The sequence below is a fragment of the Urtica dioica genome, chromosome 8, assembly GCF_054948205.1.
Source record: "Urtica dioica subsp. dioica isolate 48M chromosome 8, U.dioica_male_clone48M_v1_H2, whole genome shotgun sequence".
Lineage (NCBI taxonomy): Eukaryota > Viridiplantae > Streptophyta > Magnoliopsida > Rosales > Urticaceae > Urtica > Urtica dioica.
The window spans coordinates 3,495,726-3,567,814 of record NC_142763.1 but is presented as its reverse complement, the minus strand read 5'-3'; the positions used below and the strand labels follow the sequence as shown (position 1 = coordinate 3,567,814).

The following is a 72,089-nucleotide window of genomic DNA, read 5'->3' as shown; positions in this document are numbered from 1 at the left end:
GTTAAGCATATTTAATTTAGTATATATATACGAAGCACATTTAAAGGGTGTGAAATAGAGCTGAAGAAAATAGCGATTGCAATTACTCTGGAAGAGCATCCTTCAAAACAGTGAAACAAAAAGAGAGTCGAAGGTTTTTAGGAAAGAGCTAACTCATTCTAATAGGGAATGCAACTTTTAAACAAAAAAAAAAGCTATAATCAATAATAAGAAAACAAACTCCTCAAAACACATAACAGACTCTAGATAGGCAAAAAGAGAGATATCCTTTTTAGGTATTGGTCGCTCTGGTGTAGATCTGCTGACTCGCGTGAGCCGAGACCATCCTGATCAACCCTCTCGCCATCAACTCTCTGATCGCCTTCCTCGCAAGCGATCCACTGATCTGTATAATCAAAGTCGCAGCAACAAGTCTCTTATAAGTTCAGAGGAATCAAAATCGTTAATACAGTATGGTATCAGAAATTGAGAAATTGCTTAAAGTTTGATGGCACTGAAGTTTCAAGAGGAACTATCTAGATCAAGAAGAGCTTATTCATTACAGAAGATATCTAAATCACAAAAAATCCGAAATAAAAAGGCAAATCTAAAAACAGTCTTTTCTGATAATAACACAATAGCCTAACCAAAGCCCTAAATAAGTTTCCATTACCCACATTTGATAACCTAAACAAGGACATTCCACATAGGATATATATACATATAAATTGATTGATTCATCAACACTAACAACTCTGTCGAAAATTCAACGCATATCATCACAGATAAACTAAATTCCCTACACAGAAGACAGAACGATCGTCGATACAGAAATCTCATAACTTTGAAGCATTAGATAATTACCCTCATACGGTCAGAGAGAACTGAGGGAGTGATGAGCTTGTATTTGGGGGCTTCGGTGAGAAGCTTGTCATAGGTCGCCTGGTCGAACAGAACCATGTTGTTCACCTTCTCCTTTTGCTTTCCCTTGCTCCACTTCTGCAATTTTCTCAAACATGAACACAATCAAAATAACATACAAACCGAAATAAAATCGGTTTTCTAGGGTTTCGTAGCGGAGCCAAAAATCCAAAAAAAAAAAAATAATAATAATAAAAACGAGACCTTCTTCTTCTGCTTTCCACCGCCGGACTTGGCGGGCTTGGACGACGGTGGTGGAACCTTATCCTTCTTCGGGGCCTATAAAAAAAATCCAGAAAGCAAAAGCATAAGATTGCAGATAGAATCGCTTCCATTACGGGAGAGAAAAGTTGAGGGATTTACCATTTCGAGATCGAGGACGAGCTACGGAGAGGTCTCGGCGATGAAGAGGTTTCAGGGCGAGAGAGGAGCGAAGAAGATGAGTTTCGTTAGTGGAGGCTTTTATGTGTTAGGGTTTCTTGTGTTATTAGCGGACGATGAAGATGAGAGCGACGTCGTTTCAGTGAGCCGTTGTTGGATTTATGTTTTCTGGCCCAATATTATAATCTAGCCCAGCCCACCTATTATTGTCTTGGGTTGTTAAGGGTAACGGACGCAAGCAAGATTAATGAAAAATAGTGAAAATTACCGAGCTATCTCATTTCATTTTTAAAAAAAAATCGATAATATCTTATATTTATTCTTATTTTACAGTTTTATTTAACTTTTTCTTAGTAGTTTCATAGGAAAATTCATTTGGAAATTAAAAAAATGAGCTATTTATAAAGTTGTTTTATTCACGGAATTACCATTCTTCAGTTGGCATATTTGTGGAATTTTCCCCATGAAGGTGTGAAATTACAGATGTCTTTTTAGTTTGTATTTTATCAACGATAGGGAACTGGACGTGTATTTCACCAATAAAAATAAAAAATAAAAAAATGGACAAAACTATCACCACAATGTGCAAAACTTGGAAATTACTTATATACTCGAGTGAAGATACATATGGACATGACTTTCCATCACCTTTCAAATTTATTGGATGAATAATTTCACCGCTATTGCAACCAACTTATATGGATATGTACTTGTTTGTAGGCTTGAAGCAACAGTACTATCAGCACATCATCAGCAAAGAGACGTTAAATAATGCAGAATATATTATTGTTCAATTGACACCATAGTCAACTAAACCGAAGCTTCCCGAGGGGTGTCATCGTAAACCCACACGAGATTGCCAAGTGGCGGGAAGAAGTGACAAAGGGGCTTCTCCGGAAGGGTCCGAACTTTGCGAAAAGCCGCGAGACGCGGGTCCCACTTGGAAACGACATCGTGACACGCGACGACGGCGTCGACCATATCCCCATTCTCACCGCCGAGCAAAACCCTAAAAACCCTATCTCGGCCGCCTTGGTGGTGGCAATAGAAGACGGCGTACGGGTAGGGCATCATGTGGCACCCCACCATACTCGATCCGCGGACCTCCCTAGGAGATTCCAAGATCGTGAAGTTTTGAAAAACGGACCTAGGCCCGATTAGATACCGAGACCTGAGGAGAGATAGACGGCCAGGATCGCCCTGGCCGCCCGAGCCAGAGACGTTGAAGAAACGTCTGGCTAGGTCGGCCAGGGTCTCCAGTGAGGTGGCGCAGAATTTGGTCTCGCCCTCGATGGGAGGGCTCTCGCATATCCTTAGCAAGTGCTCGGCGGATTTGGCTTGTGGAGAGTCCCGAGGGAGAGAGAAGATTCGGAGGATTTCGTTGAGGTTGCTTAGGGAGAAAGGGACCGAATCGGCTTGTTCCTTGGGGAGGAAGTAAGACTTTGGCGGGCTTCCCGTTGGGAATTTCAGCCTCATGGTAGCTCCTACTTTCATGTCTTTGGTGGTGAAGAAGAGCAACCCGGTTTTCGGATCTCCCAAGGGCTTATGGATTTGATGACCATCTTGATGATCTTGAGATGATTCACTAGTCCCACAAGATAGCTAACCAGAAAGAAATTTGTAGATGAAGAAGTGACGATAAAAATATACACTCATAATAGATATGGAACAAGATGTTGAATGAGATTTTGCTGAGTAATTACCAGAAGCACAAGCAAAACAAGATGAAGCAAGAGACTCCAACTACCAACTCCAAAGTTCATATTTCTTACTCTCTGGAGTTTCATATTACTGAATTGTAAAGTAGTTTTTTCTTCTTCGTCTTCTTCTTTTTTCTTTTTTTTTTCCTTCTTAGTCTATTAACATTTTGTGCTGTAGATCTATCGTTAGAGCCTTTGCACTTTTTTTTTTCTTAAACATTTAAAAAAAGGACCAAGATTTTTTTAGAGTGGATTAATTATTTTAAGTTGAATAAGTTGGAGACCCACGCCCCCATCAGAATGCTAATATAAGATGTCTATGACGCACTACGTTTGGATTTTGAAGCAATTATTACGAGACAATATATATTAATTTTTTATTTATATTATTTTACAATAATTTGAATAGCATTATTGACAAAAAAAATAGTGATATCCACGATATTCAAGCTAAATAACGAATTGAAATCCATGGATTTGTACCATAATTAAAGTTTGTTTAAATAGCTAAAATATATTAAAATGTACAAATAAGATGTGATATGATAAAAAAAAAAAGGAAAAAACCTTGTGTTTAAGTGAAATATCAAGTTTAGTCTTTGATTTTAAAAAATTTCGAGTTCGTACCATTTGTTTAATTAAAATGACGAAATTATACCCTAAAATAGATAATTGTGCCAAAAAATATTCATTTTATTGACTTTTCATTAATGTTGACTCTGATATCTATATGTGAACTCCATTTTACTGTTATTCATTCGCGTCTTATAGTAATATATGTAATTTATTGTAAAAAAAATAATAAAAAATACAACGATCACATATGAAATATCGTGTAGAACATGGACAAAGGAAATGATAAAAATCGACCTTCAAAAATCATCAAAATCACTAATTCGAACGTGAAATCTATGAATCAAAGTTGCAATTTGAGAGGTATGAATTTGATTAGTGTATTTTGATTTAGCTCGATTCAAAACTGAGGATTAGGGTTTTCTTAATGAGGTTTACATATAAATATCAGATGATGAATAAGGGTAAGATGAGGTTTACATATAAGTATCAGAGAGTCAACATTTAAGTAAACTCAATAGAAGGAGGATTTGTGGCACAATTATCTATTTTAAGATATAACTTCATCATTTTAGTCAAACATAGAGTACAAACTCGAAATTATCAGTTTTTTATTTTTATTTTTAAAATAGCTCATATTATCTTGGTTTCCAAAATTGCCCTTATATACATTTCCGGCCAATTGATTCACCAAAACGTGCGTAAAATTTCGGCCTAGTTGCTGCGAGCGTCTTCCTATTGCGAGTCCAATCTCAGTTCTAGAATTTATCCGATCTCATATCCGGAATCTTCGACCGAAACGACCAGCTCGAGCTCCATGAATGACGGTATTTCTGATCCTCTCCGGCATTTTTGATCCAAAAATATTTAAATTTGAAAAAAATTGTATTTACAGTTTTTTTAGAGATATTTTTATCTTTTTTATAAAAAAATAAAATAAAAAATCGATACCAATGGATACGAATGAACATTGATTTGTGAGAGAGGATCATTTATCTCTTATATATAGTCGACACTCAACACCACTTTATCATAATTATTGCATGCTAAAAGCCAAATGTAGTGGCGGTTTTTATTTTATGCCAAAATTACAAAATAATACAGATTGAGACTCCATGTTGAAATTTGAAGCTTTGATTGCTCTCCCTTTTAATTATTTGCCTTTTTTTATGAGAAGATAATATATATTATTACCTATCATAAATTATTAAATGTAACGTGTAGCTAGTGTATATAGTTTATTATAAAGAAAGATCTTGAAATCTGACAAATCATCAATTTCACCGAGAAAAATACAAAAGACTGTGATACGTAACAGTCTAGTTGTTAATTCCACAACATATTTAAAATGATGGAAAATCGAAAATCGTGAATTTAGTCTTCACTAAAAAAGAAATACGAAAAAAAGACTTTAAAATAAATTTCAACAAACATCCGAACGAAATTAATTAAAAAAAACATTTGAACTACCGGGTAGGCTACAGTTTGTTTCTTATTCTTAAGTGGGAAAATAACACATTTATACCCTGTGTTTTAGTGAAATGTCGAGTTTAACCCTCGGTTTTCAAAAATGTCGAGTTCATACCCTCTGTTTAACCAAAATGACGAAATTATACCCCCTGTTTAACTAAAATGACGAAATTATACCCTGAAATAGACAACAGTGTCACGAATATTCTTTTTATTGACTTTTCATTGACGTTGATTATAATATGTATATATAAACACCAATTATCTTTATTCATTCACGCCATATATGTAATTTATTTAAAAACTAGAAAATAAACAACAGTCTCTTAATCGTGAAGAACACAGAAAGATGCAAATGGGTAAACATCGATAGTTGATAGTCATCAAAATCGCATATTCGAACAGAGAATCCAGAATTTAGAGTTACAATTCGAACACGGAATGAAGTCATTTCTTAGGAGGTATGAGTTTTATTATTTAATTTCAATTTAAGGCTATTTTTATTTCAAAATTGAGAATTTGGAAGTTAGGGCACTGATTTAGATTTGATTTGGTTTTTCTTATATAAGAGTTAATATCAATGAAAGAGAGATTTGTGACGCTGTTATTCATTTCAGGGTATAATTTCGTCATTTTAGTTAAACAGAGGGTATGAACTCGACATTTTTGAAAACTGAGGGTTAAACTCGACATTTCACTAAAACACAGGGTATAAATGTGATATTTTCCCTTCTTAAGTTGATTAAAAATATTTTTTGGAGCTTAAGAAAGTGTTATGTACACAATCAAACACCAGAGAAAGTATCTCATTTTACTTTTATTCCCTGCAAAAATAAGCATCTCTATTTTTTATTTGGTCTTAATAAATTTCTCCACTAATAGTTTAATTTTGATTATTAAAAGTGCGACTAATGGTTAACCAGTTAACTCCCGCTATATTTTTTTTTGGCCTTCAAGGGCCGATGCTTTCTAGACAAACAAATATCTTTAAAATAAATTCCGGTTAGATTTTTAGCGGAAACATGCGTTCAAACAAGAACTCTCTAGACTATAATATTTACCATCTACTTATAGATAAGAATATATGTACCACGTGCAATATTTATGCCAAAAAGAGAGTAGGCATATGACTTATCTAAATCATTTACGTTAAAATTCTAATTTAATTATCGGATAATTAAAAAAATAGTTGAAACTTAACCTAGACGTACATGGCATATGGGAGACTTAGATAAGAGCTGAGCTATATTTTTCATTTTTAAATTATTATTCTATAATTTCAATTGAGAATAACAACTATTTTAAACAAATTCTTCATAAAATAAAATGGATACACGAGGGGAATGAAACCTTTCGTTTTAAAAATAAGAAGTCGACAGTTGAAATCACTATAAAATCCAAGCTTATCTTATGAATGTAGAATAGACAGATTCATAATTATTGTATAAATAAAGTATAATTAAATTATAAGAGGGCAGAGACTTTATTCCTTCCCTATAAATGCTCTATTGCTCGGCCGACAATTTCCACTCAACTAAACTTGTACAAATCAAAGAAAAAAGTCCTCTAGGATGAAATCTGCTTGTGCCATCCTAGTTCTTCTCTCGCTTCTCCTAGTAAGCATTTTCTTACCACCTTCTAATTAGTTATACTTGTAGTAATATTTTAAGATCATCAGATCAAATTGATATTTATGATTGTGAAAATAACTAGCCAACTTAAAATAGTTTATATAGTTATTATTTTTCTCTCCTTTCTTTTGTAGTTTGGAAGTACTTGGACAGAATCAAGAGTGTTTCGTTCAAATGACGGGTTCAAGCAAGCTTCCTTGAAAGATAACGGCGGTTGGGAAACACTTCAAGATTCTATCAAAGATAACGGCGCTTGGTCAACATTTAGTCAAGATTTTATAAAAGATAACGGCGCTTGGTCAACATTTGATCAAGATTCTATAAAAGATAATGTCTGGTGGGCGATATTGGATCAAGAATCCAAACCAAATTAAAGGAAAGCAAAGGCTTGAGTTGAGAACATGTCACAACACAAGGTTATCTATGTTCAATCTTTGTGAGTTCGGTTGTTGTTTTATGTACGTGTGTTTTGTGAGAGAGTCTGCTTATTATGAGTTCGTTATGGGTTTGTAAGAACTTGCACAAAAGGAAAGAAAAAAAAAGAGAGAGATATAACTTGGGTTGTAAGAAAATCTATGGATTGAGATATATATATATATATATATAATATATATATATATATATATATATATATATATATAATATATATATATATATATATGTTATTGAAATTTGCTTAGTGCTTTGTTGAAATAAATATCCATTCCCAAGCTTTTAGAATCAGTCATTATTTTTAAGGGTTTTTTTTTCTTACACTCGTGACCGTGGATTGTCGAGTAGTTGCACTTATGCGTCAAATTGTTTTTTCCGGTGATATTTTGAAAGAAATAGAGTGATAAATATTTAGCAGAGTTTTTTTAGCCGATTTATAGGTATAAATGAAGAAATTTCTCATGCGTTAAGTATATAAGATGGGGATTGGGGCAGAGTATGAGACATTACAAACCCGTAACTTTCATTTACAAGTATTGTACACTCAAATAAATAGGTTATAGACTACTCTATAGGAGAACCCCTTATCGTTGACACCGATTAGAATTAAAATACTACTAATGATTCGTCCATGCGTTGATTACTCTTGTGAGTTTTATATCGTTCTCGCTGATCATTAGCTTATCTAAAAAAAATGTATGTGTTACATAAAAACAACTATAATGATGAATGTAGATCAGCAGCATCTATGACAAGATTATTGAGTTACCTACATAAGAAAAGACTTCCGCCATAATTTCTAAATTTATATATGTACCCGGATTAGTATTTTTTTATAATTAGTTAAGTCAACCAATGTATTATAACTTATTTTATACGAAGTTACTATTAAAATATCAAGCGCTCAAGTGAAGGTCAACAAATTTTCAAGTTATTTAAGTCTTACCGTGTTTAATGTTAAAAGGTTTAATTATCATTTATTACCAAAAATATTCTAGCACAAACAATATACCGTGGCTCCAGCCACATAAATAATCGATGAGAAAATTAAGGCCCAAGAATTTTACTCATATATGCTTTACACTAACAAAGTTCAACCCGAGATCAGAAGCTCATAGCCAATTTTTATTAAATGTAAACCCACTACAAATAAAAAATAAAAATCAAACTTGTGATAGGTTGATCTGTTAGAGCACCGTTTTCTTTGAACTTGTTTTTCTGTCATTACTTATTATAAACAAACCCTTTCTCGTTTGTATTTACACCTTTCATTTCTAAACAAACCCTTCTCACAAACGGCAGACCTAAACATTATTGATTTTCTAGAGAACCACTAAGCATATATGTATACCAACTCTCTTTTTTTTTCTTCGCTAAAAACCCTCGGTCAAAATTTTGTACACAAAAACACTTCTTAACAATTTGAATCAGCTGCGAAAGCGAGACGTAAGGTCAACGAAGATGTCTTCGCTGCATGGGATCGTGAGACCAGCCCATCGGATAGTGATATCCGTACTCATCCACGGCTTGGCTAAGCAAAACCCTAAATTCGCTGCAGTTCAAGTAAGACACCGGAATCACGAAATGTTTCTTCTCAGCTTCTCCAACGTAAACCGTGCAATGACCCTTCGCACAGGATTATCACCAGCGTAATTAGCATTATTACTGCTAAAATTCCCAATTTTGAAATCCAAACCAATTGCCTAACTCTCAAATTTTCAATTTTAAAATATAAATAGCCTTAAATTGAAATTAAATAATGAAATTCATATATTTTCCAAGAGGTAACTTCATTCCGTGTTCGAATTACAACTCTAAATCATGGATTCTTTGTGTTCTTCACAATTAAGATACTGTTGTTTATTTTTTTAGTTTTTAAATAAATTATATAGATGACGCAAATGAATAAAGATAATTGGTGTTTACATATAAATATTATAGTCAATATCAATTAAAAAAAAGTCAATAAAAAGAAGATTTGTGGTACTGTTGTCTATTTCAGGGTATAATTTCGTTATTTTAGTTCCCTTAAAATAATAGCCAAATTATCGTTTTTATAAATAGCTCATATTATTTTGGGTTCCAAAATTGCGCTTATATACATTTCCCAATTGATTCACCAAACCGTACCTAAAAATTCGGTCGAGTCGCCGCGTCGTCTTCCGACGTCGAGTCCAATCTCAGATCTAGAATTTACCGATCTTAAATCCGGAATCTCCGACCAAAATAGCCAGTTCGAGCTCCATGAATGACGATATTTCTGATCCTCTCTGCGCACGCAAAGTACAACAACAAATGGGCGACCATAGCCAGGCTGCTCAACGACCGTACAACCAACACCATCAAGAACTACTAGAACTCGAGTCTCAAGAGAAAGCACCGATCTCCATCGCCGCCATCTCCGGCGAAGCTCATCGTCGTACATCCACCGGAAAACAACTCGGATGCGTCAGAGACAAGAGCAATCTCGGCCGGTTCTTACTTTCCTCATTTGTAGGAGCAGAGCGAAGAGTATGAAAATCCGTCGACGAGCCTCAATCTCTCTATGCCTGGAGAGTTGGCATCGCCCTCAAGCAGAAGCTCTAGGGTTTGGCTTGTGGTTAATTTTATGGTTATATATGAAAATTGGTGATTTGTGACATTTTTTTTTAATTTTTATATGATTTACTTTGTCTTTGCTCCAGCGTAGAAGGCCAACATGATCGACGATCGGAGGAATTCGAGCTCCGAGGAGAATGAGGGAGAGAAGGACGGCGATAGTTAATCTAGTTAATTGTGAAGGTTAATTTGATTAATTGTACCGATCCGGCCGTTCGAAGGTTGTAAATCCAGTTTTGTGTATTAACTGTGACGATCTTCCTCCGAAAACGATCTCAAACATTGGCGAGTCCCACAGTTGCATGCGCCGATCCGGTCGTTCGAAGGTCGCAAATCTTGTTATGCGTATAAACTTTGATAGTTAATCCGATTAACTGTGAACATTAATTGGATTAACTCTGCGTAGGTTAATCTAATCGCTACTCCGTCCGATGAGGATTACGAATTCGGGCTTCTCGGAGGCGAAAAAGGACTACACCTCACTCTGGCGAGTCAGGTCGAGCTCTGTGTGAGTTCGGAGTAAGATGTTTAGAAGTCTAGGGTTTCGAGCTTCCGTACAATGGTGGAACTGACATGGCCGTAGTGTCCGACGATGAAGACCTTCGATGATTTGTCAATGAGAAATGATTGGGAGTCGAAGTTTGTGGCACAAAAATTGTTTGGAGGGGTATAATAAGAATATGATATTGTTTGTTAGTGAATTTGACTAATTACCCAATTAAACTCATAATTGAGCTATAATTTTAAAAGAGAGGTTTAATTTGGACTAAATAGCTAATCCGATCCGCTCTTAATTTAATTGTAGTATTTCAATATACTTTCTCACAAACATATATATATATATATATATATATATATATATATATATGTACATACAAGCAGTATGTCCATCACGTTGCTGCAGAATAATTAATATATTTTAGTGTGGAAGAATAAATATATAAAGACATGTCCAAAAATATAAAAATCTGATTTTTTTTTTATATAAAGTACGTATTTTAAAAACATTTTTATCCTTTTGATAAAAAAATAAAATAAAAATGAGTACGAATGAGCAATGTTTTGTTTTGTTAGAGAGGATGCTTCATCTCTTATATATATATATATATATATATATATATATATATATATATATATATATATATATATTATATAAGCAATATATGTCCCGCGTGTTATTGCGGAATAATTAATATATTTTAGTATGAAAGAAGAAATATATAGAGATATGTCCATAAATATTTAGATTTGAAAAAAAATGTATTTAAAATTTTTTGAAAACATTTTTATCTTTCTAATGAAAAAAAATCGGTATGAATGAACACTATTTGAGTTTAGGGTCCAATTTTTTTTTTAAAGTTCTTAAAAAAAATATTTAAAAAAAAAAAACATTGTTTCTCTCCTTTATAATATATAAAGGATTGAATGCTAAAAGCCAAATGTAGTGGCGGTTTTATTTTATGCCAAAATTACAAAATAATACAGATTGAGACTCCATTGTTGAATTTGAAGCTTTGAATGATTGCTCTTCTTCTTAATTATTTGCTTTTTTATGAGAATATAATATATATTATTACCTATCATAAATTATTAAATTTAACGTCTAGCTAATATAAATATATATATATATATATATATATATATATATATATATATATATATATATATATATATATATATAAGAAGGACCTTGAAATTAGGGTGACATAAAAAAACAGGTAAAACTGTAAATCGGACCGAACCGTTGATTTTTAGACTGTTGATCCAGTTTTAAAGGGTTTGAACTTTTAAACGGTCCGGTCCGGTCCGGTGTAGAAAGTCTAAACCGCGGTTTAGACCGGACCGGACCGGTTAGTATATAAATAACAAAATTAATAAAAAAAAATATGTCTAAAACCGGACCGGTACTTATTATTTAATAAAAATCGGTTTAGACCGGACCGGACCGGTTAGTATATAAATAACAAAATTAATAAAAAAAAAATATGTCTAAAACCGGACCGGTTATTATTTAATAAAAATCTAAATAAAAATAGTCTAAAATAAAATGGTCCGGTTTAAAATGGTCTAACGGTCTAAAACGGTTTAAACCAGACCGGACCGTTTTAACCGGTTCGGTCCGGTCCGGTTTTTTTTTCTTATTTGGTCCGGTCCGATTTAATTTTTTTTAAACCGTTTAAACCGGTTCGGTTTGATATTTTTTTTACCGGTTTTAGACCGGACCGGATCGTGCATACCTCTATTTAGAATATGACAAATCATCAATTCCACCGAGAGAAATAAGAAAAGACCGCGTAACATAATCTAATTACTAATTCTATGGCACATTAAAATGGAAGTTGTGGGTCCAACCTAATCACCACTAAACAAAATATAAAAAAAAACTTTAAAATAAATTTCAACAAACATCTGAATGAAAATTAATTAAAAAACTTTTGAACTACCGGATAGGCGACAGTTTGTTTCTTATTCTTAAGTTGATTAAAAATATTTTTTTTGGAACTTAACAAAGTATTATGTACACAATCAAACACTAAAGCAAGTATCTCATTTTACTTTTATTCCCTGCAAAAATAAGCATCTCTATGTTTTTATTTGGTCTTAATAATTTTCTCCACTAATAGTTGATTTTGATTATTAAACGTGCGACTTATGGTTAACCAATTACCCCCCGCTATATTTTTGCTTTCTAGGCAAACAAATATCTTTAAAATAAATTCCGGTTAGATTTTTAGTGGAAACATGCTTTAAAACGAGAACTTTCTAGACTATAATATTTACCATCTAAATAAAAATATATGTACCACGTGCAAAAAAAAAAAAAAAAAGAGTAGGCATATGACTTATCTAAACCATCCACGTTAAAATTCTAATTTAATTATCGGATGATTAAAAAAATAGTTGAAAATTTAACCTAGACGTACCTGGCTATATTTTCATTTTTAAATGATTATACTATAATTTTAATTGAGAACAACTATTTTAAACAAATTCATAAAATAAAATGGATACCCGAAGAGAATGAAACCTTTCCCTTTACAAAATAAGAAGTCGACAGTTGAATGAAATCACTATAAAATCCAAGGTCCAAGCTTATCTTATGAATGTAGAATAGACAGATTCATAATTATTGTATAAATAAAGTATAATTAAATTATAAGAGGGCAGGGACTTTATTCCTTCCCTATAAATGCTCTATTGCTCGGCCGACAATTTCCACTCAACTACACTTGTAAAAATCAAAGAAAAAAGTCCTCTAGGATGAAATCTGCTTGTGCCATTCTAGTTCTTCTCTCGCTTCTCCTAGTAAGCATTTTCTTACCACCTTCTAATTTTTTTTCTTCAAGACAAACCACCTTCTAATTACTATACTTGTAGTAATATTTTAAGATCATCAGATCAAATTGACATTTATGATTGTGAAAATAATTAGCCAACTTAAAATAGTTTATATAGTTTTTATTATTTTTCTTTCCTTTATTTTGTAGTTTGGAAGTACTTGGACAGAATCAAGAGTGTTTCTTTCAAATGATGGGTTCAAGCAAAGCTTCCTTGAAAGATAACGGCGGTTGGGAAACACTTCAAGATTCTATCAAAGATAACGGCGCTTGGTCAACATTTAATCAAGATTTTATAAAAGATAACGGCGCTTGGTCAACATTTGATCAAAATTCTATAAAAGATAATGCCTTTTGGGTGATATTGGCTCAAGAATCCAAACCAAATTAAAGGAAAGCAAAGGCTTGAGTTGAGAATATGTCACAACACAATGTTTCCTAAAAATGCTTGGTTATCTATGTTCTATCCAAGCTTGGTTCTATCTTTGTGAGTTCGGTTGTTGTTTTATGTGTTTTGTGAGAGAGTCTGCTTATATGAGTTCGTTATGGGTTTGTAAGAACTTGCACAAAAGGAAAGGAAAGGAAAAAAAAAGAGAGATATAACTTGGGTTGTAAGAAAATCTATGGACTTGTCGAGTAGTTGCACTTATGTGCAGGCTGCTTATGTGTGTGTTCATCTCCCTAATTTATTTTAATATCAGACAGCTAAGCCTTTTGAAAATTTCTGGTGATATTTTCAAAGAAATAGAGTGATAAATATTTAGCAGAGTTTTTTTAGCCGATTTATAGGTCTAAATGAAGAATTTTTTCATGCGTTAAAGTATATAAGATGGGGATTGGGGCAGAGTATGCCGTTTAAATTTTTCATCCGTAACTTTCATTTACAAGTATTGTACACTCAAATAAAATAGGTTAGACTATTATTGACACCGATTATAATTAAAATACTGAGATTTGTAACTAATTAGGTCACTTTAAACATGTGATTTTGGATCTAGCCTATGTTTGATAATTTTTAGGGATATAGCCAAATGATTTATGTGTCAATAATTAAGGTCTTATTTGCCCTTATATATTAATAAATTCGTCACTTTCTCTCTCCTATTTTTTTTCAAATAATTTTTGTTTCCATCAAAACTTCAAAAATTCGTATATTTCTCATACGAACTCGAAATTGAGTGATTTCAAATCTTACAAATTCGTGGCGTCGATATCTTCAAAAATAGACCCATTGTGTTTGATGAAAAATTATGTTCCATTTATTTTTTTTGATAATTTCAAAAAATTTCAGTTATTTCTATATTTAAAGTAGTAACGTGATTTTTCTACATCTATGCTATTAAACATTATTTTTCATCAAACACAATTGATCTATTTTTGAAGATCTCGGTGTCACGAATCCGTAGGATTTGGAATCACTCAATTTCGAGTTCATATGAGATAGATATGGTTTTTTGAATTTTTTATGTTAAAAAAAAAGTGTAGGAAAAAAATAGGAGAGGGAAAATTACGAATTTATTAATAAATAATGGTAAATAAGATCTTAATTATTGTCACATAATCATGTTAGCTATTTCCCTAAAAGTTGTGAAATATCGGCTAAAAACAAATTTAATAGTTTTATTTTGACAATTTCGCTACAATGCCCAATGATTGGTCCATGCGTGGATTACTCATCTTGTTTTGTTTATACTTTTCTCGCTCATCATTAGCTCATCTCCACAAAAATAAAAATAAAAAGTATGTGTTTCTTTTAAACAACTATAATGATGAATGTGGATGAGCAGCGTCGATGACAAGACTGTTGAATTACTATTGTCTCTACGGAAGAAAATACTTCCGCTATAATTTCTAAATGAGATTTGTTAAGAACTAGCCTGATTATAAGGAGTAATTTAAAATTATAGCCAATCTATTAACTTATTTAAAACAATAGCCAATGTGAAATTCAGTTACCAAAAATACCCCCACCACCATCGTCCAAATCAGTTTTCCCAAATCAGCTCGTCCACAAACCTCGTCAAAGATTCTCTCTTCCCATCTCTCTCTCTCTCTCTCTCTCTCTCTCTCTCTCTCTCTCTCTCTCTCTCTCTCTCTCTCTCTTTTCTCCTCTGCCACGACTCGTCGGAAATTCTCTCTTTCCATCGCTCTCCTTTTTTCTCCTCTGCTACGCCTCGTCGGAGATTCTCTCCGGCGATTCCGACGGCGACGATGCTCTCATCAGGCAGGTCGTGGACTCCGACGGCTTGGTAGACGAGCACCACCACTTCCCGCTCTTCACGAAGCGGTTCGGGAAGACCTACGCAACTCCAAACGAGCACAGCCAAGACTCCGCCGAGCTTCCTATTCGCATGTCGTTGCCGATTCGTACAAAACTCTGAGGATCGAACACGACGCTTCTGTATCGGAGGTCAAAAAGGCCTTTCGAAAGCCAGTCCTTCAGGTTCGATCTCAGTCCTTTTTTTTTCTTTTCTTGATTTCGCCTAAAAGATTCGAATCATCTAGGGTTCTTCGGAGACTAATTTCTGGCGGCGGCGCTCGCGGCGCTGGATCCGAGGCCGCTTCCCAGCGGAGGCGTTTCTCGAGCGTCAAGGAGAGCCCCACGGAGCGGACGCCGAGTGACTTCATCACCTCGATGGCGGCGATTCCCGCGCAGTCTCACAGCGGGTTTCGGCTGAGCTTGGCGGCGTGGTCGCCACTGATTCTGGCTATGGAGACATCGCCGGGGTGGACCTTCGGGTCCACGGTGAGGGAGACGAAGTCGCCGAGGCAGTCCACGGCGCAGCCACCAAGTCCCCACTCTCCTCTAGCCGATGTGCCTCCTAGCTCAAGCTCAAGATCGTCGCGCGCCTCGTCCTCGCGATTCCTAGATCTAGACCTAGGAATCGCGCCCGATCTGGCGCGCTCGCTTGTGGTTGCTCGAATCTGCACTTCCCAGCCCTCGCCGGACACGATCTCCTTCGCTCACGCCACCAATCGCTCCGACGCGGCTTGCTCCCAGCCTTTGCCGATCATCGGTTCCGTCGCGTGCACTCTCGGTCGATCTGGCCTTAAAATTTGTTTGATTCGCTGATCTGTTTGAACGCATTGATTGACTGAAGCTCTAATTTACTTCTGTAGTTAATCTGATTAACTAACCTATAATCAAGCTAATTTTCACAAATTGTTGGTAAATATATTAGTTAATCTAGTTTACTAAGTAAGTTAATCTGATCTGTTGGTAAATATGTTAGTTAATCTAGTTTACTAAGTAAGTTAACCTGATTAACTAACCTGGAATTAAGCAAATGTTTAAATCGGTTGGTAGATATGATAGTTAATCTAGTTTACTAAGTAAGTTAATCTGATTAACTAACCTAGAATCAAGTTAATCTTCAGGATCGGTTGGTAAATATGTATTCTATTTATACGTTGTTGTGGGGTTTAAAGCTTAGGTCATCCCTTCCGATCAACATTTCCTTCACCTTCCTCTCCATCTTCTGCGTGAGTTTGTAGTTCTTATAGACGTTGTAGTGATTTGAACGGAGAGCCGTGTCGACGAGCTCGAGACCTTCACGGAGGGTTTAGGAGAACCTGTCGAGCTGAGATTGCCGGAACTCCGAGAGCTCGACGCCGGAGAACTTGATCTCCTGTATGATTGGGAAGGTCTTAGCGATGGAGGCATGGAAGTTCTCGACGATGGACTTGCGGAAGTAGGACTTGCGAAAGTAGGATTTACTGTTATATTTACCATAGAAAATAATGATTTACTCAATGGTTAATATGATTTACTGTCGGATTTTTAGTTCTCGATTATTCACGGAATTAATTAGTAAATCGTATTTACTGTTAGATTAACTAGTCATATTTACCATATAAACGAATGATTTACTCAATGGTTAATATGATTTACTGTCGGATTTTTAGTCCACGATTGTTCACGGAAATAATTAGTAAATCGTATTTACTGTTAGATTAACTAGTCATATTTACCATAGAAACGAGTGATTTACTCAATGGTTAATATGATTTACTGTCGAATTGTTAGTCCTCGATTGTTCACGGAAATAGTTAGTAAATCATATTTACCGTTAGATTAACTAGTCATCATCTCTGATACTTTTCCTGTTAGATTAACTACAAAATGTTACGGTAAATAAAATTTACTTTTGTTCTTGTTATGGTAAATAAGATTTACTGTTGTTCTTATTACGGTAAATAAAATTTATTATTTTCTTGTTACGGTAAATAAGATTTACTATTGTTCTTGTTACGGTAAATAAGATTTACTATTATTCTTGTTACGACAAATAAGATTTAATGTAGTTTTTGTTATTGTTAATTAGATTTACTAATTTTTTTTTGTTATGGATGATATTATTTACTATGATAGTTAATAATATTAACCTAAGGGTATAATTGGAATATTGGAATGTTGTCATGATAAATTGACTATTTTCCTAAATATGTTAATAATTTGGCTATAATTTTAAAGTAGGGGTGTCATTTTGGCTAGTTCTTTAGCCGGCCCTTTCTAAATTTATATTTGTACCTACCGAGATTAGTATCTTTTATAATTAGTTAAGTCAACCAATGTATTATAACTTATTTTATATGAAGTTACTATTAGAATATCAAACGCTCAAGTCAAGGTGAACAAATTTTCAAGTTATTAAAGTTTTACCGTGTTTAATGTTAAAAGGTTTAATTTTCATTTATTACAAAAAAAAAATATTCTAGCACAAAAACAATATACCGTGGCTCCAGCCACATAAATAATCGATGAGAAAATTAAAGACCAATAATTTTACTCATATTCGGACCAAACAATGTTCTGCGTTATGCTTTACATGATAACAAAATTCAATCCGAGATTAGAAGCTCATAGACAATTTTAATTTTCTCTCTTTAATTTTTTCTCAAAATTGTTCAATATGTTTTTCTCCTCTTTTCTTTCTCCCACCCACTCTTTCTCTCCCTCTCTCTTTCTCTCGTGGATATTCTATAGCCACAAACCCACCCTCGAACTTAGGAGTTAAGAGTGATTTTTCGTTACGTACTTGACAAACTCGAGGTTTCCAATCAATGAAGTTTTAGTTTGGGGACCAAACATTGTCTGGCTTGTAATTATATACCCTAAAAATGTTTCCGAATCAAGAAACTTATTTCAATGAGAGGGTCATTTTTTTTGTCACATACTCACATAAGGCTTCTCTCCAAGATATCCTAGCTTTCTTGTTCATGCACAAATAATATGATTTTCTTGCATTTACATTTTTCCATATTTCTTTCTCTCATTGATTTGAGTTGTATCTATGGTCTCAAATTTTATTGTATATGCTTAGAAGGTTTTTTTTTAAATTTTTTTTATTTAAGATGTCATAATAGGTTTTTTTTAATTTTTAATTTTATTTTTAAGATGTCATAATAGGATTAAGATATTTAGAGTAGATTTCTAAGAGTATAACTACACAACTAACTGGTTTATTCTTTCTAGCTATATTAATTTACAAATGGTTATTGTTAAGCTAAAAGCTAAGCTAAACTTGTTTTTTTTTTACAAATTACATCCTAATCCTAATATCTAGGCTTACTTTAGAATCAGAGACCAATATCAGTTCTGGATTTAATTAAATGTAGTAAACCCACTAAAATAAAAATCAAACTTGTGATAGGCTGATCTCTTAGAACACCGTTTTCTTTGGACTTGTTTTTCTGTCATAAAACCCTTTCTCGTTTGTATTTACACCTTTCATTTCTAAACAAACCCTTCTCGCAAACGGTATTTGATACCTAAACATTATTGATGTTCTAGAGAACCATTAAGCATATATGTATACCAACTCTTTTTTTTTTCTTCGCTAAAAACCCTCAGTCAAAATTTTGTACACAAAAACAAACAAAAACACTACTTAACAATTTGAATCAGCTGCGAAAGCGAGACGTAAGGTCGACGAAGATGTCTTCGCTGCATGGGATCGTGAGACCGCCCATCGGATGGTGATATCCGTACTCATCCACGGCTCGGCTAAGCAAAACCCTAAATTCGCTGCGGTTTAAGTAAGACACCGGAATCACGAAACGTTTCTTCTCAGCTTCTCCGACGTAAACCGCGCAATGACCCTTCGGGACGGGATTATCACCCGCGTAATTACCATTATTACTGCTCAAATTATTTGTAGACTTCCTAAGAAATTGCAACCGAATCGCCATAGTAGTTTAGTACGTACGTATAGTAGTGATTAGATATTTTGTTATAAGCTTCTCTAGATAGGTTTTTTTTTTTCTTCTTCTTCTTCTTCTTGTGTCTTAGGATAACTATTGAGCGTTTGTGTGTGTATATATAGATGATTTGGGTTCATGGTTGATTTGTTGTATAAGCGTATGAGATATCACAAAAAAATGTCTTGATCCAATTCACCAATGATTCAATGGAGATTAAAGCAAGTTGTCATTTCGTACTCATGCAAGGACAAACACTATACCCCACGTCGCTTTTTCAAAAGCCGTATTAAATTAGGAGTCCACTAAATTCGTTGTTGTCAAAGCTGATCGACGTCAAAAGTAACGGCCTTTCTTTTAAGTAAAATAAGAAAAAGAAAAAGATAAAGGAAGAAGAGGCAATATTTGTGCTTCTATGAGTGTCTTCTTTCTTTCTTTTACCAGTGGATATACATTATCGATCCAACTTGCACATTATTATAATTAACAATAATATATCCCTAGTCACGGAAGTGGGTGTCCACGTCGTTGTTTCTTCTTCGCTGACGACGATAAAGCAAGATTGGATGATCAACGCATGCAATGGTGGGACCGTACTTATCCCTTTCAGTTTTTAATTCTTTTGACAATTCGACGATAAGATTTCATTTTTTTTTTCGTAGAATTTATTGATAGTATACTAACATTTTAAATGGTTAGTGGCCTTGAAAATTAGCTTTCAGTAGGGGGCGAGGGGAGGGGTTTATTTTTTGGCACCATTTTACGGATCGTATCACTGCAACAACAACAAAAAAAGTAATTTTGTTTTTACTTTATTTCTGTCATTTTATAAAATAACAACTTGAAAGGGTATTTTAAAGAAAAATAACGACTTGATAGTTTTTATGTGTAAGCTATTGCATGTTAGCTAATCACCATTTTTTTCTTCTTTTTAAATTCAGTTTTATTTAGGAATTTGATTGGAATTACGTGTACAAGTATAAGATACAGATAGGTTGGCAAAGTAACCAGCCAACTGCTATGTGCCATGTTATCTACGCTCTCATAGCTTTATTATTAGAACGATGACATTTCGTTTTTTTTTCTTCTCTCTATGTTTTTTTTTCCTTTACATTACCATACGAACATAGATAAAAGAAAAAGATTTAGACGCAATGTTTCAATTAATTTCATTTAAATTTACGTTTTGTTAGTTACATTGTAACATACTTCAATATCACAATTTAACCATACAGAGTCTCACATTCACAGAGACAAGCAAGCCAAAAAGAGAGGTGATTTATTAATTATTTCTTAGAGAAGACGGTTAGGCTTGCTTTTCACGAACTATTATGGACAATTCTCTCTTCCAAAACTATATATTTAAACGGGCGTATTTTTCATTTACCAACTATATATTTCTCCAATTACAAAGCGTACTACAGAGAGTATCTCACAATATTTATTTAAATGTTGTTAAGCCTACTTTTTACTCACTCTTATGCATATTATTTGTTTTAATTGACTTGTTATATATATATGTATATATATATATATATATATATATATATATATATTCAGCCCCACTAATTTGATTTCCAGCTCTAAAATAAATAATTTTATCTCCGAATTAAAACACACACATACACACACGTATATATCTACAATGCATGGAGATAAATTATGGAGCAATAAAAACAAGACACGCGTAAATAATTATTTAAGATTTTTAAAGATATGATATAAGGGATATTCCAAGGGATCACATGGACTGTCGGCAAAAAAGCGTCGCGACAAAGTATGATGCGACTCTCTGTACGGGAAGTTGTGAGTCTTTGGTTGATGCTGAAAAACTCCATTAATGTTAAAAGCACCGTACTAATATATTATTTTAACCTGATATAATAACTGAATTCATATAGCCCGAAATTACTAGCAACTGAATTCATATGGATTAGTTTCAATAAGAGAACTAATAGCGTAGTACTAGTACTTTAGATTTTTCCCCTATGAACGCCACCTCTGTATAATGGACTTGTTAAATAATAAACATCTTCTAGCAAGAGTAATCTAATTTATTCATACGCTTGTGTGTTAAGCCATTTTTTAAAAAAATATTATAGTCATACGTTTGTGTGTTAGGCCATTCCCATCGCTCCCTCTAAAGTCTAAACTAAAGAATATTCGAACATGTATTTTAGAGTGAGTGGGAAATCGCCAACGTCCTCGTACGTTCATTTTCTTTGACGATATCATGATAACTTATTTCATATTAGATAGGAGAAAATAAAGTAAATAATTTACAAATATGTATATTAAAAATCCAACACCATACACGTGTACACACACATTTATAGTCGTGGAAGCTTTGCTGGTCGTTGTACTCATCCGTACGTACGTCAAATTAAGGCAGCACATCAACTATATTGCCACTTGGACAATTAATAGATATTACATTCCAACAGACTCGATAATTGAGCATCATTATTCGCATTCCATGTCTGGTCGTGATTTGTAACAACAAAAAACGACAACGGGCAATAATTTATTTACATGAAATGTAAGATATAATTAACGTATATAGAATATACATATACATTAATATCGTATATTCAATATATTCTATATTAAGGAATACGTTATGATATAATCTCATAATAATGGTCTATTAAATCAAACGAAATAATATCCAATTAATGTCTCATTTCCGTTTTACTTTGATGGGAAAGAATTCGGGTTATAAATTGAGACCGATCGTTTTGGTCCCTAAGCCTTTTAATCTCATTCATAAACACACACCATCTAGTTCGAGGTTATTTTCGGTTTAGAAGAGCAAAACGACGTTCCTTGACGCCGGCGAAGCCATTCCGAGTCACCGATAAAGCTCCGACGATTTTCCGATAACAATGGCCGGAGGTAAACGCTTGATCCATTTAGCTTCCGCTTTTGGGTTCATGTTTCTAATCATATATGTTCGGATTAGAGACTATTATTTCTAACATTTGGTATCAGAGCCACCATATAACCTCTACCTTGTTTTTGAAATTTTCCATATTCTTGTGTGTTTATGTTTTGCGTTTTTTGACGTCGAAATGTTAATATTATTATGGAAATCTTTTGGAAAATTGTTTTGTGATTCTTTTGGCTTTTGAATCGCTTAATTTGATGCTAAAATGAGGGAAAACCAGTCGGATCTTGAAACGGGTCTCAACCGGGTCGAAAATAACCCATCTAGAGGTTGAAGACGATTGAAAATGACATGTCGTTTTTGTTGTGACAATTCTGTGTCGTTTTCATATAACTGTCGTTTTACTTCTCTGTCTTTATTTATTTATTTTTCTGGGCCTTTTATCAAGTTTAGTTTTGGGCCTTTATTTCAGATAGTTAAATGGATTATACTGATGCTTTGGTTTCTAACGTGCATATGCATATGCGATATCACTTTTCTTTGGGTGTGGCATATATATTGGGCCCACAGATTCTTATTTTGTTTTAAAATTTGAATATGTTTATATAAATTATTAAACAATGGTTTCCACTCTCTTTCTATTGTAGTGCGTATATATATATATATATATATATATATATATATATATATATATATATGTGTATTGGCTGTGGTATATATAAGGTATATATATATTTATTTAGAATATACCTTATGAGAATATTTTTTGGGAGAATAGAATAAATAATCTTGATATATGCTATTCAATTTTTATTTGCATTATAAAGGTATTTTGTGCAAGTATTAAGTTTAATTTATATTGTGTTTGTATGTCATTTATTTAGAAATTATATGATGTATAATTTTATTATTATTTGAGACACACATATAATATTTAGCAATGACTAGCACAATATTACTTATTTTAGTCTTTATTTTATTGTTTGTGATTTATATGGTCTTAATTAATTAAAGAATAGCCACAGCATCTTTAATTAATTTAGATTGTATATTTAGAATTAATGTCACATAAAACAATAATTGTGGTTAATCATATGCTATATTATGAAATCTACCCACAGGAATTTTATAATATTTGTATGATTAATTAGGATAAAATATCAAATTATATTTCCTAATTAACCCACAGGTATTAGGAAAAGGAACATAGTTTGATAGTTTTATCATAATCGTGTGAATCTAACTGAATTAGAATTTTAGCCCACAGGCAAATTTTATGTCTCTAGATTCATTAAGTACATGTTTTGCATTGGTAAATCATGATATAGTTAATTTCTTCAAAAAACATAATTCTTACAAGCATGTTTAATTTCTATAAATTGCAGCTAGTCAAACTGTTAGTTACTCTGATGTTAAGTGCGATGTCCCCGAACTCAAAGGGGACAACTTTAAGGTTTGGAAAGAAAGAGTTCTCCTTCAGTTGGGATGGATGGATATTGACTATGCCATAAGGAAGCCTGAACCCCCTAAAATCACTGAGAAAAGTACCCCTGATCAGGTTGATCTTTATGAAAAGTGGGAGCGATCTAATCGCCTCTGCGTTATGTTCATAAAGACCAAAGTATCTGCTGGGGTTAGGGGTTCAATTGAGGAATATGACAATGTTCGTCTCTTAATGAAAGCAATTGACGATCAATTTGTCACTTCAGATAAGGCTTTGGCAAGTACTCTCATCATGCAGTTCTCATCCATTAAGCTCACTGGAATAGGAGGTATGCGTGATCATATCATGCGTATGAGGGATATTGCGGCTCAATTAAAGACGCTGGAAGTTGAAATGTCTGAAACCTTTCTGGTTCACTTCATTCTGTGCACTCTGCCCCAACAATATGGTCCATTTAAGATTTCTTATAACACACATAAGGATAAATGGTCAATTAATGAACTCATGACCATGTGTGTTCAAGAGGAGCATAGGTTGGCTATGGAACAGGGTGAGAAAGTGAATCTGACTTTCTCCGAAAGGAAGAAGAAAGATCGTGCCAAAGGCAAAGGCAAGCTCTCTGTCAAACCGGACATTAAGAAAGAGTCAAAGTGTTTCTTTTGCAAGAAGAAAGGACACATGAAGAAAGATTGCTCTAAGTTCCAGAATTGGCTTGAGAAGAAAGGTATTCAATTTTCGTTTGTATGTTATGAATCAAATCTAACTGATGTTGGTCATAATACTTGGTGGATTGACTCTGGTTCTACAATCCATGTTTCAAATACCTTGCAGGGTATGCAAAACCTACGGAAGCCAGTGGGTAGTGAGTGCTATATCCTCTCAGGAGGGAAGATGAGCTCACATGTGGAGGCTGTTGGTTCTTGCAATTTGGTTTTGAGTACTGGTTTTATTTTGCATTTAGAAAAGACCTTTTATGTTCCTAGTTTTTCAAGGAATTTAATTTCAGTTTCGAGACTAGTACCCTTTGGTTTTGGTTTTAACTTTTTGGATGATGGTTTTACATTATTAAATAAATCTAAAACTGTTGGTTATGGTACATTGTCTCATGATGGTCTTTATTCTGTTACTTTGCAAAATAATACTGCTTATAACTCTTTGAATGTTACTGCTGGGTTGAAACGTTGTATTATGAATGAAAATTCTTCTCTATTGTGGCACCGGAGATTGGGACATATCTCCATTTTAAGAATCAAGAGGTTGGTGAATGAAGGGGTACTTAGTACTCTTGATTTTACTGACTTCGAGACTTGTGTGGATTGCATTAAGGGAAAGCAAACCAATAAGTCTAAAAAGGGTGCAAAGAGAAGTACTGAATTGTTAGAAATCATACATACTGACATTTGTTGTCCAGACATGGATGCTAGTAGTCCAAAATACTTTATCACTTTCATAGATGATTTCTCACGATATATGTATCTCTACTTACTTCGTTCTAAGGATGAAGCTATAGATGCCTTTAAAGTTTTCAAGGCTGAAGTAGAGTTACAATGCGGTAAACAAATTAAGATAGTGAGATCAGATAGGGGTGGTGAGTATTATGGTAGATATACAGAGAATGGACAAGCACCTGGGCCATTTGCGAAGTTTCTTCAAGAACATGGGATTGTTGCCCAATATACGATGCCTGGTACTCCAGATCAAAATGGTGTATCAGAAAGAAGAAACCGAACTTTAATGGACATGGTGAGAAGTATGAGGAGTACCACAAAACTTCCTCAATTCTTGTGGACTGAAGCACTAAAGACGGCTGTGTATATATTAAACCGAGTTCCAACCAAGGCTGTTTTAAAAACGCCTTTTGAGTTATTCAAAGGTTGGAAACCCAGTTTGCAACATATACGCATTTGGGGATGCCCGTCTGAAGTGAGAATTTATAATCCACAAGAAAAGAAACTAGACCCTAGGACTATTAGTGGGTATTTCATTGGATATGCCGAGAAGTCTAAAGGTTATAGATTCTATTGTCCATCTCACAGTACTAGGATTGTGGAATCAAGGAATGCAAAATTTCTTGAGAATGACTTGATTAGAGGGAGTGACCCATTGCGTGATTCGGTCTCTGCAATGGATCACAATGAAGCTGAACCTTCTAGTTCAAGTGATAGATTGATTATCATACACACTCCTCAAGCTCAATCGTGTGTACGACAACCAACTATTGAAGTTCCACAAGTTGATAATGCTGATCCTGTAGATCAAGTTGCTGATCAAGATCATGTTGAACAACCTATTGAACAACCTGTTGAACAACAAGATCATCAAGATCATGATGAAGCACCATTAAGAAGATCTACTAGAGTTAGAAATTCAGCAATCCCTAGTGATTATGAAGTATATCTGCAAGAAATGGACGGCAACATTGGAGCCGAGAATGATCCTGAAACGTTTTCACAAGCTGTAAGTTCTAAAGAATCTAACTTATGGCACGAGGCTATGATTGAGGAGATGAACTCTATGGGAAAGAATCAAGTCTGGGATCTTGTCGAGTTGCCTGATGGTGTAAAAGCCATCGGATGCAAATGGGTCTTTAAAACAAAGAAAGACTCACAAGGCAACATCGAGAGACATAAAGCAAGACTTGTAGCCAAAGGGTTCACTCAAAGAGAAGGAATTGATTACACTGATACATTTTCGCCTGTATCAAAGAAAGATTCACTTCGCACAATTATGGCATTAGTAGCTCATTTTGACTTCGAGCTACATCAAATGGATGTGAAAACGGCCTTCCTTAACGGAGATCTAGAGGAAGAGGTTTACATGAAACAACCAGAAGGATTCTCCTCTAGTCACGGTGAGCATTTAGTCTGCAAGCTTAATAAATCCATTTACGGTTTAAAACAAGCCTCCCGCCAATGGTATTTAAAATTTCACGATGTTATAACTTCTTTCGGTTTCGAAGAGAATGTCATGGATCAATGTATATACCAGAAGGTCAGTGGGAGTAAGATATGTTTCCTTGTTTTATATGTGGATAATATTTTGTTAGCGACTAATGATAATGGAATGTTGTACGAGGTGAAACAATTTCTGTCTAAGAACTTTGATATGAAAGATATGGGTGAGGCATCTTATGTCATTGGCATTAAGATCCATAGGGAAAGATCACGAGGCATTTTGGGTTTGTCTCAAGAAACCTATATCAACAAAGTTTTAGAGAGATTTCGGATGAAAGATTGTTCGCCAAGTATAGCACCTGTTGTGAAGGGTGACAAATTCAGTCTTGATCAATGTCCAAAGAATGATCTTGAGCGCGATCAAATGAAGAATATTCCATATGCTTCCGCTGTAGGAAGCCTTATGTATGCTCAGGTCTGTACCAGACCTGACATTGCATATGCTGTTGGAGTATTGGGTAGATATCAGAGTAACCCAGGTCTTGACCATTGGAAAGCTGCAAAGAAGGTTATGAGATACCTTCAAGGAACAAAGGATTACATGCTTATGTTCAGACGAACCGATGAATTGGAGGTGGTTGGCTACTCTGATGCTGACTACGCAGGCTGCATAGATTCCAGAAAATCCACTTCAGGATATGTGTTTATGCTAGCCGGCGGAGCTGTATCTTGGAGAAGCACGAAGCAGACACTGGTCGCTACTTCCACCATGGAGGCCGAGTTCGTGTCTTGTTTTGAAGCTACATCACATGGTGTTTGGTTGAAGAGTTTTATATCTGGACTTAGAGTTGTAGACTCTATTTCTAGGCCTATTAAGTTGTACTGTGACAACTCAGCTGCTGTCTTTATGGCTAAGAATAATAAAAGTGGAAGTCGAAGTAAGCATATCGACATCAAGTATCTAGCCATAAGAGAACGTGTTAAGGATGGTAAAATGCTCATCCAACACATTAGCACTGAGTTGATGATTGCCGATCCTTTGACTAAAGGCATGCCACCAAAGAAATTTAAGGATCATGTGGAAAATATGGGACTTGGTTCCATAATGTAATTTTTCATAGTACGCTACATTTCCATTTATGAAACTCGTATTCAGTTTAATATTTCTCGTATGGTTTGTGCACATTCATTTTCATTATTGAATTGAGAAGTATTTTCTTAAGTTTGGACCTAGAATAAACATATGGTTTATTCATTATATTTGATGGGATATTATGTGAAAGAAATTATATATGTGATACATGGAAGATAATACTTATTTATAGAGGACCTATCGCCATGATCCATATATTAATTTTTTCTTTGTGACGTATATTAGATTTTATAGACCAAGTGGGAGAATGTAAGATATAATTAACGTATATAGAATATACATATACATTAATATCGTATATTCAATATATTCTATATTAAGGAATACGTTATGATATAATCTCATAATAATGGTCTATTAAATCAAACGAAATAATATCCAATTAATGTCTCATTTCCGTTTTACTTTGATGGGAAAGAATTCGGGTTATAAATTGAGACCGATCGTTTTGGTCCCTAAGCCTTTTAATCTCATTCATAAACACACACCATCTAGTTCGAGGTTATTTTCGGTTTAGAAGAGCAAAACGACGTTCCTTGACGCCGGCGAAGCCATTCCGAGTCACCGATAAAGCTCCGACGATTTTCCGATAACAATGGCCGGAGGTAAACGCTTGATCCATTTAGCTTCCGCTTTTGGGTTCATGTTTCTAATCATATATGTTCGGATTAGAGACTATTATTTCTAACATGAAAATCATATTTACACCAGGTACTCTCTCCTTGTGTGTGTTAATTTTCAGTTCAATTAGGTAATAGTGGATTTAAAAAAAAAAAAAAAAAGACAAACTAAGATACGCATAAAGCATGGATATACAGGTATAAAGCATGCTTAACTGTAATGGTTGGGTGTAGGTCTACGGAATCTCATTAGGTTGGCTTAGCTCTAATATTTCTTATTGCAATAGGATAACGTTTCACATTTTTTAAATAAGATAAAGTTCACTTTCAATTGGTCCATATTCATTACACACACACACACACACACACATATATATATATATATATATATATATATATATATATATATATATAACAGACTAATACGGTTTTCTAAAAAAAAAAAACAGACTAATACGTCGGGCATGATATATTTAAATCTTTTCCGGATTGAAAAAGGTATACCCACGTCATCCAATTACGTACTATAGCAACTTTCTTATTAATTTTACATATTATCTATGGTGTTGTTACGTTATGTGTTGACTTATTTTTTACTGTAAGTTGTTAAAAAAAGATGTCGAATAACATATTTCAGGATTTGTAGAGACATCTTTCTTTTTGTGTGCAGACTGTAATTCTGACAAGTTTTCTATTTTGCCAGATCTTTTCGCTGAAGACTTTCCTTGATGATTTTCACGCATTTATGAGTAAGGAAACCCTAGATTGACTTGTATGACTCCTATAAAGGCCGAGTGCTCCCTCTTAGCAGTTCTTGATGCTTGAACAAAAGAATTAGGGTTCCTAGACGTGCAAGATTAGTGGGCTGGAAAACTAGTTGTTTTGTTTCGAGCAGTGTCATTCCTCAAACACTATTCCAAAAAACTGATTTGTGAGATTTGAGTTCTGTGTTTCCGTGATTAAAGTTTCACGTGCGTTGAAGACTTAAGTGGACCAAGCATAAGCGAGTGCTTGAAGAGTGGAATTAAGATGAGTCTCAAATTGATAATAGTTTACAGGGCATTGATAATTATTGTATTCATATAAGACCTGTTTGTACTATTGACTAGTGGTAGTGAATTCATTTCCACTGGCTGTGAACCCTCAGACGTAGGTGACGTTGCACCGAACTGGATAGCTAATTTGTGTATCTTTTACTTTTACGCACTTTTTGTTTTCTATCTATTATTTGTGTTGAAACAAGTTGTCGGACATATTGACTCAACATTGTGTACGACATCTTGTGTTCCCTACTTAACATAATTTCATATGGCATATCATCTGTTTTTCCCATAAGCTTTAAATTATCTCAAGTATTTTTCATTTAAGATATATATAGTAGTCTTTTTTTACGTAGATGATAGTTTCATTCACAGCTCTCTTCAGTCTACATCTTAACTTCTATAACTGCAATAAGAGTTTTTAAAAAATAAAAATTAAAAGGTGATATATACTTGCAAGTGTCTCCGCAAACCTTTAGTTATCTTTTGTACTTATCTTTAATTTGATTTTTCCATCGGACCGGATGGAATTAGAAAATCTTTGTGATGGACTTTACTAAATAAAATGACCATTCAAATTAGGAAAATAAAAAGGTATATATATATATATGTGGTTCCGTACAGATAATTTTCTGGAGTTTTATATATATATATATATATATATATATACTAGTTTTAGCATCGCGCTACGCGCGAATGATTTTAGCATATTATAAATGATAATAACAAGTAAAATTTGTAGAGGTTAATTTGTGTTATCAAGATTTGTAAACAATAGGCACCAAAGAAACCGGCAACTAAGAAAAAACCCTTAAAAATCATGAACGAATAATAAAATGTAAAAAATTTATTTTGTACATTGATTAAACTTTCATGGGTAAATAAGACTAGTGTTCGCTTTCAAATGAAATATGGAGACACATATAAGGTGAAGGGAAATAAATATCAAAGAGAAAAAGAAAGAGAATTTAATAAAGAAAATATAAAACTAACCTACACTCAAAATAATGTATGTTATTGATATATGTTGCGTTTGGTTGAGATTAAAAAGCCTTGTTTTTGTTTCAAACTTTGGTTCAGTACAGATAATTTTCTGGAGTTTTAAATGTATGCATATTTATATATATATATATATATATATATATATATATATATATATATTTATGACACTATTTTTTTACCAAAAAATAAAATAATAATAGTGATAAAAATTTTGTTAATAATTTACAAGAAAGCTTGTATAATATATAAATAATTAGCTGTTTAGCCATCTAAAACACTAGTAATTTGGTTTTAGCCAACCTTTCGTTAATTTCCCGTAAATAGCCATCTTGCTTACGTGGCAGCTTACTAATTGATTTAGTTTTACCTTTTTGTCCTTACGCTATTTTAATTAGGCATTTTTTTTTAAAAAAAATTCGAATTAAATATTGAAACCGAATCGGGAAGTTTTCAAATTTGAAATTTGAATTTTGAGCAGATTTTGAAAGATATCAGCTATTAATTGTTATGTATTTGGAAATTTTCAACGTTGACTTTAGGTAATTAGTTTCTATTTTCGTTGCATTTCATTAGGTAATTAATTTCGAATTAATTCTTCATTCATTGATATTATTTAATCTTCCATATATTCATAATTTCCAGAATTTTCGTGCTCAAAATATTTCCATAATTTTTCAGTTTATTTACACGAATACACTGTAAATAGGCTTTGTATTTACAGTGAATATACTGTAAATAAGCTTCGTATTTACACGAATATACTGTAAATATGATATCTATTTACACGAACATACTGTAAATAGGCTATCAATTTACACGAACATACTGTATTTAAAAAAAAAAACTCAACTCCCCTCTCACAACACAGGGACACAAAACAGGGAAAATAGCGTCCAGTTCAATCTCGCTCCTCTCGCCGCCGTCGCTCCTCCTTAGCCTGCGCACCCGGACGACCCAAGACGACCTCAAAAGGCTCGCCGCCGACTAGGCCGTCGTTGACTTCTCGTCCATCAGAATTCCATAGCTCACGCACACCTCTCTCCACTCTCTCAGTCCTCCTAAGTTCCCATTTCGCCCCAAATACCTCTTCAATTCCAATCGCAGCTTCGTAATTGGCTAGAGTTAAAAAAAAAAAATCAGAAACTACCATTAAAACGTTGATTTGTGATCAGAAAGAACCATTAAATTTGTGCGAGAAACCTCGGCTTTGGATTCGAGCGCGAGAGTGAAGAATGCGGCGGAGACGAAATGCTTTCCAACGGACTCAGAGAGCTTGATCTGAGCGAGCCAGTACGACGACGTATCGAGCCTGTCGAACCTGCATTTGCTGCAGATCTTCGCGCTCTGGTACTTTGACGCCGCCGGATCGGAACGGCCCGGGGAAGGAGACGCCGACGCCGCCGGAGCCGGAACCGTCGCGATCGGAGTCTTCTCATCGATCACTTCTTCTTCTTTTTCAGAAACAATTAATCTAGGTTTAGGGTTTTCTGAGGAATTATTCTTGTTCTTGCTCCTCTTCTTCTTCGTAGGCTCAGGGATCGGAACCCTAGTCGTCGGGTTCCATTCTGGAAGTCTCCGAGGGATAGGCTTGATCGAGGCGGGCTTCTCGGCAGGGATGTTCGCGTTTCGAACGGTCCCAAAAACTCTGGTTTGCCTGGACAATCAGTGCGTGTTGTTTCAAAAAGCTTTCGAATGATCTTAATGACATTAATGGGCATTAATGGGCGGTTATATCAGAATATTTTGTATTAAATGTTTTATTTTCAGCATGTTAATGGGCGGGAACGGTTGGGAGGTTATTTTGGTATTTTTATCTATGTAAATAAATTGGGCTGGCTATTAACACGAAATTAACCAAATGTTGGCTAAATCCAAAACTGTCTAAATATGGGAGGCTATTTAGCTATATTACCCATAAATATAAATATATATATATATATATATATATATATATATATATATATATATATTAATTCTTACCAAAGCCGAATTCCTTGTGTTAAAAGCTATAACATCTTCAAGGGACCGAACTGGAGAGCTGGTTACGTCTTTCAGATACTCGTTTAAGGCCATTTTGAACTCGGTTTTCATTAATAGTAACTGATCGCTTGTTGGTACGTCTAAAATTTGGCTCAGGTTGTCTATTTGCAGATTGTCAATCAATATTGCACCTCTTCCCCTTCATCAACATGTAGAAAAAAAAACAGTTAAGTTATAAAGCGTTGTTTGATAGAGTAATAATGGAGATGCTCACTAAAACAGGCTTAATTATTAGGTTGTTACACACAGCATATTGCGGAACCAGCAGGGAGCGAATTTAAAAAAAAAAAATCAGGAGGGCAAATTTAAAACAATCATAAAATTTGGGCTTTTAATATAAATATTGATAAAATTTTAGGATAAGCATTATAAATTTCAAAACTTCATAGCTGGCTCCGCCAGTGATTACACATTTTGTAGTACCTCAGGGTTTGGAAATGACCCTAATACGTCCGATTTATCACCGCGTCAGGATCATCGGTGAAAAAGAGATCTCTGACAATCCCGATCCTCTTTCCGTTGAGACCAGTGAGTTGAGAAATTGTGCGTATCCTTCGTTTGGGATGTATTGGGATGCTTGGAAGTAGATAAAAGAAAGGCCGGGGAAACCTTACCATTATTTTTAAGACTAATTGTATTAATAATCCTCTCGTGACCAATTAGTAGTATTGTTAATACTTCGTGAATTATAACTTTATTTAGCATTTGATTAGATCAGTGTTGTAAAACACAGCTATTTTTACGTAACTATCTGTGTTTCATTCATAGATGCAATAGGCAGTTGCATAATTTCAAATGACATACTTTACCCTTACGTTACCACGGACGTACGTGAAAAAAATTTCTTTCAAATTCAAGACGAAAAATAATAGCTAATAGAGTTTTCAAAAGGAAAATGCTTGAGAAAAAATGCCTCCACAAGTCACGGCCAAAAATATAAATAAATAATAACAATACCCAACAGTGTCCTGTCTAGGAGTGATTGGAAACTATTGGAGGAGTTATTTGGTTTTATTCTGTTTGTCGTATTTCTTAGTCACAAACGACTTGTCGTCGTTTCTGCTTTTTAGTTTTGGTGTACTCTGTATAAAAAGGGAATTATTCCTCGGTCAATTAATCAATCAGTTTCATTCAATTCAAATCTTGAGATTCTTTTCTCTCTCTCTCGATCATTGGATCTCAGAATCCAATATGGTATCAGAGCTCTTTTTCCGCAAATCCTGAGATCGTATGATCGTGATTTTTTTTTCTGGCTCTTATCTCTCAATATGGTGGAGGTTTCTTGATGGAACCATCGATGAATCCCAATTTGTTCTTTGCTTCAAGAACGATCATCATCGAGCGACTCCAAGGCATGTAGTTAGTTCCGTTGAGGACGTTAGAGACGAGACTGCCTCCAGACGAATCGGAATGGTGAAGGTAGAAAGGCGAGAATTGATCCTCGATGTTAGACCTAGGTCTGATGTTTCCTGTGATTCCGGCGATTGGATTCTCCGTCGATGAAGCTTCAGTCTCCATTGTGGAAGATTACTGTTGCTCGAAAACGAGAATTGGAAAAGATCATCATAATCCTGAACCAACTACTGCTGTGCCGGGTGGTCATGAGATTGAGACCAGCTCACCTACTACAAATGAGACAGTCATTCCTGACCTTGTTGAAGTTGAGGCAACCTCTTCCTTGCCAGCTCCGAGAAGGTCTTCTAGGAGTCATGTCCCACCTCATTATTTGAAGGAATATCACTGCAACCTTATTCAATCAGGTGATACTCATTCTTCGAAACATACCCTTGATCATGTTCTTAGTTATGATAACTTGTCTCCTGCTTTCAGAAATTTTGTCCTTTCTGTTTCAGTTCAGTCAGCACCCCAATATTATCACATAGCTGTCAAAGATAGTGAATGGAGAGCCGCCATGTCAGAGGAACTTGCCGCTATGCATAGCAACAATACATGGACTGTCATGCCTCTTCCACAACATAAAACAGCTATTGGATGCCGATGGGTGTACACAAATAAATTAAACTCTGATGGGACTTTAGCTCGACGAAAAGCACGGTTAAGGCCAAGGGTTATAATCAAAAGGAGGGAGTTGACTTTCTTGACACTTTTTCTCATGTTGCTAAATTAGTTTCAGTAAAAGTTTTACTTAGTCTTGCATCTTCTCAAAACTGGTTTCTCTCACAATTGGACATAAGTAATGCTTTTCTCAATGGTGATCTTTATGAAGAAGTTTTTATGGATTTGTCTTTGGGATATGTTGTTCAGGCTAAGGATCCAAAGACTAAGATGGTTTGCAAGCTCCATAAATCTATTTATGGTCTTAAGCAGGCATCAAGGCAATGGAACTTGAAATTTACTGAGTCTGTTACTCAAGCAGGTTTCACTCAATCTAAAACTGACTACTCTATGTACACTCGTGGTTCTGGAGATCAGTTTGTTGTCATTTTGTTATACGTTGATGATATTATAGTTGCTGGTTCAACTAAGACTGTTATTGATGATGTCAAGTGTTTCTTAAGTCAGGCTTTCAGGTTAAAAGACTTGGGAGATCTTAAATTTTTCCTTGGTTTGGAAATTGCACGATCACATGCTGGTATTGTTGTCAATCAACGACAATATACTTTACAAATTCTTGAGACTGCAGGTTTCTTATAATCAAAGCCTGTCAAGACTCCCATGAATCCAAGAATTACTTTGAATCAGGAAGATGGTGATCTTATCTCAGATCCTACCTTGTATAGAAGGCTTATTGGAAAACTTTTATACCTTACTATTACTCGTCCTGACATCACTTTTGCTGTGCATTGTCTTAGCCGTTTTGTGCAGGCACCAAGGACTTGTCATTTGCAAGCAGTTAACCATCTGCTACGTTACTTGAAGTCTAATCCAGGACTTGGCCTTTTCTATCCTTCTCATTCCTCAACTCATATTAAAGCATTCTCTGATGCTGATTGGGGGACATGTGTAGATTCAAGGAAGTCTGTGACTGGATATTGTGTCTATGTAGGTGATTCGTTGGTGGCATGGAAATCCAAGAAACAGACCACGGTATCCCGGAGTTCTGCTGAAGCGGAGTATCGGTCATTAGCAGCAGCCTTGAGTGAGGTCCTATGGATGCAGCAACTGTTGAGAGATTTCCAAGTCCAGTCAAAGAATCCGGCTGTGATATATTGTGATAATCAGGCAGCTCTTCATATTGCCTCGAATCCGATATTTCACGAGCGTACAAAACACATCGAAATTGATCTGCATTTTGTACGAGATCATCTTCAGAAAGGTTTTGTCAAGCTCTTGCCTATCAGAACTCAGCACCAAGTTGCTGACATTTTTACCAAGCCACTAGCTTCACCAGCTTTGCTCCATTTCATGTCCAAGCTAAACTTAAAGAATATTTTTTGTTCAGCTTGAGGGGGTGTATTGGAGGAGTTATTTGGTTTTATTATGTTTGTCGTATTTCTTAGTCACAAACGACTTGTCGTTGTTTCTGCTTTTTAGTTTTGGTGTACTCTGTATAAAAAGGGAATTATTCCTCAGTCAATTAATCAATCAGTTTCATTCAATTCAAATCTTGAGATTCTTTTCTCTCTCTCAATCATTGGATCTCAGAATCCAATAGAAGCACCACGGCTCGACTGGTGAGGCCAACCGTCGGTTTGATTCCGACGACCGAGTTCAAATTCGCGGGACACAAATTTGAGCCATCTGTCTCAGAACACCCAGCGAGACTGTCACGAGATTCGCTGCCTCTGAGATGGACGATCCGCTACTTGATCCGCAAGGTGTCTCTGATAGAATGTAAGGATTCTAAAAATATATATAATCAAATTAGGTATGTAAGTTTCATCATCATCAATCACACGACCTACTGCAAAATATATTGAATGTATCTATGGACTATGTCAGGTGGATTAGCCCGGCCCTGACTTATTTTAAAAAATAATTATCCCATAATTCTTTATAAAAAATAATTAAATATTATAACCTCAAATCCTCTTACTTATTTGAAATATAAATAATTACCTCACATAACTTATTTTAAATAAAATTATAGTTTATAATTTCAATAATAATAACTTTTTTAATCAATTTATTTCATTGGATAATTAAAATAGTTATCATTCTACAATATTTCAGATTTATATTTAGCCCCCTGAAAAAATTTATTGATTCGCCCCTGAATGTATCCGTGACTAATGTTTGCTATAATATTTTAGCAAGGGGGGAACTAATGGAAAAATAATTTTAGGAATTTTTTTAGTTACCCTAAGTACTATTAAAAAAACAAAGTAGGTTATTTTTAATATTAGTGTACGTGTGAAAAAGTAAGATTTATAAATTATATGTATATAATCAATAAAATTTTGAAGGGGAATGAGGACTATAATGTATAGTTATAAATACGTAGAAAAATAGTTTCAAGTTGGATGTGCTTACTTTTTCTTGGTGCACCGAGAGACCTAAAGTTGGACCACTCCGACCCAATTGTTGCTGCTGAGTTCGTTTCTAATTTTTAGAAGTGACATACTTTTAAAAGCGGATAATTTGTCGCTTTTAAAGTTCAATTAGAAACAATTTTTTGATCTTTAGAAGCGATTTTTGTCGCTTCTAAAGGTTTATTTTTATATAGTAGTGCTAGGGCTAGGGCATTGGGGTTGACAGCGATTACGGCTCCGAGGGTCGCGTTGACCCGATGGATCTCCGCCACGTAAGCATCCACGAGCCGCCTCGAGGTGAGGTGGTTCTCGCGGAACGCCAGCTGGATTTGTTGTACGTAGGCCTCGATCGGTGATGTTGAAAGCATTGATCTCGGGCAGGGCCGGCCCAATGATTGTTGAGGCCTTAAGCGAAACATTAAAATGAGGCCTTACAAAAATAAATAAATATAAAATTCAAAAGTAATAGTATGACTTTTTTAACAGCATTTTTTAACATTGTCTTCTTAAATTAAAAGGGAAAAAAAAAAGAGAAAATGTATTTGGGTTCGTGATTTTCGGTACTCGTCTTTCCGGAACGGCAATATCGAGAAAGTCGCCTCTGATCTCCCACCCATGGGCTGTTGAGTCCGTTACGGCTCTATCTACCCTCGATCGATCGGTTTGTTGAATTGTTGAGCTATTTTGTTGAATATGTGCAAATTCGCGAATCAGTTAATTAATTAACTAACTGAATTGAGTTAGAATAATTAATTAACTGATTGGTTAAATTAAGAATTAGTTTAGGTTCTGAATTTTTTTTTTTTTGTGAGTAAAGTTAATTTACTAACTGACTGAATTAGGAATTAGGTTAATTAATTGAATGCTTTGAATAGGAATTTGAATGCTTTAAATATGAATTAACTTAAGTTCTGATTTTTGTAAATTTTTTGTGAATTTTCAATCCAAACATTTAGTTAATTAATTAGCGTAACTCAATTCAGTCTGTTAATTAATTAACTGATTCGCGAAGGGTATAATTGTCTGCTAAGAAAAAATGGGCTATTTCCTTAATTAAATGAAACTTAGGTTATTCCCCTAACAAGAAGTGTAAAATGGGCTAACGACAACAAATTTCACATAGTTTATTTTATAAAAAATTCGAGGCCTTTTTTTAAAACTTTTTTCACAAAAAATTTGGGGCCTTAAGCCTTTGCTTAAGTGGCCTACCATTAGGGCCGGCCCTGATCTCGGGATCGGCTGAGATTAAGCTAGTACGGGTTTGAAGAGAAGCGATGAGTAGTAGAGCTATAGCAATAGTAGTAGTGGTTTTAGAGGCTGTTTTGGAGGCATGTTTGATGATCGGTTATTGCATTTGAAATTACTGTTTTCGTGCTTTTGTGATTCGCTCTTCTACTGCATGAGCCATAATTTATAGCTCAAAAAAGTTGGTATGTACGTGTTAATGTAATTTTGAATTCTCGTGTACTTTTGATATCGACCTTATAAGTTATATCTTATATTTAGTTTTCAACATCTCGCCATTTATATATAAATAAAAATCTATACTGAATATATTATCCGTATATTATATGTTTACATCTTTTAAAAATGAATTACTTTTATAAACTTTGGTTAGTTCCTATCTCCTTTTATATATGCATGATATGTTTTTCTATTATTTTTTTTTTCAGAAAAAAATATACATTCAGATGTTATATATATATTGACCTCTATTATTTGCATGTGGAAAATAATCCCAAATAACTATTCATAATTTGAAATAATGTGGAATAATGTCTTTAAACATATATATATATATATATATATATATATATATATATATATAAAACATAACGACAAATAATTGTTTACAATATAAAAAAAAACTATTTTTCGCAATAAAACGTTATTCTAATGATTAGTTTCAATAAAGCACTATGAAAGGCATTTTTTGCTAAAAGTTAATTTGAAAAAGCTCTAAGCCTAAAGTTTAAAAATACCGTGTAACTGAAATTTGGGCCGCGCCTGATAGCCTGTCCATTTGTTATCGAGCCAAAACCATGTCCTACAGCCCATTCATTCCCAGTTTTTTTTTTTTTTTTTTTTTTTTTTAATTACTTTTTTAAGTCAAGTTATCTAGTTTATTTCTAAGACAAGGACACAATAAATTTTCTTCTACTGAATGATGATTTAGTCCCAAGATATAATTAAAAGACTGAATTAATTTTACCTTCACGACTAAAAAAATTTATTTGCTGTATTTTAGGAAATTTGGAAATGCATATTATCAATATTTAAAATTTGGATAAAAAAATATATAATTCTTTTTGAAACTTTTTCCATTTTATAATAATATCGTCAATATATATTTATGGTGATATCGTCATACCATATTACAATAAGGTTATAACACCACTAATACAAATCGGACTATCAAAATCGCTTGAAAAATGAAAAAAACAATAATATTTAAATCAATAGCATCACTCAAAAATCAAACGACGCCCAATATCACATCACAACAAATAAATATAATCTTTTATACCTATAGAGTAACTCAAGTATTGACGTCCGAAAATACATTAAAATATATAACAAAAAAACTTATCGGGATGAGGGGCTCAACCGTACGCACGGAGACACAGTCGGAGTGACCGGGGCGGTTGAGAATACTGATCATAGGCTAAAAAAAAAAAAAAATCAAACTTTGAATGGCCGGTCGTGAATATCAGCGGCGGAGTTCAAGATTATTAGCGGCACGATTGGAGTCAGAGGCGCGGCAATGAAAACTAAAAATAGGGCAAAAAGACCCCCAAAAAATATCAAATCTTCAATTTCGAGATAAAAAATCCTAGAATTTTATTAATGAATTAATTTTGAAATTTTCACTTTTGAAATTTTGGCTATATTCTGAAAAAAAAAGAAGCTATTAGACTATTTTTTTCATAAATTAATTTTGAATTTTTTTTTAAATATTTTTTATTTGTATATTTTCAATTTTCTGTATCTTTTCTTTCTAATTATATTCTCCACCAAAGTTTTTAGACGTTTTAACTTTGTATTTCCATACGTGTAAAATACTGCATGCAAAAGATCAACGTATATAGATGTTGACACTTATATGGTTTATTTTTAAATTGGCATAGAAATTAGCAAGTTGCATTGATTCCATTTGTTCCCCGCTTTCATCAGAGAATTTTGATTATTCTTCTTTTTCACTTATTTTTATGGTATTAACAGTGGCCCAAAATAAAACAAAACAAAATAAAGAATCGCAAATGGTGGAATCCATGTCAAGAAGTTCGAATCCAACGTATTTGCTATGTGGCAGTTAAGGGAATTGTTAGAAAAGTTGATTGTAAAAATCTGTAATATTATATTTAAATACATAAATAATTAATCTAGTGGCACAGATTAATAAAGGTTGAGAATTAGTTCCCATTCCCTCTGCAACATCCAAATCCAATTACACCCAGCTTGAATTCTTTTTCAAATGAAACAAAATAACAATAAAAATACACATATTTAAGGAACTGCAAAAGGCGTCAACTGTTTAAAAATATTTTGAAAAAAAAACTATTTTTAAGAAAAGTAAATAACATGAAAGATTGAGACTGATTAGATGTTGATTGAGCAAAAGTACTTGTAGCTTTTTTCCGAGATTGTATTCTATTACCGATGCCTTATCTTCTCTCCGAACTTCTTTAGAAGTTAGATTAGATTAGTTATACTAATCAGGATTTAAGAAGTCGCTTAATAAGTTGTATAGTTGTTGATATGTGAATGGAATTATCTTAAGGTATATATATATATATATATATATATATATATATATATATATATATATATTTGCAAAACATGAACTTGAAAATTTCGTTGAACTTTCTAAAATTTACCTTTTTTTATATATTAAGATTTGGTTCATCAACAACTGTTGAGAGTAAAAAAAAAAGTATTAGGATATTGTAGAAATTTCACATTACTGATGATTTTAGCTGGATTTCCATTCCGCATTAATATGGGTATATGTAGCAGTGTACCAACTTTTAATTTTGTTTATTTTTTCTTAAACAAAGAACTTACTGATTAGTCGCAAGAACTTGGCTTCAATATTTTATTTTGGCTAAATTTAGAAACTATATTTCATTGAGGTCTTTTTATAACATAATTCCATTGCATCAACAAATAGAAGCTAGATCAACTGAAATAAAACATTCAATACAAAATGGACATTCAAAACATCATCGTAATAAGTAAATATAAAGGCTTCATGAGCAAGAGACTTGGCAATATTATTCCCTTCCGAGGAGTAAACTTTCAAGCGTCATCACCTAACTCACGTAATAAATATCCTGGACCTCACCGATAATTAAGTTGACCGTTGACGAAAATCGTTGCCCGTGACCGCTTTCATCGTTAGACGTCGATTTGCCTTTGCGAAGATCAAGCCATCTTTTATCGCCAATCATTCGACAACAAAAGGGTCGTCGGAGGCAACAATGGAGCTGCGAAAAGTCTTCACGCGCCTCATCGAGGTGGTCTTTTTTCGATTGGTGTTCTCGCAAACTGAAACTTCATTAACAAGGAGTACGCAACCTCGAGGATAGTCGTAAATATATATAATCCTTACTATGGATGCTATAAGTTATTGTAAAAAAGTTGTTGGTATCTCTACTAAAATTGCATGTTTAATATAACTATTTTAAAGTGTGTTCTAGCAATATCATTAATTATTTCATATAATATATAACTACTAATTACGCCGTTTTTGAAGTCAACACGTAGAACTATCCGTGATTCGATCTAGGGACTTGAAAAATCTCCGTCTTTCTCTCCCTACAGAAATATTTTCTCTCTCTACACTCGAGACGAGAACCAAACCCCCACCACCTCGACTAATGTTGAGTGTCGGGAGAAACCCTCTGTGAACCCATATTCCTATTTCTTGTTTCTTAGGTGAAGTTCATGACGAACACGAAAATGAACACATAAAGTACGAAGGGCAACCATTGAGGAGGCGAAAAGGAATTAGAAAAAATCTTTTTTAGGCGAGACAAAGATGATGAAGATATAAAATTTCACCGTATCTCAGCCTACATGCGGTCATAAGGTCCAAGCTTAGACCAAACCACAGACGATTTTAAGTGTTGATCCAAAAACATCGTCAACGATAACTAAGTAAAATTTGATTTTTCCTAACAGATTTTTACTTATATATTATTTTAAAATATATGATGAAATAATTAGTGATATCACAAAATACGGATTAAAAAATTAGTATGCTTTCAAATTTGGAAAAATTTCATTGAAACTATGTACATATTACTTTGAGGGGTTAAAAATGTCCAAAATAAGTATAGGGGGTTAAATGCCAAAGGAAAAGTGTCAAGGGCCACAGTACTAGGAGTTCATGGACCACGCCGGCAGTGACGGAACCAGGATTTCAATCAAAGGGGGGCAAATTTGAGAGATATTTTTTAGGAGGGGCATTATTGAAAAAAAAACTTACAAATTTGGGTCAAAAACATAATTATTAGTAAAATTTAGAGGTAAAATTATAAAAAAGTATAAAAATTTGAGGTTAAAAAAATAATTTTCAAAAATTGAGGGGGGGCATTGGTCCACCCTGATCCCCACCTAGATCCGTCACTGCCGGTACAGAATAATCTTAATATTAATCTGAATTTTGTTTGACAAGCTACAACTTACAATCATATAATCCATTATAAGCAAATAACTTACGCTGTAACAAAAAGGACCGGTGAAACGGAAATAAAATTTCCAAACTAACTCAGTTATAGTCTGTTTCACTTGAATTATAGTTTTCACCGATCTATGTTTCACACTAACTCAATTATAGTTTGTTTCACTTGAATTATAGTTTTTACCAATCTATGTTTTATCAGGTGGCATAGTATCAAGAGCTAGGGATTCGATCTAAAGAGAGATCGAGTACACAAATCTTATGGCCGATCACAAACACACACACACACAATTTAAATAATCTTAATTTTGGAGGGAATGGAGCCCAGAGATTTATAGCCCCATTGAATTGAAAGCCGCCCAAAGAAAAGGCTCAATCTTTTTTGTTTTTGTTTTTGTGCTCAAAAGAAAAAAAAAAAGGCTCAATTATTCATAGAATGTGTCTCCTAAGTGCTCTTATGATTTTCAATTTGCTGAATTCTATAGACTATATCGAGGGCCACTTTCTTTAACATAGTACTTTTGGCAAGTTAATTAAGTTATTAACGGTAGATCCATCCAAAATTTTATCCACTAATCTTGCATGGCCTAGGAAAGTGGAGCCGAAATTTGTGAAAAAGGGGTTTCTATGAGTTTAAATATGGTTTCATGGGTCCACTCCAAAGGGTGGTTTTGGGTTTGTAAGTGGGTCTATAATTGACAAGAGAGAGGACTTGATCAACTTTATAATTTCAAGATTCTTGAATATCGCCAAGTGGCATATATAGTCCAAACGACATATAAAGAGAGGGAACATTATTATTATCAAGGCACACGACTAACAGAAATGCTACTTTCTTCAAAGCATAAATTTTTATCAAAGATCTAACTACGCTTTGGAAATAACTATAAAAAACAGCATAATTTAGCTCCACAAAGAAAAGGTCTCTTCATGAGAGAGAAATGAGACGTTAACGTCGGATTTTCTTAATGGCTAAGACAATGAGACAAATAGTATGGAAGCAAACCAGCTTTGACGTGCCCTTCTAATGGTCTGCCACCTGGAAATCTAGCATGGGATTGTTTACAAAATATATATATACTAGTTTTAGCATCGCGCTACGCGCGAATGATTTTAGCATATTATAAATGATAATAACAAGTAAAATTTGTAGAAGTTAATTTGTGTTATCAAGATTCGTAAACAATGGGCACCAAAGAAATCGACAATTAAGAAAAAACTCTTAAAAATCATGAACGAATAATAAAATGTAAAAAATTTATTTTGCACATTGATTAGACTTTCATGGGTAAATAAGACTTGCGTTCGCTTTCCAATGAAATATGGAGACACATATAAGGTGAAGGGAAATAAATATCAAAGAGAAAAAGAAAGAGAATTTAATAAAGGAAATATAAACTAACATACACTCAAAATAATATATGTTATTGATATAGTATAATATAGTATCAGTAATTATGATTATAAAATACATAAAAAAAATTATAAAAAATATATTGACGAGAGAGGGAGAAAAAAAAACAATATACATAAAAAAAGATTTACAAAATAGATTGAAAAAAACTAAAAAAAAACGATATAGTATAATTAAGAAAAAACCCTTAAAAATCATAAACGAATAATAAAATGTAAAAAATTTATTTTGCACATTGATTAGACTTTCATGGGTAAATAAGACTTGCGTTTACTTTCCAATGAAATATGGAGACACATATAAGGTGAAGGGAAATAAATATCAAAGAGAAAAAGAAAGAGAATTTGATAAAGGAAATATAAACTAACATACACTCAAAATAATGTATGTTATTGATATAGTATAATATAATATCAGTAATTATGATTATAAAATATATAAAAAAAAATTATAAAAAATATATTGACGAGAGAGGGAGAAAAAAAACAATATACATAAAAAAAGATTTACAAAATAGATTGAAAAAAACTCAAAAAAAAAAAACCATATAGTATAATTGTTAGAGCAAAACAGCGGAATAAACCAACGATTCAAACGATTAACCAAATAAACCAGTTTCGCGATTGAAACTTCCTGCGCAAGCAATCAAGAACTCAGCGAGAAAAACGAACAGACAAGCAGAACGAAAGGAACAAGAGACACAAGCGATTATCCTGGTTCGGATCAATGTGATCCTACATCCAGCTCGGGCGTGAGAGGCCCTGAAACGATCCACTAAGAGAAAACACCAACTCCGGTTACAACGATCGAGCTCAAAACAATCTCAGAACGATCTTCACTCTCAATCGCTCAATGTTCTCAAACGCTCTCTCTTTTGTTCTCTCAGCAATACAACTCTCAAAGTATTCAGCAAAAGTAATCATCAGTTACAATGACTCATAGGTCCTTAAATACAAACTAACAGGTGATCCACTCGACGCTTGCTTCGCTGCTACGCTATCCACCGTGTGGACTCTCGCAATGCTGACGTGGACCAATGATAAGACATTATTAGTTCACAATAATTAAGAAAAAACCCTTAAAAATCATGAACGAATAATAAAATGCAAAAAAATTATTTTGCACATTGATTAGACTTTCATGGGTAAATAAGACTTGCGTTCGCTTTTCAATGAAATATGGAGACACATATAAGGTGAAGGGAAATAAATATCAAAGAGAAAAAGAAATAGAATTTAATAAAGAAAATATAAAACTAACATACAGTCAAAATAATGTATGTTATTGATATAGTATCAGTAATTATGATTATAAAATACATAAAAAAAAGTTATACAAAATATATTGATGAGAGAGGGAGAAAAAAAAAACCAATATAAATAAATTTTTTTTTTACAAAATATTAAAAAACTTAAAAAAAAAAAACAAAACAAAAAACGAAAGGCAAAGAAAAAAGAAAAAGAAAAGAAAAAAAAAACGGAAAGGCAAAGGCAAAGAAAAAAAAAAATTGAAGCCGCCACGTGTCGCCGGCTGGCGACGCCACGTGGCGGCCCCAGGATGAAAGTTGGGGGAAAGTTCCTCTTTATTATCTATGTTATATATATATATATATATATATATATGTCGTTTTCCGAAACTTGTCTTTCACTCGATAAATAATTACCACCTTCCTTAAAAATATTGAAGAAAAAAAGCTTGCTTTCCATTAAATTAAAAACTTACATTTTCGATTAAAAGAAAAAAAAACTCATATTAATAAACTTGTTGGACTCGATAAGAAAATTTAAAAAATTTTATAAGAGGCTGCTTGTTTTATTATTTTGAGATAAAACTCTATGATAATTAATATAACTAAATAATGAGAATAAACGCGATTAACAAAAGATTGAGTGTAGTGACGAATTTTTTTTTTTTTTTTTTTTTTTAATGAGCTATCTCTAAAAATAGATTAATCTATCTTAGAGAGAGAAAAAATATTGAGAGTTGTTGGAAATTGGTGAGCTTCTAACAATGGTATCGAACTCGCTTAAGTGTGTATTTGGGAGTGACCATCGATTACATGACTTCATGCGATCTCTTCTTTCGTGGCCACATTCTATGTTTTTTTTACTAGTAATATGCAATTATTAGCTTCTTTGATGTTCTCAACTATACTCGGCATGTCTTAGGTTTTTGATCCGTTCAGCTCAGAAACTGAGGTCGTATCTAACGATCAACATATACCTGCTGTATAATATATATCTATATATCTATATACACACATGAAGTCAATAATTAAAAAAAACATATTGTCACAAAAGAAATTTACTTGTAAAATAAACACCGAATGAACCATTTTTTTCCTTCTGATTTTCGGAGTACATAGGATTAGATTTTAACGCAAAATAAATAATAATAATAATAATAATAAGAGTACAAAAGATTAAAGCGATATCCACAGAGCCGGCCCAGACTATAGCCGAGCAAGGCCGGTGCCTAGAGCCTCCGATTGAGCTGGACCCCAAAATTTTAAGCATATATTATGTGTATGTCCAAAATATTTAAATTTTTATATTTGAATTTTTACGATTATCTAAAGGCCCCAAAATATTAATTCGCCTAAGAACCTTAATGAATTCGGGTGAGTTTGGGCCGGCCTTGGATATCCATATAATTTTATTTATTTATGTGATTATTTAGGATGTTAGCTATGTACAGCTAGTTAACTAGATCTTATTAGTTAGGAAATTAGTTTCCCGTGTAACCCTATTTATTCGAAATCATTAATGAATAAATTCAGCTCAATTACATTTTCTGCACTTACTATTAAGCATTATGCTTAGGTACCATCCTTGAATAAAAAAACGTAGATAACGTACTTTTTTTTAATGAAAAAACGATGATAATGTTAGCCATTAGATTTCCAATACCACTTATTTGCTTAATTTTCTTGATATCCTTTTCTTAGACACTAAATATGTAGCTTTTATTAACCTGAAAAGTGGAGATGTAGAATATTTAGTGAGTAAAGAAAGATGCGATGAGCATCCTCACCAAAAATCACAATGACCAGATAATCTTGATACAAATTTACTTCGAAGTTAGAATAAGAATTTTGGAACAATAAATTTGTGTTGTAATGCGGTATTACAGACAAAAATTAGTAAGAAAATTAGAATTATTCTGTCCAAATTTAATTTAATAATAAGACTAGCTATGTGTGAACTGTGAAGACCATCCAAAGGTATATGCTTGTAATTTATTTTTTAAACAATATATTAGTTGACGGGTTAATATACTAATTAAAAACTGTAAAATAAATCTTCTTTTCAGTGAATATTTGATTTTAGCAAGTTGGCTAGAGTCCAATATTTGAGTCTAGACTTTAGACCGTTATATGATATAAATAACTTCTGTCACATGAGTTGGCACTTGGCATGGATAAATTAAAGAATAAAATTTCCAAAGAATAATAGGAACGGGAATAATACCCAAAAAGCCTCCTACACTCATGAAACTTGAAATAATTAAAGCGAACACATGGAGCCTTATTGAAAGGAAAAAAAAAAAAAGATAAAGAAAAAAAAAAAGAAAAAGAAAAAAAGCTCTATATTCGAGACTCAATACCCCATTTGAATTATACAAACATTAATATTCTCAATTATTTTATATTATATCCTTCTTTCTACTTCAGCATTTTTGCCGTGTAACCATAAAATTAACTACCATGAAAGCAAACCAAAGGCCTATATATAACTGATAAACGACTTCAAAAGAGCAATAACACATTCCCTCATCTTCAAAACCATAGCGAGAGATCCAAAAAAAAAAAAAAAAAAAGAAGAAGAAAAAAATCACAAATACTATCCAAAACCAAAATAGTTAAAATATAGTTATATCTTTAGTTTCCATGCTTTTAATCGCCAAAATATTCACTAAACCTACTATCTTCATAGTAGCTTCTCTCTTCTCTCCTTTACCGACTCATCAAATGTTCTCCGCCAAAGCTTTCGAGTGAGATATATACAAAAAAACTAAACTAAACTAAACTAAACCCTACTTAGTATTATCTTGTGATAAACCCTAACTAATCCTATATACACATCCATGGACTCGCTCAACTTCTACGACATCAAGGCCGAGAAGGCGAACGCGATCCTGAGACACAACAAGCTCGGCCGGAAAATGACGAGCCTGTTCAGGCTCGTCGAAACCCTAACCGTCCTCTTCCTCGTCTGTCGCCTCTCTTTCACGGCGCTCAAACACTCCGGCTTGATCTTCAGGGAGTTTTCGGTCATTCTCTTCAGCCCTCGCTTCGTCTTCGTCCTCGGAAACCTCATCGTGGTCGTCCTCTTTGCCATCTCCGGCCGAGCCACGTCAGCGGCGAAACGGTCAGGCGCTAAAATTGTGTCGGGACACGTGGTCGACGATCTCTACGACGAGTTCTTGAGGCGGAGCGAGAAGAACCAGAAAGCTCATCCAGTTCGGAGATCGGAGAAGGAAACAAGCTCCGTGAAGAGATCGGAGAGCGAGGCTTGTTTGGAGATCAAGAGCTTCGTGAGAAGCAATTCGGAGGTTATTTCGGAGCGGACGAAGAAGGTTAGGGTTTTGAAGCGTTCAGAGACGGAAAAGATTGGTCAGAAAATGGCTGTGGTGAATTATAAGGGTGATGAGAGTATGAACAACAAGGTGGCGAAGTGTTTGGATTATTATTACCCTGAAGATTCGATGAGCGGTGAAGAATTTCGGCTCAAAGTCGAAGCTTTCATCGCAAGGCAACAGAGGTTTAGAATGGAAGAGGAGTTCTCAGGTGATGAACTATACTAGTTTAGTGATCGATGATGATACACAGTACTTTTTCATTTTTGTTCTATATACTGTGGTGTAATATTATTATGATATGTAGTTATCATATTGTACATCTCTCTCTCTCTCACTCTCTCATAAGGTATTTAAAAAAAAAACTCATTAACTAAATTATTACCATACAATAGTGTACATTTAATTGGTTTTTGGGTGCTGATCAAGCGGACACAACAGTACGCGCATTAAGATTAAAAAAAAAAACGAATATTTAAGCACAATAGTACGCGCATTAGGATCATCAACTTAAAATATGGATGTTTCATAACTTGCATTAGTTGCAAAAGGAAATAACTTTATGGTTTTAACTATTTTATGGGGGTACGTGTCACTGTAATTTTCAAAGTTGGTCAAAGTTATAAAGTAAATTATTTTACGAAACTACTATACATGTTAATTTTTTTGGTTAACTGATTAACTAAATAAAAATTTGTTTATTAGTGTCCGTCACTATAATTTTCTAATAATAATTAATAATAATAATTTATGAATAATCTTACTTTTGCTATATGTAAGTCCACATCTAATCTAACTTGCGAGAGAGGAAAAAGAAAAAAGAAAAAAAAATGATCGGAACAAAGTTGGTTATATAATTATCGATACACTTGTCTAAGCCCACACAATCAATATTCAATTTCAAATAACAAATTCAACGAAGATAATCAATGTATTAATATTTACAGAACAAATTAAATGTTATGGATAAAGAATTTGCAAATAGGCTTCCGATCGCTGGTATAGATGAAACAAATCGCATTCTATTATTTGGTATATATTCTAATTCCATCCTCCAACCAACATAATATATGCTTATTCTAATTTCTATACCGATTTGAAACTCAACCAATTCACACATAATTTAGTGGATTGTTGTACTGTTCCATCAAGCATATTCTTTATCTGTTCACTCACATGTAAACTCAATTTTGTCATGAAAAAAGAAAAAGGTTATTCAGTAAGTGGGAGATTTTATGCTTTGTAAATACATTCAGCATATTTATACTTCAGTTCCACTAGCGAAAAAATTCCCTTATTGTTAATTCAATTTTGGCCCGCTAAGGATATATGTTTAATTTTGAATATAGAATCTATAACATTTGTTTTTTAATGAAGCACAATGCAAAAAATCTTTCCTCTAAATTTTGAGTCAAAACATACGTGGTTTGATTATCAAATCTCATTTTGCTATGTGTAATGTCCATGTCCAAAACTCACGTTTCATTCCTTTTTCTTTTAATTATACTTTGGGCTTTGGGCTCTTATTCATGTCAAACCCCAATAATAAATGGGCTTGGCCATGACAAAACTCTCCCTCGGACACAGGTCATGAGCTCTTGTAAGTCCGCTCTTTGCCTACAATCTTCAAACTTATCTTTCGACAAAATCATTGTCATCATGTCAAATCCGTTCATAATGATGCGCACCTTCTCCTACCTAAATATTGCTCTATTTGGAGCATACCATGAATTCAATGGTATCTCATTTAATATAATTAGATATCGAATAGAATATAGAGTTTTTTTTTTTTTTTTTTTTTTTTTTTTAAAGAGGTGTATTTTATAAGTGTATAACGCTCTGACTACACAACATACTTCCCATGCTTCAATCTTCTTTCTTATCCACAAAGTTATATTGTAATCCTCAATAATAGAAATGACAAACATGACGCAATGAATCTCCTCTCTTGAACTAAAAGAAATGTCGTTTGACTACCGAATCTCTTGCTAACTATCTCAAATTCTAGTTTTCTTTTTTCATCTTTCTTTTCTTTCTCTGCTTGTTGATCTAGTTTAATCTGTGCGATTTTCCACAGCCAAAAACGCACTTCACATTTTTTTTCCTTTTAATTACTTGGGCCATAATGCCCTTAATTATTACTTTCCAGGCTGGCGAGTGGGCATTACACCAGCTCTTTCCATGTTTTATAGATTAAATATGGGGGAAATTAGATCAATAACTCACCATCATTTTAAAAAATAATTTAGGTTTATTTTATTTAAAAAAATAGTCCACAAAACTTGCAATAAATTAATTAACTAAAAATGAAATATAGTAAATTAATTTATTGCAGGTTTATGAAGTATTTTTTTTTTTTAATAAAATGAAATTTTAGCTAGAGAAATGAGTAGTTGCAACAAATTCTTGTCAAATATGAACTAACTTTAATCTCCTATCACAATATATAACATAGTACAATATAGCCATGAACTAATATTAGCTAGTCTCCGATCAAGAGATATATCACACATAGCACGAAGAGGTTGAACGTAAATTGTATTAATTTGAAGAAGAACATGAATCTGAAATAGGAACCATGAGATTATTAGAACCAATACGGAATTCAAACTTCATATTTATCAAATCAGTATGCAAAATATAAATTGAACCATATGAATTACCTAATTATTTTCATAGAATCGGAAAACAATTAGAAGCAGTGTTGACTAGATAACCGAAATTTCTTTTTTCTTTTTTCTTTTTTCGTTTGAAAATTCAAATGCAGGTACCGATGATCAGTGGCGGCAGAACCAGAAATTATTGTTAGAAAGTAAATTTGAAAATAAATAACGTATAATTTTAGTCTAAAATTATAAAAATTGTTAAAAATCAAGAATAAAAATTACAAATTCTAAAAGTTTAGTATTTTGTCCCCTCTCCGGTCCTTAGCTGGCTCAGCTAGTGCCGATGATAACTATATTGTTTATATGTAGATTTTAATCATAATACATAAATTATGTAGTATGGAGGAACTGATCCTGATCTTTTTCTTCATCTCCTTTTCTTTTCTTATCTCTTTATCTCTTTGATATCTCCAACTATAGGCAACCACATTAATTGTATTCAGAGTTTTTGTTTTTCTTCTCTCTGTTATTTTGGTTAATTACTTCCGGGAATCAAATTGTAGAGTTTGACATTTTGATCAGTTGGCCATTAATGTACATATCACAGTAATCCTCATAGATTTAACTATATTAAGTAACACATTGAATCGGACGTATATTGGTGTTACTCGCATGACCATATTAAGTAACACATTGAATCGGACGCGTATATTGGTGTTAATCACATGTAATATATGGATTTAGTTTTCTTATTATTATATAAATATTTTTTTTCCCTAAAAATCAATAATATATATTAGTTGGGTGTGCTGGCTAACAATTATGTCGCTTATCTAACCTGAATAAATCCAACTCACATGGTATTGTGTAAATATAGATACATATATATGCTGTATGATTCATCAGATTAGTGCCAAGTCACAAGTACACCCATATTTAGTTTTTCTTATTATTATAATAATATTTTTCTCCAAAAATTAAATATATTTATTAGTTTGGTGTTGTGTATTGTTAGCAGTTATGCTGTCGTATCTATGAAAATCAAAGCCATATATGTGCGTGTATATATATATATATATGAATAATTCAATCTAGCTAGCGCTAAGACACATATTCTCAAGATCAAATGGAAGTTGAACAAGTGTTCCATATGAATGGCGGTCTCGGAAAAACTAGCTACGCAAAGAATTCATCCCAACAAGTATGTACTACTTTAATCACTATCTTAGTTCCATTAAAAAGTACATTTTCAAATCATACTTTTAAATTAACACTTACAACGATCTTGACACTCTATTACGTTAATTGATCACACGTAAGCGCACATTATTGTTCACAGAGAGCGGTGATTTCTAAAGCAAAGGCGACGCTTGAAGAGAGCGTAAGAAAGGTATATTTGGAGACATTCCCGGAGTGCTTTAGAATAGCAGATTTGGGCTGCTCTTCCGGGCCCAACACGCTCGACGTAGTGTCGGAGATCTTTGATGCCATCGACGAGGCTCGCCGGCGATTGAATAAGAAGTCGCCGGTTTTTCAGGTTTTCTTCAACGATCTTCCCGGGAATGACTTCAATACTCTCTTCCGATCCCTTCTAGGATTCTCGAAGTGGTTAGAGAGAGAAAAAGGAGTCAAGTTTGGGCCATTTTTCTTCTCCGGCGTGCCGGGGAACATCTACGGGAGACTATTTCCTGACAATTCCATGCATGTCATTCACTCTTCTTATTGTTTACATTGGCTGCCAAAGGTAATCTTGATTAATATCAAACTAGATTAGTACTATTTTGAAAATTTGTCATTTGCACTTTAGCATAACATCCGTCTAAGTTTTGGACAAAAAATATCTTTGTAACTCATGTAAATCTTATTTTTGTTAGGTAAAATGATCTATGTGATTTTATATTCAAATTCAGTTAAAAGGATATATTTTTTCCGACTATGCATGGGCAAATAGACTAGTTATAGTCCACTTATTTTTATTCGGTGAACTAGTAGGGTTTATATCGTTTGATCTAAATACGTACCAAATTGGTGCAGCCAAACGTGACATATTTTCAAGCTAATAATTGAGAAAAAGAAATGATAAAATTTTTAGTTGGATACATAGGTTTTAATTTTCTTAATTTTATTTTTATCAAAAATATTTCCCATATCCATAACTATATTGACTGGCAGGTTCCGAAAGGATTGGTAGGTGCTAAAGGAGAGGCAATGAACAAAGATAACATTTACATAACGAGCGCAAGCCCTCCAGAGGTAAAAAAGGCGTATCTCGTTGAATTCGAAGAAAGCTTTGGATTGTTCTTACAACGTCGTGCCGAGGAAATTGTGCCCGGTTGTGCATTGGTGCTCACACTCATTGGAAGATTTGGAGATCCACCAAATAGTGCCATGGAGGTACTTGGGAGAGCACTCAGTGATTTGGTCCTAGAGGTAGGAGATCGAATATATAAGAAATTGTCAGTTTCAAGAATTCAAGTCTTACTGATCTTTATATCTAAAATATTGAGTAGATATGATTTGATAAGATATTTGGATATCTCTTTCTGAGTGTTAGTAGGGGTATTATTAAATGAAAAAAAAATACATCTATATAGTAAATATACCTCTTGTGTTTGAATATATATATATATATATATATATATATATATATATATATATATATATCAATTATTTAGCAAAATAGCCAACTCAAACCTTAAAAATTGCTAAATAGCCAAGGTTTTGTAAATATTAAGTAAATAGCCAGTTGTATTTAATTGCACGTCAAAGTTTACGAAAATGCCCATATTGTTTCCCGCCCAATCGTCATTACTGCTGAATATAAAAAAAAAAATCAAAGGAAATCAGGATTTCCGAGAATCAAGGTCATTAAACACATTTATTTGAAAACCGCTCACCTTCATTGCATTTCTGTCAACAATAATAATAATAAAATTAAAACAATGAAATTATACAAATATGTAATAGTATAAATTTAAGGGTAGGTGGTGTTAGCAAAATTAGTTAAATAGTATTTGTGAAAGTACGAAGAAAATTTGCAATAGTTTAATTTAACAATTATTTAGCAAAATAGCTAACTCAAACCTTAAAAATTGCTAAATAGCCAAGGTTTTGTAAATATTAAGTAAATAGCCAGTTGTATTTAATTGCACGTCAAAGTTTACGAAAATGCCCATATTGTTTCCCGCCCAATCGTCATTACTGCTGAATATAAAAAAAAAAAATCAAAGGAAATCAGGATTTCCGAGAATCAAGGTCATTAAACACATTTATTTGAAAACCGCTCACCTTCATTGCATTTCTCTCGGTCATAAAAAAAAAAGCTCTCCCAAAATTTTTCCAAAAACGCTACTCTCTTCCCCGACGAAAATCTTTTCTTCTTCCCCGACGAGAAATCTGGCTGCTGAATCTAAATCTGGTATGCATGTGTAGAGGTTCTTGCTTTTTTAACTCGTATTTACTATTTTTCGTCAAAGATTTACACAAAAATAAAAGAGAAAACATGGTTTTTTGGATCGGTTATTGAATAACATGAATTTTTTCTTGTTCTTCTTCCTCTGGGAATAAGGGTCAATAGTTAATGTTCGTGTATTGCTTATTTTAATCCTAGTTTTTTGCCTTAAACCCTAGGAATTTGCATACAAGATTTGGGGGTTCGATTTTAAATGGCTAGATGTGTAAATCTTGTCGTGTATGGTTATACCGAATATACATACAGGTACGCATATATAGATTAGTATTTACTTTATTTTGAAAGAGATTTACCCAAAAAAACAAAAAATTGTTGATTCGATTATTGAATACCCACAAATTTGTGTAAATCGGACCCATTTTTCAAGTTTTATCATTTTGTGAAGCGACCATTTTTGTACGTTGACTACATTATATTTACATGAGATTTACAATGTTATTTACATCTATTTACATGATTCTAGCAAATAGTCTGGAAATGAGTTGTTTACAAATATTTACACAATCTTCATTTTCTTGTGTACACAGAATGATAATATGGCGAGGAAAGTCGGTCAGAGAAAATACCGATCAAAATTACGGGACACCTAAGTAGATGTAGAGACATATTAATTAACAAATTTTGTGCCCCCTGCGATTTATAGTTCTGTATATTCGTGTTGCTGTATTTAATGTGACATTGTATTTACACAGTTTTTACTGCAAATTTATATATTGTTGACTATAGTATACGGTTATTTACTTCAAAATGGTATAAATTTTGTGTTATGTGCAAAGTATTTACTGAAAGTTGTATATATTAACACTCATTTACAGTACACTCATTTAAATAGCTTATATGTCTAGTACACGTAATATACTCATATTTGATCAGATATTCTATACCATTAAAGACTAAATACACGTAATCTCATAACTAAATACTAATTAATAGGGAATTATTATTTAGATTGACTGGATAATTCAAATTTAAAACTAAACTGCCTAAAATAAAAAGATTTGAATGTCTTAACTGCTTAAAATACGTAATATATCAATATTCAACCTAAAAATAAAAAAACTGCCACTTTAATTATTGTGATAACTATTTATACTATTATTTACAGTTATTTACATCTGATTACACTATAATTTACAACTATTTACGGATTATTACACTATAATTTACAACTATTTACAGATGATTACACACAGAATCGGATTAAAGAAAAAAGAAATTAATAACGCCAGATATATATATGGAAACAAAATAAGGAATAAATACCCCACGTAATTATTCAGTTGCTAAAAATAAAGATCCGAAATTAACTACACAATTTTAATCACTCTGAAATTCAGGAAAAAAAAATTCAAAATTCAAAAAATTTCGGATTCAAAAGATAAAAGGACACAAACTGGAATTGAAAAAAAATCCGATTCGTCCACGTCATCCGAGTGGCTATTTACTTAGTATTTACAAAACCTTGGCTATTTAGCAATGTTAAAGATTTGATTTGGCTATTTTGCTAATTTACCCTTAATTTAAATATCTAACAAGGAAAATAAAGAGCGCTTAAATCATTTATAAAAATATCAATTATTTCAACCGGTGATGAGTTACATAAATTATTTTGTATGCACATTCTCGTGCAGATTTTATCGGTTCTCTTACAATTTATATGTGGTGACTAATTAAGTCCAATCTTTAATTTTTTTTTATCAAGTGTTTATTTAAATTGATCGATTCAAATTATCACAAATCAACGTTGAGACAAACGTCCGGTCCCAAATCAGTATCGAAAAATTTATGGATCATTTAATTTTTTTTTTTTGAAAAATAAAGATTGAGCCGTACAAAATAAGAAAATAAATTAAAAAAGATCAACTCCTAAGAGATTCACTATTTTAATATTTTTATGTAACGGTTTTTATTAGACATTTTGAATATAGTTTATTATACAATGTTTTATATAATTGATATATCTTGGTTATCGTCAACTTGAATTTTTGGGTCCACTTCCACCATCGGGTGGTTTTTTATTTTTATAAACGGGTAAGTGGGTAAACGGTACCCATTGTTTAAAGCAGGTAATGGGTCCAACATTTTTTTACCCGGTTACTCGACGGGTATCCCGTTATCTGACCCACTTCAAAAACCTGGTAAACGGGACTGGATACCGTGTAAAAAAATTGTAACGGATACGGGTAACGGAATAAGTGTACCCCGTATAGAAGGAGGAAAAATAAATTAATGTCATCATATTCTTTCTTAACTTAAACCTGAGAGATTAAAAAAAAAGGAAGTATTTTATAATTGATCTCTATCCATTTAGGCCACACTTGGTTCGAGTTATTCTTAGCACAAATCAAAACATTTTATGGGAAAATCAAAATTGATCTCTATCTACATTTTCATCTCATTTCACCGTGCCTTATATTCGGAATCGGAAATATCAAAATTTGAGGAACCATATCCAGTCCACCGTGCCTTAAATACTATTTGTGGTTATCCTTTTCTATATTTCTTCCGGTTGACCAAATCACTTTGTAATTGAGAGAGAGAGATTCTATTCCATATTTCTGGGGTATCTATATTCACAAAGAGAAAGAAAAAAACATTAGTAACTCATGACCGTTAGTTTTCATTATTTTTTTACGTGGGATTCCTAACGATACTGATCATGAAAAACAGTTTTGATTCCTTATCTAAACCTAATTAAGTATCAGGATAGACACTATAAAAATAAAATAGGAGATTTAAGAGTTAGAACTTAGAAGGGCTTATATAAAGGTGTGCAAACATATACAGTACTTACAATCACTCTTAATACATACTGCTAAAACCTCTCTCTCTCTCTCTCTCTCTCTCTCTCTCTCTCTCTCTCTCTCTCTCTCTCTCTCTCTCAGACACACACACACACAAAAGACATCGGATATAATTTATAGTCAAGGTACATACATATACAACTTGTATTTTTCTTCCTGTTTTTTTGTCATTCGTATAATGTTAAAAAGAAAGATTTAAAATATGGTTTTTTAGTTATACAGTCATTTGACTTATAAGGTTTGGTATAATAGCATAATTTTTTTATAAATTTTCTGTAAATAATCACCTCAACTTATTTACGACATTAAAAAATAATAAAAAAAAATCCAAAATAAGCGGGAATATTTTTAGATATTTTTTATTTTTTTTAGTGTCGTAAATAAATTGAGGTGATTATTTATAAAATTTTTTGTTATTTAACAATTATTAAATTTTCGGTGGCTTATTTGGTTAATTTTTTGTTTAAAATATTGTGCTTATTCATTATGTGCTTTTCGATCGTTGGTTTGGTCGGTCTTCTTTTTTTATTTCCATGCAACTCGTACTATAATATATGCTCAAATTCTTTTGTAATTCTATACGATCAAGTTCACTAATTAACTACCGCTACTATAAAATGCACTTTTAGACACGAACTAAATTTTCCCACAAGAGACGCGACCTAAATGTTCTCAAACGCGACCACACGATTCACCCGCTTTTATGAAATTCAAGGATAAACCCTACAAGTCGCGTCCACATTCAAAGAAAAAAATTATAAATGCGGTAAATCGCATCGATTTGAAAATTTCAAAAATAAGAGGGAAATTTGTCTCTTATTTTAGAACCGAAAACTTGCATTTTTTTGCAGGAAAACGTTTTTATTGCTTAACTCATCCTATAAACGTTGGCTTAGTTATATAGATATCTCTTATTTTATTATTTGTTTCAGTAACAAAGAAAAACTCACGTAAAAAAACCCATGCAGACTATATACTGTTAACCACCCAACAATGCCAATACAAGAGAAATCAAAATCTAAACTCACGTAAAAAAATTAATATATATTTTTTGTTATCGTAAGCACATAACATTTAAAAACTTGATATACTGACGCTACGAATATTTTACTGAAAACTAATCCGTTATTACTTTCTTTCTTTCTTTCTTTTTAAAAAGAGGTTCAAGTCATCAAACATGAACAAGAACAAGGGCACAAAGATCATCTTCATAATGGGAGCCACGGGGACCGGAAAATCCAAACTCTCCGTCGACATCGCAACCCGTATTCCGGCGGAGATAATCAACTCCGACAAGATCCAATTCTACGCCGGCCTCGACATCGCCACGAACAAACTCCCCGTCCCGAGCCGCCGCGAAATCCCCCACCACCTCCTCGCCACCCTCGCCGACCCCGCCGCCGAATTCACCGCCAAGAAATTCACCGTCGAAACCCTAGAAATCATCGCCGCCATCACCGAGCGGGGAAATATCCCGGTCATCGTCGGTGGGTCCAACTCCTACCTGGAAGCCCTAGTGGAGAGCCCCGAGTTCCGCTCGGCGGTACTAGACCCTCTCTTCCTCCACCTAGAAGTCTCCGGAGAGGCCTTGGACCGCCGCATCGACGACCGAGTCGACGAGATGGTCTCCGAGGGCTTGGTTGACGAAATCGCCGAGTTTTTTGACCCCGCTGCGGACCTCTCCCGTGGGATCTGGCGCTCCATCGGGGTCCAGGAGATGAAACCCTACCTCCTCTCCGGCGGCGGTAAAGGTGGAATTTTTAACCGGTTGAAATTAATCGGTCGATTAAATTACATTTTAATCAGTTTTTTAATTAATTAAATGATTTCATTAGATATATAATCATATTTATATTTACAGTTTCACATTGTTATATAGCTAGCGTTTTGTAATATCTTAGACAAATGACGTAAATATCTCACCATTTTATTTTAATAATATGGTAAAGCAGGAATATCACGTAATAATGTTTGTAGCTATTTACCTAAAATTTGAAAAGCGTTGTCTATATAACAATCTCGAACATTTTAGTCGCCTAGCTATCTAATTAATTTTTGTTATATTTTTAACTGGTTATCTCATGATTATTGAAGCTAATAGTCGTTAATTGGTTAACCGTTTTAAAAGCACGATTAACCTATTAAATTATGGGAAAATATCAAGAGTATCCCTCGTGTTTAATCAAAATGCGAGATTTATCCCCTCTATTTTTAGAAATATCAGACATATCCCTTCAGTTTAATATAAATGATATATTCATCCCCTAAAAAAATATTATATTACAAATATCACCATTTTCGTTTATTTTTTACAAAAAAATAATTTGAACTCCCTAAAATACCCTTAATGAAATAATTTTTTATTTTCTATTCTACATACAAAAAAATTAAATTAAAAAATTTCTTTATAAAAAGTTAAGGATTTTTTTTATAAAAGAGATTTTTTTTTTTAATAAAATAGTAAATAAATATTTATTCTATTAAGAGTATTTTGGGGAGTTCAAATTATTTTTTTGTAAAAAATAAATGAAAAGGGTGATATTTGTAATATAACATTTTGTCAGGGGAGGTATATGTCATTTATATTAAACTGAATGGATATGTATGATATTTCTAGAAATAGAGGGGATAAATCTCGCATTTCGATTAAACACGAGGGATAGTCTTGATATTTTCCCTTAAATTATTATCCGTTTTGAACAAATCGTTAAAGGTTTAATCGGCTACCTATTTTGTCCAGCTTTAGGCAGCGGAGACGAGTGGATTCTGGCGAACGGGATCGAGGAGATGAAGGAGAACACGCGGGTTTTGGCGAGGAAGCAAGCGGAGAAGATCCGACGGCTGAGGGAGGAGAAGGGGTGGGACATTGTCCGGATCGACGCCACCGAGGTTTTCGAGTGCCTTGCTGGCGGGGGTGACGTGGCGGCGGGTCATCATGAGGGCGTTTGGGAGAAGGTGGTTCTTTTGCCGAGCTTGGAGATTGTTGCTGGGTTTCTCAATGATGATAACGTTGGTACTGTTGGTATGGTTGAGACTTCTTTCAAGAGCATTCATGGTGGCACTACTAGGCGAGAGATAGGGTTGTTTCAATATGGCTCCGTTTAGAGGCTGATGAAGGATGATTTACTGTTGTGGTACGGTCAGTGTGTGTGTGTTTTTTTTTAATGTCTTTATGTTAATGAAGCTTCAGCTTCATATCACGGTCGTTTGCAGTGGTTTTCTGTCGTTTATTTCAATGTTGTATGTGTGTCGTTTATGTTTTGATGTCGTATCGAGCTCGTTGCGACGCGACTCTGCCAAGCTGGCTAATTACTGTGCCACGCTGGAAGAGTTCCATGCAATGTTATGATGCTCAAATAGTACAATGGTATTTTTTTTTTTTTTAATATTTGGTTGGAGACATTTAAAAATAAATAAATTTTTTTAAGAAGAATAATAACGTTTTAGTTTCAGCATAGAAGACTCATTTATAATTCGCGGGGATTAAACCATGGCTCTCTTGCCACCAGGATTAACCAGTTGGGGTGAATTTGCTAGATTGAATGTGTTATGGATTTTTTTTTGAGATGATAATTGTTGAGTCTTCTTATGTGTTTTTTTTTATCCGTGATTTTTTTTTTTTTTTTTGCGCACTGGATTTAGTTCTAGACGCTTAATAGTTTAAATTCTAATTGGTTTTCAAACATGTAGGAAATCTTAAGTTTGCTTATGCGTTTTTAACTATGAACTAATTTTTTCACAGTTTGAAATGACAATGTGTACAACTAATGAATATGACAATCTGTACAAATGAATTCATGGGTAGCTTGGAATGAACAAACAATAAGATCCCATATATATACTCATATACATATTACATAGTGAATTACACAAAGAGACAATTGATGAAAATTTGAAATCACATGCATTACTGCTAACCTATTTCACAAATGGTTGAAGTAAAAAAAATAAACAAATCAATGTCGTCACATCCTTTCTGAGCTTAAATTGAGAGACTAAAACATATAAAGAGGTATTTTAGAATGCCTCGTAATCTCCTCTGTCTCTTAAAATCAGAAACATGAACAACTATAGATATGTGCTCAATTTCATATGTGGAAATTACGCCAAGATCTACGTTGGTGATTTAAGATTTCATAAATTATTATTATTTTGCTGAAGTGAAAGTAGAAAAAAAAAAAAAAAAAAATCGATGTTGTCACATTTTTTTTCCCTGAACGTTGATAGATTAAAACAAAAAGAAGGTATTTTGGAATACCTTATAATCTCTCTCTCTCTCTCTCTCTCTCTCTCTCTCTCTCTCTCTCTCTCTCTCTCTCTCTCTCTCTCCAGATACAACTCTTGAACCCCTGAGCTGGTGGAAAGTTACAACTTAACCAACCGCCTGAGCTGCAGAGGGAGTCGTGTTGCCAGGCAGCGACACGCGGAGCCATTTTTTTTTCCCTTCCGGTTTTGATTTTTTTTACTTCCGATTTTGAATTTTTTTTCCTTCTTTCATAAATATATTTTGTATAATTTTTGTATGTATATTAATTTCTTTCCTCCCTCTCTTATCAATATATTTTGTATAATTTTTTAATGTATATTATATTTAATACAATTAAAAGTCTAAACTTACTTTATTTTACTTATTTTTCTTTTTCACTTTTTTTTTTTAAATATTGCTGACTCGCGCGTAGCGCGTTTTTTAAACTAGTAATGTTATAAGTGAAGTCATTATTTCTTAATGATATAGATAACTTCTTTGAAATTGTTGCAAAATAGATCATACTCCCTTAGAAGACATTTGGAACAAGTTATTTATTTATCAGAACGAGTTTTTATATATTCAATAAATCATAACTTATTAGCTTAGTTGTAATTTTAATATACTGGTCTCTATAAGAAAATTATTTGATACCCGCGGTGGTTAATGTCTACTTTTCATATGTTTTGTCTAAGAAATAGCTAAATTGAGAATTTGTTGTTACTTATATTATTGACTTATTTTTACTAGAAAAATCTTTGCAAGATGTTTCTTAACATGTTATATAATTTGTTGAGATATCTTGACCATGATGGTCAGATCTTGCAAAATATTAAACTGATCCGATATATTGGGAAATTTCCAATTTTATTGAAATTTGTCTTCACGCAAGATCTGCTTCGTATATATCTTCTAAGCGTTTTGTTTTGTAAAACCCTAAAGATGTAACCAGGTGGTCAAATATAAAACTGCCCTTAGTTGTTCTTTTTACGCATTGTTCTAGGTTTTTCGAGCATGTACGTTTGTGTTTCAGAAATAGTTTGTGAATGTGTGCATATATATATATATATCTGTTTTAGTTTTCCCACTTATACGTGACTGTATAGACAAGAGGTTTGCGATTCGTGAGTATTGTGTCACGGCCTTCGTAATTGAGAATGAAAAACACTCGGGTGAGTGTTTGAGTGAAAGTGAGGCAATCTCATAATATTTAATGGGAGTATGAATTGAATTTCACGGATAATAACAAGAAAATGGCTATGAACAATTGATCATTTATATAAGACATCTATTACTTATTGATATGTAATTTATTTTCACCGAGTCACATCCGTCCAAACATAAGTGATATTGCTTGAGTTCTGGAAGAACTAAAGAATCTTATTACTGCTATTACAAATCACAAGGTAAAAAAAAGGTGGTAGTGAGACTTTTGTCCTTTGGGGTTTCACTCTATCTAGTGGGGTTTGGCTCCTATATCTTTTTGTGTCCTGAGTCTTGGATCTTTCTTTTCTTTTTATCTTTTTGGTTAAGGTATGGGACTGTATCTTGGTTGGGTGATATGGAAACACTTGAGAGTTACATCATAAGAGTACGAGAGTTTGTTTCTGAGGGGGCTGGGTGAGAAGACTATATGTCCAGATTCATGAGCGTGGTAAGATGGAGAATAACGAGTCATTCGGAGATGTGGTTACTCAGACGGCGTCTTCCAATGGCTAGAGCTCTAGTCATATCCAAAAGTGCGGCGATTGAGCATACAGGAGACGATGATCGAGTTTATTCTTGCCGGGAAACTTCTCTCTCTCTTCGGCCATCATGAGTAAAGTGGCTTCAAGAAATCAAACCTGCTCACTTTTAGTTCAGATTCAATCAGATTCAGATTCAACTGATAATGGTCCAATGGCCGTCACTTTTACTGGAGGAGATGTAGGAACCCCTTTTGTGTTCAGGTTTAAAGGGCTTCTATAGGGATATCTTAATGAGACTACTACGCAAATGGAAATACACGACTACACTATTTATAACACGTATATGATTTTGATAGTCGTATATAATAACTTATTAATTACAACTGTTACTCATACGACGACTGTTGATATATTCCGGTCGTTATAAATTACACCTAAAGTATTAAAGACTCTCATTATTTCTTAGTCGTAGAAGATTTCCGCCAATTAAAGACTGACATTTAGTAGTCAATTTTTTTTTACGCAAGAAAAGGGGGAAAATAATTGCAAAAGATATTACTAAATATTTGAACATGACTCTTTCCCACAAACATCGATAATAAAAAATAAAAATATAAAAGCCATGCACCCCCAAATTCCTCTTATTATCGTATCCTCTTCCCCTTCTTCTCTTCCATTCTTCTACGAACTGAGAAAAAAAAAATTCACTTCTCGGCCTCTCCAATACGTACCCAATCGACCCTCCCCGCTTTTGCGTCCGCTTCCTTGGTGTTTGGCTTTGCTTATACGACATCATTTTCCTCTGTGATAAATACATGGGTAAGGCACTCTCTATTTACATTGATTTTATTGTTATACGGGTATAGATATTACACCTCACATATCGCCTTCTATTCCCGTCCTCTCGCGTGTCAATTTCGCCGCATCCATTTCAGGTATGGTCTCTTTTTCGAAGATTTTTATGCTTCTCCATGTTCGCTATAATTCTCTAGGGTTTATTCTCGCACGTGTATTCATAGCCTTTGATTACCCAGAATTGAAGAAAATCTATGGATTGATATGGGCAATGTTATGCAATGTCTCTTGTCATAGAGTTAGGGTTTAATTTTATTTTCGCTTGGAAAAAGAAATTGAAATACGCAGAGGCAAAGGTGTGTATATTTTATTCTTTTAAATGTTGGTGCCTTCTAGATTGATAAGTTGGCAGTAATTCATTCCGTTTGTGTTAGCCTGTATAATCCAATTTCTTGTGGAATTTTTGTTGCATAACTTCTTGTACCCATTAGAGAATAGATTATGTATGTTTTGATTTCATATGTGTTCTATTAGTTAGACTAAAACATGTCTTTAATTTTGAGATTTATCACCGTCTAATGTTTTGATATAAAGTGAGTGGGTCTTTCTCCATCTCCCTCTCTCTTACGCTCTCATTCTTGATGTGGTATGTAATTGTTATAATTGTACATGTCCATTGATTAGTGTTAAAAGTTGGTATTCTCAACTCGGGGTTCTCTCAATGCTTAGACTAAGTCTTTATCATCTTCTTAACAGAGAGCTGGCTCCTCCGTCGCCTCGAGCCGTGTTTACGTATTTGACTACAGTCCTCACTACAACAATAATCCATGTTAAACGTCCACCTCTTCTCATCCGCCATGTCCTCGTCGTAGCGTTAATTTTACGAATATTTTATTTTTTAATGTTTTAATTAAACGTTTTGTTACAGTTGGAATGCTGCTTAGTGTTCAAATCAAAGATCGTTGTGGGCAGTTTCACACCTTTTTTTTTTATTATTTACGTTTGATTTTTGTTTTCAACGATTTTGAGGTTCTTTCATTGCTAGTCATGTCTAGTGGTATTGGGTTTCGATTTGTTGGCAAGTTGATGCGTGTTCATTTTTGTTGGTACACAAAAATGGATTTTATAATTTGAGTTACAGCTTGGTATGAGATTTAAAGTGTCCCATCTCTGAGACTAGGCAGCAAAACTGAAATTGGTGGCTTTATGGTAATTTATCTAATTTGTTATAATGAGTTGTGTGTAGATAAAAAAAACAATGCTGTTTTAGATTAAGGCAACTGCTTGTTACCTTTCCAGGCCACTCGGTTACTAGGTGCTTGGCCTTAGAGGCCTTGTTAGTTTAATTTTTATTTCTTTGGGGTTCATGTATATTATTAATTTTGTCTATTAAACTGCAAGACTATTCTTTAGGGTTCATTGTCTGTGTACAACTTTGTAGTAGTAAATGAGAGTTATAGCTAGAAGAGGGGTGTGCAAACGTATATCAATGAATCTTTAGCTCATAACTGGAACATTCCAAACACATGTACGGTCAGTCAGATGAGCATTAGAGATATGAAGCTACCTATGTAAATTTATTTGAATAAGGTAATACTTGAAAATAGTGTTTCCTTTGCTGCAACGAGTAGTAATTTATATGATATGTTGTAGGAAAAAAGGTGGGTAACACTGGCTTACAGAAAGGTGGGGATGCGTGAGTGGCCATCTAATCTTGGCTAGGTACTAATATAAGTTTATTCAATATAGATAAACATTTTTTTTAATGTAAAGAATGATAAAAGTTTGGTCTCACTAAAGTTATTGCTTTAATATTTACTTATTTATAATTATTTTTTTTGCAGGTATTTGGTAGAGAAATTTATACAGTTCATGAAGTTAACGAAGTACGAGAAGATTTTGCAAAAGCTATCGTAGAGGGGTTGTAACTTTGATTTCACATACCTTATGAACTATCCAGTTTATTAGATTTTTTAAGTTAAAAATTCGATCATGTGGCCATTCGGGCTTTATATTTGTGATATGTTATTAGAAACTAAAATATAGTACTTTATGTATTTGGAAGAGTAATATTATTGTTCAATTTTTTTTTCGAAATTATGTACGCCAAAGGGCATTTTTATAAGCAATAAGCGAGAAATAATTCATTTTTTTTTTTCTAATTGTCAAATTTAATTTAAAATATAAATACATATATTTTTAACTGTTAAATTGAATTATAGCGGGCTGTATAATTTGTTAGTCAATAAAAAGATTTCATGACTGTCATTTGGTAGCTTTTATGACTACTACGGATAGTCATAAAAGAAAAATTATAACTGTCAAATGATAGATTTTACGACTTGCATGATATTTTTTATGACTGTCAACAACTTTCAATGACTGGGGGCTTCTAAGACTGTGTTGTAATAGTCATCTTATCTTTGTTACGACTGTTGTAGATAGTTGTTAATGGTCGTTTTTTTAGTAGCGCATTATTATACTATTGACATGGCAAAATCTGGTCTCTTTTATTGCGATGCTCGGAAAGTCTGGAAATGAACTGCAAATCAAAATCGATATGGATGTGAATGAATGTCTAGTGCCGAGATTCTTTCTGGATCAAGTACATGATGTATATCTGGGTAAATTTTGCTATACTTGTGGAGTCTTGGGTCATGAAGAGTCTCGATGTGACAAGCCCAATATCATAATGATCTATTCCGATCACTCACCCATAGTTTGTGCCTACGGGGGCTGGTTGCAATCAGAATCTCCGAAAAAATACCCGTTCGAGAAGCTGTCAAACCTAGTGGGGAAAATGAAGAAATTAACACCATGGCCAAATCTGTTATGGGTCTACGGAGACAACTAAAAATGTTGGTGATTAATGCACCTTAAATAACCAATTAAATGCGGAAAAGAATAATTACGCTAACAAGAGCTAATTATTAACATGGTTATTAAACAGGATCTAGATTACTTAATTAATCATAAGAAACTTCATCAAGCAACCATATCAGATAAAAGACGAGTTTAAGAAAACTTACAGTTTTTGGCTCACGAACTGAAAGCTTTCACAATCCGTCTTCGTCTTGAACGTACAATCCTCCATACGATCAGATCTGGAAGTCCTCCTTCAAGGACTCGATGTGATGACACCATACTTTTCCGAAACGTAATCTTCGAGAAAGATAAGACAAAAGAGTGGGCTTCGTTATATCTCACTAGATCTGAAAATGAGGTGTTTCCGATCTATCTCCCTTATTTCTAAGAATGGAATTGAAGCAATTCCGAGGGGAAGAAGAAGCAAGAAGCTCATGGCCACAAGGGAGAAGGTGTGGATGTTTTTAGCTGTTTGGCTATCTCCCTTATTTCTAAGAATGGAATTGAAGCAATTCCGAGGGGAAGAAGAAGCAAGAAGCTCATGGCCACAAGGGAGAAGGTGTGGATGTTTTTAGCTGTTTGGCTAGGTTTAAATTTCGCTTCACATCAACCCTCTATTTATAGCAGTTTGAAAGGTATCTTTATAGAATATTCTAGAATATTCTAAAAGATATTATTTCCTTTTATTGTGTTCACACTTGTGGATTAAATCTCAACCCTTGGATCTCAACAAGTGAATGTTATTTTTCCTCTCATCCGTCAGATTAGTATATAGGATTTTATTTTATACAACAGTATTAATATTTGCTGTTGAGAAAATTTAGGAAAATATATTCTCCTAATATTTAGGCTAAATATTAGGAGAGAATATAGGACAATCATATCTCCTATTTATTCTCCTATATTTTAGGAGCTAAAAACAGAAAAAATACTGGTTTGCACCAGACAGCTAAAAATTTTGGTAGAGAGGCCCAAAATTTTGGTTTTTCAATGCCCAATAGATTTAAACTCATTTAACACATATTTACTTGTCTAACAATAAATATAAAGTTTACTTACTTGATCTAGCAACAAATAAACAACATCGCCATAAATATTTATTTAAGGAATTTAATGTTGTCAATCACTATTACAGCAAGTGAGATTATAATAATAATAATACATACTATTATATTAACGTTCTTATCCGCCTTTATCGAAGCCGAATCGGGGACGATGGACCTAGTAGTAGAAGCTTAACAAGCTCGATAAAAGACAAAATATTCCTTTTTCTTTTCTAATAGAATTGTCTAGTCCCTTACAATACTCCACCGTGTAATCCAGGACTGAACCCAACTTTGATATTAGAATTATATTTACTCATCGTAACGAGTGTCCACTGATTTAGTCAGTACATGAGCATGACCCTCCAGGTTCTGCCCGTATCGAGATAGGTCAATTTGTTCCATTATACATTTCTCGTTACATATAAGCTCTAAGCATCGTTGCATCCCCATCGAAAGATTCAACCGAACGTAAGCCAACTTCAGAAGTGTGCACAATCAATCTGTTATGGAATCAACCCTTAGGTGAGAGAACATTAACCTTCTTTCAGGAAGGCTGGATTCCGTATCTGTAAATCACTTTCTTCTACAATCATGTCCCGACTTCCCAAGACACCTATTTGATCAGCGTCTAACTAGCCTTTAACGTGGTGAGTCAAAGAAGCCGGTAACATGATCTAGAAGTCCATGATTACTTCAGGATATTAGATCAAGCATCACTGTGATCATCATAAATGGCCTCGGCTAGTGCATCGTAATGGTCCTTAAACGACGCATCTATCTCCAAAGCCTGTCCAGATCGTACACCTTCTGCAAGTGTATAATGCTCTCACTGAGTGATCAACCCTCACTCATGTTCCACATATATGCGATTCAGTTTGATACAGAGACTATGGATGATAGTTGTTATTGTTCTGAATGTTATTAGACCTCAATCCACTAATCATATGATGCTAATAAAATAACTTCTTATCTTATTTAGTAATCATCATCTTCTAGTGGGCAATATTCCTAACAAAAAATATATGATCTGATACTTCAGAGATGAGAAGTCTTATAGTACCCATGAGCTATAAGAAAAGATGGCCGGAAAGCTGCGAGAACTGCTGATAGACACAACAATCAAATTCCACGGGGACATTCAGGGCTCAAAAGCCAAAGCATTAACTGCAACAATTGTAGCTGCGGCGAAGGAAAAGATGGGACTTAGAGAAAGCGGAAATGGCGGACAAGCTTAAATGGGGGATAAGACAAAAAAAGGTACAAAGAAAGATTAGCATAACCCGTTAAAGCCTTCTTCTCGGAAAAACATTGGAGATCATTTAAATTGTAAGTTTTTCACACTCTTTAAATCTTCTAATCTGTTTTCCTCGAACGACCTTGAACATTTAGTGGGACCGATTTTAGATGAGAATGATAATTTGGAGTTGGCAAGAATCTCTTCACTTGAGGAAATTAGAAAGACGGTTTGGAAAACGCCTGGTCTTAAAGCCACCGGCCCCGATGGTCTCTAAGCGATATTTGGATACAGTCGGGGCTTCTTTGAGCTCTTTTTTCTCGGACTTCTTCAAAGAGAAAAGTCTAAAAGACGAGGCTAGTTTTACACATGTGGTTCACATCCTTAAATGTGAATGGGTGAATTTTTTTGATAACTTACGGTCAATAAGCTTGTGCAGTTTTAGCTTCGAGGTCATTAATAGAATCATCACGATGCATCTCCGAAAGGTACTTGATATCAATCGGCTTTTACACCGGGGAGATAGATTACGGAAAATATCATACTTGCGAGAGAGGTGTTGGCAAAAATGAGAAGGATAAAGGGTAAATAAGGTCTCATTGGCATAAAGATGGACATGAGGAAAACGTACGATAGAATGGAATGATATTTCATCTTTAAGGTGCTCTGCATCTTTGGAGTGTTAGAGAGGATGGTAAAACTAATTGAAGAATGTATGAGCTCGGCCTGTAGTGCTATAATCCTCAATGGGAGTGCTTTAGAGAGGTTGAAGTTGGAAAGAGGTCTTCGACAAAGTGACCCATTTTTTTTTCTTATTCATCATTGCGTCGGAGGTTTTTAGTAGGATTTTGGCTAGTGAGGAAAGCCGTTGCAACTTCATAGAATATCTATTTGGAGCAATGTGCCAAGTATCTATCACCTCATGTTCGTCGACGGCACGATTCTTTTTTTGTAAAGCGGATTCGGAGGAGGTCAAAGTGTTGTGGAGTTATGAGGAAAATATCTTGGTTCGTCCGTGAAAAAGGTCAATATCCTAAAATCATTCGAATAATTTCCCGAATGATCGAAGGTTATTGATAGCTAGCGAGCTTGGTATGAAGGAGTGTCATAACGATATAGTTCATTTTGGTAATCCCCTCATCCTTAGCAAAAACAACTCGAGGAGTTTTGCGTGCCTCAAGAAAAAGGTCATTGGAAATCTCGAAGGATGGATGGCTCGTACTATTTCCAATGCTGGGAATACAACTTAAATTGGTTATACAAAGCATTCTCGTTTACACGATGTCAACGTATGAACTGCTCAAAAGCTTTCGTCAAGGGGACGAGGAAATTTGGGTTGAAAGGCTCAGGGAAGGGCAATTTTTATAATTCCTCGGTTCGGTGGAACGATATTTGGAAGGCAAAAAAGCTCGGAGATCTCGGACTTCGGAAATTTAAGGAGACGAATTCAGATATCATGGCCAAACTTTGATGGAATGTCGCGGCTAAGTCTAATTTGAAATGGGTGGAAGTTCTGTCAAAGAAGCATTGTGCATCTACTGAATTCTTTGAGGTGGAAGTTGAAAGTCATCACTCTAAAAGATGGAGAGATATTTGTGCATCAAGAGATCTCATTAAAGGTAACTCTAGTTATCTTATTGGTAGTGGCAAAAATGTTAATATCTTTAGAGATAGATGTTTCTTGGTGAATTAGCGCTTAGAAAAATCAAGGGATTTCAGGTAAACAAGTTTAATCCAATTTGTGGAAAATTTGGAAGCTCAATATTAGTGAGTGAGGCCGATTATTCCTTTGGCGAGTGACCTGTAAATACTTCCCGCTCTTTGTCGGAGACAATCTTTGTAGAAGCTGCGAAGTGGAGAGAGAAACGATCGTCCATCTGTTTTTTTAGATGTGATTGTGCTAGAAAGTTCCGGATCTCGGAGGGGTTGGGCTATCGTTGGAACTGGGTTGTGGACTCCGAGTCTTTGACAACACATAATTAATTGGGGAAATTCGGAATCTGAATAAAGAATTGAACATAGATGGAACGGAGAGAGACGAGTTTGTGATTAGGGTATGGTGCATAGTGGAAGAGCTCTAGTGTAGAAGGAATCAGATGGTCTTTGATGGGGTGAAAATGGACAAGATGAGCTCTCCGAGAAGGATCGAAACGTTAATCGGAGAGCATATATCGCGATGTTCCGAGCTACACCGAAACATTTACACTCCGATGACTCTTCAACAACATGGCTAGAGAAGTCCTTCTGATGATATTGTTAAAATTAAGAGAAATTGTCTAATTTGCCACCAATTTCATAACATTTTCCCATTTTCCACCAAAAGGCTAATTTTTCCCAAAATGTCATCATCTATGTCAACAATGTTGACATCTAATAGTGAAGGACAAACATAAATGTCAACATTGTTGACATAAATGGCGGCATTTTGGTGGAAAGTGGGAAAATGTTATGAAATTGGTGGCAATTAGACAATTTCTCTAAAATTAATTATGATGTTGCTTTCAGGGACAACTCCGCGGCGGTAAGAGTGATAGCAAAAAAAAGTGGTGGTGGTCCCGAATGGATTTGGAAAAGCCCAATCAGTGCGCCGACTCCGCGGAAGAAGCAGAGATTGGGGGGGGGGGGGGGGGGGGGGGGGGTAAGTTCCGTGGTTTGAAGAAAGACAACAAAAATAAGGTAACAATAAAAAATGTATGTTTTGGTTTTTGTTTCCGCTTTTTCAAAGTATCCTAGAGTTATGTAATAGCTTCTAGTGTGTTAATTTTGTTTGGACTAATCGAGATTCTAATAGAGTTTCCCATCATTTGTGTCAATGGACGACGAGATCGGGATATTCAAATTTTTATAATTTGAGGGATGCTCCGTCCCGTGTGCAGAGCGCTTTATAGGCGGACTCCGTCGGTTTAATCGATGCAAGA

The 72,089-nt window shown here is 33.9% G+C and overlaps 6 protein-coding genes, 2 long non-coding RNA genes and 1 pseudogene across 8 annotated transcripts; 6 read left to right on the top strand and 3 right to left on the bottom strand.

The window, feature by feature from the left end:
• Nucleotides 1-61: 61 nt before the first annotated feature.
• On the bottom strand, nucleotides 62-1,413 carry LOC149387349 (small ribosomal subunit protein eS25y). Its single transcript, XM_089624355.1, has 4 exons — nucleotides 1,264-1,413; nucleotides 1,105-1,179; nucleotides 844-978; nucleotides 62-385 (listed from the first exon to the last, which is right to left on the bottom strand). The coding sequence occupies exons 1-4, from the start codon at nucleotides 1,264-1,266 to the stop codon at nucleotides 272-274; spliced, it is 327 nt and encodes a 108-aa protein (XP_089480481.1). The 5' UTR covers nucleotides 1,267-1,413; the 3' UTR covers nucleotides 62-271.
• A 381-nt stretch (nucleotides 1,414-1,794) lies between these two features.
• LOC149387348 (BURP domain-containing protein BNM2A-like) lies at nucleotides 1,795-3,245 on the bottom strand. The gene is made up of 2 exons (XM_089623997.1): nucleotides 2,985-3,245; nucleotides 1,795-2,883 (listed from the first exon to the last, which is right to left on the bottom strand). The coding sequence occupies exons 1-2, from the start codon at nucleotides 3,066-3,068 to the stop codon at nucleotides 2,092-2,094; spliced, it is 876 nt and encodes a 291-aa protein (XP_089480123.1). The 5' UTR covers nucleotides 3,069-3,245; the 3' UTR covers nucleotides 1,795-2,091.
• Nucleotides 3,246-6,446: 3,201 nt separating this feature from the next.
• On the top strand, nucleotides 6,447-7,227 carry LOC149387347 (uncharacterized). The gene is made up of 2 exons (XR_016300775.1): nucleotides 6,447-6,640; nucleotides 6,790-7,227. It is a non-coding gene; the product is annotated as an uncharacterized LOC149387347 (long non-coding RNA).
• Nucleotides 7,228-8,285: 1,058 nt separating this feature from the next.
• LOC149387345 (auxin-responsive protein SAUR20-like) lies at nucleotides 8,286-19,363 on the bottom strand. Its single transcript, XM_089623998.1, has 2 exons — nucleotides 18,752-19,363; nucleotides 8,286-8,352 (listed from the first exon to the last, which is right to left on the bottom strand). The coding sequence occupies exon 1, from the start codon at nucleotides 19,213-19,215 to the stop codon at nucleotides 18,928-18,930; it is 288 nt and encodes a 95-aa protein (XP_089480124.1). The 5' UTR covers nucleotides 19,216-19,363; the 3' UTR covers nucleotides 8,286-8,352; nucleotides 18,752-18,927.
• Nucleotides 12,777-13,744, top strand: LOC149387346 (uncharacterized). Its single transcript, XR_016300799.1, has 2 exons — nucleotides 12,777-12,991; nucleotides 13,174-13,744. It is a non-coding gene; the product is annotated as an uncharacterized LOC149387346 (long non-coding RNA).
• A 2,400-nt stretch (nucleotides 19,364-21,763) lies between the features above and the next one.
• Nucleotides 21,764-24,532, top strand: LOC149387344 (uncharacterized). Its single transcript, XM_089624047.1, has 3 exons — nucleotides 21,764-22,119; nucleotides 23,497-24,279; nucleotides 24,387-24,532. Exons 1-3 carry the CDS (start codon nucleotides 22,110-22,112, stop codon nucleotides 24,416-24,418), a joined length of 825 nt encoding a protein of 274 aa, XP_089480173.1. The 5' UTR covers nucleotides 21,764-22,109; the 3' UTR covers nucleotides 24,419-24,532.
• Nucleotides 24,533-47,542: 23,010 nt separating this feature from the next.
• LOC149387343 (uncharacterized) lies at nucleotides 47,543-48,737 on the top strand. Its single transcript, XM_089624424.1, has one exon. It carries the CDS (start codon nucleotides 47,924-47,926, stop codon nucleotides 48,641-48,643), a length of 720 nt encoding a protein of 239 aa, XP_089480550.1. The 5' UTR covers nucleotides 47,543-47,923; the 3' UTR covers nucleotides 48,644-48,737.
• Nucleotides 48,738-52,147: 3,410 nt separating this feature from the next.
• LOC149387342 (S-adenosyl-methionine 4-1-methyl-2-pyrrolidinyl-3-oxobutanic acid methyltransferase-like) lies at nucleotides 52,148-53,537 on the top strand. Its single transcript, XM_089622124.1, has 4 exons — nucleotides 52,148-52,222; nucleotides 52,361-52,765; nucleotides 53,194-53,451; nucleotides 53,532-53,537. Exons 1-4 carry the CDS (start codon nucleotides 52,148-52,150, stop codon nucleotides 53,535-53,537), a joined length of 744 nt encoding a protein of 247 aa, XP_089478250.1.
• Nucleotides 53,538-58,474: 4,937 nt separating this feature from the next.
• Nucleotides 58,475-60,402, top strand: LOC149387341 (adenylate isopentenyltransferase 5, chloroplastic pseudogene; annotated as a pseudogene).
• The last annotated feature ends 11,687 nt before the right edge of the window (nucleotides 60,403-72,089 follow it).

Coding starts and splice junctions, on each gene's coding strand:
- LOC149387349 (XM_089624355.1), bottom strand. Junction 979..1,104: donor GTGGAAAGCAGAAGAAGAAG/GTCTCGTTTTTA, acceptor AGAAAATTGCAG/AAGTGGAGCAAGGGAAAGCA. Junction 386..843: donor TTCTCTCTGACCGTATGAGG/GTAATTATCTAA, acceptor TTGATTATACAG/ATCAGTGGATCGCTTGCGAG.
- LOC149387348 (XM_089623997.1), bottom strand. CDS start 3,068: ATGAAACTCCAGAGAGTAAGAAATATGAACTTTGGAGTTGGTAGTTGG. Junction 2,884..2,984: donor TTGTTTTGCTTGTGCTTCTG/GTAATTACTCAG, acceptor CTTTCTGGTTAG/CTATCTTGTGGGACTAGTGA.
- LOC149387345 (XM_089623998.1), bottom strand. CDS start 19,215: ATGGCGATTCGGTTGCAATTTCTTAGGAAGTCTACAAATAATTTGAGC.
- LOC149387344 (XM_089624047.1), top strand. Junction 24,280..24,386: donor GAATTGGCTTGAGAAGAAAG/GTATTCAATTTT, acceptor AATACCTTGCAG/GGTATGCAAAACCTACGGAA.
- LOC149387343 (XM_089624424.1), top strand. CDS start 47,924: ATGGACTCGCTCAACTTCTACGACATCAAGGCCGAGAAGGCGAACGCG.
- LOC149387342 (XM_089622124.1), top strand. CDS start 52,148: ATGGAAGTTGAACAAGTGTTCCATATGAATGGCGGTCTCGGAAAAACT. Junction 52,223..52,360: donor CAAAGAATTCATCCCAACAA/GTATGTACTACT, acceptor TATTGTTCACAG/AGAGCGGTGATTTCTAAAGC. Junction 52,766..53,193: donor GTTTACATTGGCTGCCAAAG/GTAATCTTGATT, acceptor ATTGACTGGCAG/GTTCCGAAAGGATTGGTAGG.